This window comes from Moschus berezovskii, chromosome X (genome assembly GCF_049115385.1).
Source record: "Moschus berezovskii isolate FMDL1 chromosome X, NW_MosBer_1.0, whole genome shotgun sequence".
In the NCBI taxonomy this organism is placed as follows: Eukaryota; Metazoa; Chordata; class Mammalia; order Artiodactyla; family Moschidae; genus Moschus; species Moschus berezovskii.
In genome coordinates, this window is record NC_142488.1 from 91,582,141 (window position 1) to 91,632,890 (window position 50,750).

Genomic DNA, 50,750 nt, shown 5'->3' on the forward strand with positions numbered 1-50,750 from the left:
TGGGTTGGAAAGATCCTCTGGAGGAGGAAATGGCAACCCACTCCAGTATTCTTGCATGGGAAATTCCATGGACAGAGGAAGCTGGAAGGCTCTATAGTCCATGGGGTTGCAAAGAGTCAGACATGACTGAGTGACTAATCACGATGCATAATTATTTTCATGGGTTGCTGAATTCTATTTGTTCATATTTTGTTGAGGATTTTTGAGCCTTTGTTCATCAGTGATAATGCACTGTAGTTTTCTTCTTTTTCTGCTGGATTTATCTGATTTTTATCTCAAGATAATATTGCCCTCAGTAGGTGATTTGGAATTTCTTCCTCTTTTATGAAAGAGATTATGTAGTATTAATGTTATTTCTTTAAGTGGTTTGATAGAGTTTTCTAGTAAAACCATTTGGGCTTGGAGATCTCACTTTCAACAGTTTTTGAACTATGAGTTTAATTTTCTTAATAGTTATAGAACTAATGAAATTATTTCATGTTGAATGAGTTGTGATAATTTGTGCTTTTCAAGGAATTGGTCCATTTCATGTAAGTTGTCAGATCTATCTGTATAAAGTTGTTCATGGTATTCCCTTATCCTGTTGATGTATACAAGTTCTATGGCAGTATTTCCTCTTTTATTCCTGATGTTGATAAATTACATCTTCTCTTCCTGGCTAGTCTTTCTAAAGGTTTATCAAATTTGTTGATTTTTCCCCCCAATGAACCAGCTTTTTTTCCATTGATTTTCTGTAGTTTTTCTGTAGTTTTTCTGTTCATATCATTATGATGTCCTTTCTTCTTTGCTTTGAGCATATTTTACTGTTGTTTTTATAATTTCGTAAAGTACGTTAGGAACTTAGATTATTTTTTTGAGAGTTTTCCTGTTTTCTAATGTAAGGATTTAGTGCTATAAATTTCTCTCTTGGCACTGCTTTTGCCTGCATCCTACAAATTTTTATATATTGTATTTTCATTTTTATTCAGTTCAATGTATTTTTAAAGTTTCCCTTGGGATTTTTTTGATTCGTGATATGTTTATACGTGAGTTGCTTAATTTCCAAATGTTTGGAGATTTTCCTGTTGTTTTTCTGTTACTGATTTCTAGTTGGTTTCAATGGTCAGAGAACATACTTTTATATATTTGGTTCTTTTAAATTTGTTCAGATTTATTTTATGGTCTAAGAAATGGTCTGTCTTGGTCAGTATTCCATGGGCTTTTGAGAAGACTGCCTGTTCTGCTATTGGGTTAAATGTTTTACAAATGTTGGTTCATATTGTTGTTAAATTCTTCTATATCCTTGCTGATTTTCTATTAGTTCTATCAGTTGTTGAGAGAAGGATATTGAACTTTCTAAGTGGAATTGTATATTTACTTGTCTTTTCATTTCAATTTGTTTTTGCTCTATAAAATACTTTGCATCTCCATTGTTTGGTACATACACACTTAGATTTGCTATGTCTAAAGCAGAGACATTACTTTGCCAACAAAGGTCCGTCTAGTCAAGGCTATGGTTTTTCCCGTGGTCTTGTATGGATGTGAGAGTTGGACTGTGAAGAAAGCTGATCGTCGAAGAATTGATGCTTTTGAACTGTGGTGCTGGAGAAGACTCTTGAGAGTCCCTTGGACTGCAAGGAGATCCAACCAGTCCATTCTAAAGGAGATCAGTCCTGGGTGTTCATTGGAAGGACTGATGCTAAAGCTGAAACTGCAATACTTTGGCCACCTCATGCGACGAGTTGACTCACTGGAAAAGACTCTGATGCTAGGAAAGATTGGGGGTGGGAGGAGAAGGGGATGACAAAGAATGAGATGGCTGGATGGCATCACCGACTCTATGCACATGAGTTTGAGTGAACTCCGGGAGTTGGTGATGGACAGGGAGGCCTGGCATGCTGTGATTCATGGGGTTGCAAAGAGTCGGTCACAACTGAGCGACTGAACTGAACTTGCAGAATTAAACTTTTTATCATTATGTAATGTCCTTCTCTGTCTCTGATAATTTTCTTTGTTCCAGAGTCTATTTTATCTTTTCACGCTATTTGCATGGTATATCTTTTTACATCCTTTTCTTTTCAACCTAGCTATGTCTTTATATTTGAAGTGGATTTCTTATAGATAATATTGTTGGGTCATGCTTTTTTTTTTTTAAACCACAGTGCTGAACTCATTTTTTTTAGTAGGTTTACTTAGGTCATTTACATTCAATGTAATTGTTGCTATGTTAAGGCTTATATTTGTTGCTCTTTTATTTTTGTTTGTTTGTTCTCTTTGCCTTTTGTTCCTCTTCTCAGTTTTTTCTGCCTTGCTGTGTGTTACTTGAACTTTTTTAAAGAATTTCATTTTGATTTGTCTGTATAGGTTTTGAGTATTTTTTTTTGTTTGTTTCTTTAATAAAAAGTAAAAACTGAGTACATGGCATTTAAAAACAACATCATTAAATAAAGATAACAGTATTTTAATAGATTTTTTTTTAGTAGTTGTTCTTGTTATTACATTTATATGTGAGTAACTTATCACAGTCTACTAATATCCACATTTTATCCTTTGGGAAGTTTTCAGCCATCATTTCTTCAAATATTGAATACTTTCTCAGTCCCATAGTCTTTTTTCCTTATTTTCTTAGACTTCACTGTTATAAATTCTGTCCTTTTTTCATTTACCCACAGCCCCGCCTGAGGCTCTGTTCATTTCTTTCCAGTTATTGCTGGGAGGGGGTGGTAGTTTAGCTCCCTGCTAGATCCTCCCCAACACCAGGGGTAAGAAAGGGGAATGGGGATGTTGACTCTCACTACCTCACTGCTGCCAGGTGGGGATGGTTCCACTAACATTATTCCAGTGGGGAAATGGAGTACCAGCTACCACTATCCTACATTGCCTTGTTCCACTTCTTTGTTACCAGGAAAGTAGGGTGGAAGTTCTGCCCTCTGTTTGATCCCACTGATATTACCCCTGTGGGGGAGACAGAGGACCAACTCTCCCTGTCTAATTGCTGCCATGTGGGGCCAGACATAGGTGGCTCTATTTGGTACTGCTCACACTACAGGGAAGGAACATTTTTTCCTTTCATGTTTGGTTAGAGTAGGTTGGGTATTATCAAAAAGATTTTCTGTTCTACTAAGCCACCATTCCCTTGATTATTTAACTAAAGGGAACAATATTTTCTTGGGACTTTTCTTGGTCTGGGCCTTTTGACAATTTCAGGTTGTAGGCTTCTCCAGTGCCCTATCTGTGATATATGAGAAGCAAAAACAAATCCCAGGCAACTTACCACTGTAGTGTTCCTCACATCCTAAAGTCTCCAGGCAGTCTACTTTCTTCTTTCCACTTTTCAGAGTCTTCTTATGCTGAATTGTTATTTTTGTCCAGGGTTTATTTTTGTTGTAAGAAGGAAGACTAATGAGAAATGGGTCATTAATTTTGAAAAAATATTTAATTCTTTCCTTCTTTTATTTATGTGTATTCTTGAGTTGACTTTAGTTCATTTTTGTCAGTCAGGATAATTCATATATTATCATTTGAAATATATTTGAATATATCAGAACAAATAAATGAATTTAATGTTACAGCTTTCTTATGCATACCACTTTAGCCGCTTATCATGGATTTTGGTGCATGTTAATTTCCTTGCTCATCATTTCTAAACAGTTTTTAATTTCTGTTTTGATTCTCTATTTAACCCAAGGGTTATTTGAAGAGTGTTTTTAAAATGCCAAGTGGATAGATGAGAACAAAGCTGTCCTTTGTGTTTGCATATTTCTACGTAAGGTCAGCAGTTCCTCAGAGAGCCTTTTTCTGAGATGCTCTCATAGAAAAATGAAATTAAAAATTTGAACTCAGCTATTCTTTTCCTATTCTTCATTTTTTAGGTGTTTATCATGGACTTACATTCAGCAAGTCTCAAGATGCTTGGTCTTGACAAGGAGAAAAAAATAAAGTTAAGACATAGTTCCTGCCTTCAAGAAGTGTACTATCTAGTTGGGGCAATGGTATGCATACCCCAAGCTAGTTAAATAGCAATACCTGACATTAGGGACTAAATAACTGGCAATGAGGATCCAAGAAAAGGGAAATCACTGTATAGTAAAGTAGCTGGGGGAAGACCTTTTGGAGGAGGGAGAAGTGTTTGAGTTACAACTTAAAGGTAAGTAGGTAAGATTTAAATATACAAAAAGGAAAGGGAAGGATGTTTTAAGTCTGAGAGATTGACATATCAAAGACCACCTTTGATGGAAATGGGAAAGTTGGTTATGGTGGTAGAGGAAGATGATTTCAGTTTTAGCTATGTTGAGTTTTGGGTGATTATAGAACATCTGATGGAGAAATACCCTGGAAGTTATTGATCTTTGCATGTGTGCATGCTCAGTTGCTTCAGTAGTGTCCAACTCTTTGCAGCTCTATGGATGGTAGCCCACCAGGCTCCTCTGTTCATGGGATTCTGGAGTGGGTTGCCATTCCTTCCTCCAGAGGATCTTCCTGACCCAGGGATCAAACTTGTGTCTCTTACATCTCCTGCATTGGCAGGTGGATTCTTTACTGCCAGCGCCACCTGGGATTAGTTGGTGATAAACTAGTTGAGTTTAGCTTTGTCTAAAACAGGCAACCCACTCCAAGATTCTTGCATGGAGACTTCCATGGACAGAGGAATTTGGTGGGCTACAGTCCATGGGGTCACAGAGTCAGACATGGCTGAGTGACTATCACTAAAACAGTAGTCTGTTCTTTTTTGGCTTGGTCAGAAGAATAGAATTCTGTTCTGGATAGTAGTTTGGTTGAGTCCATGTGTCATGAATGGTGCACGAGATATCCTTTGCCTATCCTTCCTGGTCCACCCTCTTCCCTCTTATACCCTTCTCTGTGCCCCAGGAAGCTAATCTATATGGATTACATCAGTGTGTTCCCTTTCTTTCTTGGCCTCTGGTAGGGTTTGGGCAGTGGAGATCCCTGGTGGGATAGGAAAGGGAAAAAAGAAACTGAGGTCAGAGTGTTCCTGGCTTCTTCCAATAGGATTGCCTCTGGCTGGCTGCTATTCCTTAACTAAAAATAAAGATCATAGTGCCTGCAAGGGGCCCCTCTATACACCACATTCTCTTTTTTCTGGTATGTGCCTCCTCCCATCATCCTTTTGGGTGTAGGGGTGGTAACAGCCCCAAGTTACTGCAGTATCATATATCCTTCTTTGTTTTCCTATACTCTGCTCACACTTTTGTGGATAGTACTTTTGTTAAACTTTCCACTAATTATGCTAATTTGAATGTACCATCTGTTACCTGCTGGGACCCTGACTGAAACAGATGAAGTCTCAATTTTCAAAGACTTAGAATATAATAAAGTAAGCCTAACATAAAGTATGACTAAATATTATTCAATCTGTCTCTCTCTGACTAATCTAGGCTCTTGCAGTGCTTCCACATAATCATTCTGAAGCACAGTCTTCAGAGTATCATAATGTGTAGGTGTGCCACTTCACAGAATATTAACAATAGTTGGCATTTATCAATTACTCTCTCCATACACAGCACTATACATGTTTTATATGCATTGTTTTACTTAACCTTCACAAACACCCTATGAAGTCGGTAACTGTTTTCATCTTTTTATAGGTAAGGAAACGTAAGGCTCAGAGAGACTAAATAGCTTACCAGAGATTTCACAGCTAAGAAAGCAGAGCTGGGATTTAAACTCAGGTCGGTCTGATTCACAGCTCATGTTCTAAACACAAAGTGTGGTCCTAGATCAGCAGCATGCAGGAGCTTCTTAGAAATGGAGAAGCTCAGGCATCACCTCATACTTCCTGAGTCAGAATTTGTATTGTAACAGATATCCAAGGGATTCACATGCACATGAAGGTTTGAATACAGTCCTCTAAACCATGTTACTTTAAAATCTATTATTGAATGAATACTATAGAAAATTCGGTTTGATTGGTGCTAAGTAAAAACAATATTTATTTTTGAAAAAAGTAACGTTGAGGTGATAGATATGTAAATTAGCTTGATTGTAGTAATCATTTCACAATGTATCAGTTCAGTTCAGTCGCTCAGTCATGTCCAACTCTATGGGACCCCATGGACCGCAGCACGCCAGGCGTCTCTGTCCATCACCAACTCCTGGAGTTTACACAAACTCATGTCCATTGAGTCAGTGATGCCATCCAGCCATTTCATCCTCTGTCATCCCCTTCTCCTCCCGCCTTCAATCTTTCCCAGCATCAGGGTCTTTTCAAATGAGTCAGTTCTTTGGAACACGTGGCCAAAGTATTGGAGTTTCATTTTCAGCATCAGTCCTTCCAATGAATATTCAGGACTGATTTTCTTTAGGATGGACTGGTTTGATCTCCTTGCAGTCCAAGGGACTCTCAAGAGTCTTCTCCAACACCACAGTTCAAAAGCGTCAATTCTTCTGTGCTCAGCTTTTTTTATAGTCCAACTCTCACATCCATACATGACTACTGGAAAAACCATAACCTTGACTAGAAGTACCTTTGTTGGCAAAGTAATGTCTCTGCTTTTTAATATGCTTCCTGGGTTGCTCATAACTTTTCTTCCAAGGAGCAAGCATCTTTTAATTTCATGGCTGTAGTCACCATGTGCAGTGATTTTGGAGTACCTCACAATAAAGTTAGCCACTGTTTCCACTGTTGCCCTATCTATTTGCCAGGAAGTGATGGGACCAGATGCCATGATCTTTGTTTTCTGAATGTTGAGCTTTAAGCCAACTGTTTCACTCTCTTCTTTCACTTTCATCAAGAGGCTCTTTAGTTCTTCTTCACTTTCTGCCATAAGGGTGGTGTCATCTGCATATCTGAGGTTATTGATATTTCTCCCAGCAAACTTGATACCAGCTTGTGCTTCCTCCAGCCCAGCATTTCTCATGTTGTACTCTGCATATAAGTTAAATAAGCAAGGTGACGATATACAGCCTTGACATACTCCTTTACTTATTTGGAACCAGTCGTTTGTACCATGTCCAGTTCTAACTGTTGCTTCCTGACCTGCATACAGATTTCTCAGGAGTCAGGTAAGGTGCTCTGGTATTCCTATCTCTTTCAGAATTTTTCACAGTTTATGGTGATCCACATAGTCAAAGGCTTTGGCATAGTCAATAAAGCAGAAAACCATGTTTTTCTGGAACTCTCTTGTTTTTTTGATGATCCAACAGATGTTGGAAATTTGATCTCTGGTTTCTCTGTCTTTTCTAAAACATCTGGAATTTCACAGTTCATGTATTGCTGAAGCCTGGCTTGGAGAATTTTGAGATGAGGGCAGTTGTGCAGTAGTTTGAACATTCTTTGGCATTGCCTTTTTTTGGGATTGGAATGAAAACTGACTTTTCCAGTCCTGTGGCCACTGCTGAGTTTTCCCAATTTGCTGGCATATTGAGTGCAGCACTTTCACAGCATCATCTTTTAGGATTTGAAATAGCTCAACTGGAATTCCATCACCTGTACTAGCTTTGTTCGTTGTGATGCTTCCATTCCAGGATGTCTGGCTCTAGGTGAGTGATCATACCATCATGATCATCTGGGTCATGAAAATCTTTTCTGTATAGTTCTTCTGTGTATTCTTGCCACCTTTTCTCAATATATTCTGCTTCTGTTAGGTCCATAATATTTCTGTCCTTTATTGTGCCCATCTTTGCATAAAATGTTCCCTTGGTATCTCTAATTTTCTTGAAGAGATCTCTAGTCTTTCCCATTCTTTTATTTTCCTCTATTTCTTTGCTGAGATCACTGAGGAAGGCTTTCTTATCTCTCCTTGCTATTCTTTGGAACTCTGCATTCAAATGGGTATATCTTTCCTTTTCCCCTTTGCTTTTAGGTTCTCCTCTTTTCACAGCTATTTGTAAGGCCTCCTCAGACAGCCATTGTGCTTTTTTGCATTTCTTTTTTTGGGGGGATTGTCTTGATCCCTGTCTTCTGTACAATGTCACAAACCTCCGTCCATAGTTCTTCAGGCACTCTATCTATCAGAGCTAAACCCTTGAATCTATTTCTCACTTCCAGTGTATAATCATAAGGGATTTGATTTAGGTCATATCTGAATGTCTAGTGGTTTTCCCTACTTTCTTCAATTTAAGTCTGAATTTGGCAATAAGGAGTTCATGATCTGAGCCACAGTCAGCTCCTGGTCTTGTTTTTGCTAACTGTATAGCGCTTCTCCATCTTTGGCTGCAAATAATACAACCAATCTGATTTTGGTGTTGACCGTCTGGTGATGTCCATGTGTAGATTCTTCTCTTGTGTTGTTGGAAGAGGGTGTTTGCTATGACTAGTGTGTTCTCTTGGCAAAACTCTATTAGCCTTTGCCCTGCTTCATTTTGCACTCCAAACCCAAATTTGCCTGTTACTCCAGGTGTTTCTTGACTTCCTACTTTTGCATTCTTGTCCCCTGTAATGAAAAGGACATATATTTGGGGTGTTAGTTCTAGAAGGTCTTGTAGGTCTTAATAGAACCGTTCAACTTCAGCTTCTTTAGCATTACTGGTCAGGGCATAGACTTGGATTACTATGGTATTTAACAGTTTGCTTTGGAAACGAACATGAGAGATCAAACGAATAACAGAGATCATTCTGTTATTTTTGAGATTTGCATCCAAGTACTGCATTTTGGACTCTTTTGTTTACCAGGATGGCTGCTCCATTTCTTCTAAGGGATTCTTGCCCACAGTATTAGATATAATTGTCATCTGAGTTAAATTCACCCATTGCAGTCCATTTTAGGTTGCTGATTCCTAAAATGTTGACGTTCACTCTTGCCATCTCCTGTTTGACCACTTCTAATTTGCCTTGATTCATGGACCTAACATTCCAGGTTCCTATGCAAAATTGCTCTTTACAGCATCGGACCTTGCTTCTATCACCAGTCCCATCCACAACTGGGTGTTGTTTTTGCTTTGGCTCCATCTCTTCATTCTTTCTGGAGTTATTTCTCCACTGATCTCCAGTAGCATATTGGGCACCTACCAACCTGGGGAGTTCATCTTTCAGTGTCCTATCTTTTTGCCTTTTCATACTGTTCATGGGGTTCTCAAGGCAAGAATACTGAAGTGGTTTGCCATTCCCTTTTCCATTGGACTACATTTTGTCAGAACTCCCCACCATGACCCGTCTGTCTTGGGTGGCCCTACAAGGCATGGCTCATAGTTTCATTGAGTTAGATGAATTTATACATGTATCGAATGTATACATGTATCAAAACATCATGTTGTACACCTTAAATCTTTACAATTTTATTTCATCAATCATACTTCAGTAAAGCAGGAATGAAAGAATATTTACCATTCTTTACTCTTTAACATTGGCATCATGTGGTCTTGTAAATGGAATCCGTGAAGACAGAACCGTCATTTTTTGAGATGAGTACCTTGAGAACCCATTGGGAACTTGACCTGTTGAAAAGTGCCAGGAAGTATCCAGAGCTGCTGCTGTCGTGGAAAAGAGAACTTGATGTTTGATCCTTGCCAGATGTTTATGATTTACTTCAAACATGTTTAACATATACATTTACATGCACCTTTATAACACCTTTAGCTGCGGAACTTAAGAGACACCTTAATCTGTATATACTTGCCTGCTGCTGCTAAGTCGCTTCAGTCGTGTCCGACTCTGTGTGACCCCATAGACGGCAGCCCACCAGGCTCCTCCATCCCTGGGATTTTCCAGGCAAGAATACTGAGTGGGTTGCCATTTCCTTCTCCAATGCATGAAAATGAAAAATGAAAGTGAATTCGCTCACTCGTGTCCAACTCCTAGTGACCCCATGGACTGTAGCCTACCAGGCTCCTCCGTCCATGGGGTTTTCCAGGCAAGAGTACTGGAGTGGGCTTCCATTGCCTTCTCTGATACACTTGCCTAGCCCTTTGGAAGAAACTGGTCTGCTCAGAAAATGTAATTTACTGCCCTTAGACTCTTCTTTCTACAGTGTTCTTATCTCACTGACATCCCTTAGTCTACCCCCATACACCCTTTCTCTCACCTCTTCCTTGTTCTTGTCCATATCTGCTTTAGGAAAGCATATCAGATGATAGACCTGTGGAATGTGCTTCATCTCAGTAGTTGTCATGGGAATTAAGACTTAAAACCACAATGCGATCCTACCACACATCCACCAGAGAGGTTAAAATGAAAAACGATCTACAGTACCATGCACTGATAAAAACGTGAGTCAGTTAGAACTTTCTTCCACCATTGGTGGTAGTATAAATTGATATAACTACTTTGGAAGAGTATTTGCCACTGTCTACTAAAGCTGAACTTACGCCTACCCTATGACCAAGTAATTCCACTCATGGATTTCTTTAATCATACATTTTTTATTAATTTATTGCTTACTTACTTGACTGAAGTATAGTTGATTTACAATGTTATATTAGTTTAGGGGTATACCACTCATGGATTTTTATTTTTTAAACTTCTGTTTTATATTGGAGTATAGCCGATTAACAATGTTATGCTAGTTTCAGGTGGACAGCAAAGGTACTTAGCCACCCAAATACATGTATCCATTCTCCCCCAAACTCCCCTCCCATCCAGGTTGCCACATGACATACTCATGGAGTTTTAATCAAGAGAAACTCTTCCATGTGTGAACAAGGAAACATAAATGTACAGATGTCCACTGAATGATTTGCTTTGTGATAATAAAAAATGAAAAACAATCTAAATGACTATGAACAAAATGAATACATAAATTATAGTATGGTGTATTCATCTGATGAAATTCCATAAAGCAGTTGAAATGAATTATAACTACATATAGCAACACAGAACTGAGTAAAATGTATCAAAACCATACTATTGAGAAAAAAACTTGCATAAAATTCTGTATAATTACATTTATGTAAAATATACGGACACAAAACAATATCCTATAATGTTTAAGGTACATGAATGGATAGTAAAAGGAAGAAAAGTCCTCAATAAATATTTATACACACACACACACAGAGCCAGTTAGTGGCAGAACTAGGAAGAGAAACTGGTATTTCTTATTTTTCTTTTTTTATTAAGACTTTATTTTGTACTTAGTTTTATTGAAGTATAGTTGATTTACAGTGTTGTGTTAATTTCTGCTACACAGCAAGGTGACTCAGTTATATATATAAACGTTCTTTTTCATATTCTTTTCCATTCTGGTTTATCACAGGATAGTGAATATGGTTCTCTGTGCTGTACAGGAGAACTTTGTTCTTTATCCACCCTCTAGTTTGCATCCACTAATCCCAAACTCCCAATCCATCCCTCCCCAACACCCCCCAACCTTGGCAACCACAAGGATTTTATTTTTTAGAGTAGTTTAATGTTCATAGCAAAACTGAGAGGAAGGTACAGAGATTTTTCCATACTCCTTATTCTTTTCTGACCTAAGTAATGGAGTCTTCAAACCCTGAAGGGTCTGCACAGTCATTAATGTAGCTCCCTGTCTCAAGTAACTAACTATACCTTGTGTAGCTCAGAACACATTATGGGAGTCTGGTGAGTTTGGGGGATCAACAGGTTAATTGTCTGTTTTACGTGAAGTCAGAGATCAAGGTTGCTATAAACTGTTTTTTCCTGTATCCTCACCCTTTGTGTACTGGCCAGGAATGCTGAGTTTCACATGCTTAAGGGTGTCAGTAAACAGGGTAACGTGAAACACTAGCAAGCAGGTGACTGTTTCAACCTTAAGTCGAACTCATCTAGCATTTCTCTGTTATGTTTGACTAGCTCTGGCACTAGCTGCTGGACACAAAGCTTAGCCCAGAGAACAGGAAAATTATAAGTGGTCTCCAGTGTAATTAAAATGGAATCAAAATTCTAAGTCCTAAACAACACAAGTTTTAATGTTAAGGGCCTACAGGGTATTTAGGAAGAGACAGAATTCCTGAAAATGAAAGGCAGTACATGGTCTCTTCTCTCCCTGACCTACTATGGTTTACTTTTTCTCAATTACTTAATAATGGAGTTTAAATTCCCCAGGCTGCTAAGACCTTGAAAATCTATCAGAGCAGTATGTGAGATAGAATGAAAGAGAGTTGTAGAAAAGCAGGGAGAAAAGAAGAGATTCCCTTCAATGGGTCGTTTCCTTTCTTTGATTTTGGAATTGATGATCTGCCTTGCCTATTTGATCCAAGCATTTGATCTAGCAATGACCTTAAGAGAGGTTTAGGGTTCTAGTCCCTGCACCAGCACTTACTAGCTCTGTGACCTTGAGCATATTAATTAACTTCTTTGAACTTTAGATGCTTCATCTATAAAATGGTGATAATAATAGTATTTACTTTATATGGTTGATGAGTCTATAAAACGCTTAACACAGTGCTAGACGCATGGTAAGAGCTCAATATATTAATGATGATCGTTCTTGTTACAGCATCATGGAAGCAAAGGAAGAGAGCATTTTGAGTAGAAAAGGGAAATCTGCTCTACATAATGCCAAGTACAGCCAAGAGGTCAAGAAGGATGAGAATTGAGAAAAGGCAAGGGTTTTGAGACTTGATTAGAAATGCTGAGTGATACTTACATTTGAGACTTATCTTCTGAGCTTCTTATTTTTACTGGAAATGGGAATCAGAGTTTAAAAAGAAAACCCATTTCTTGTGGTCATATGTATATACTTATATATATATATATATATATATATATATATATATATACACAACATATATACTTTAGCTTCAGAGCAAGCAATGTTTATAGGGAGTGTATGTAAGAAGGCAGCTGTGACTGTGCTGTCCATTAGAACTTTCTGTGATGTGGAAGTGTTCACCGTCTGTGCTGACCGAGACACATGTGGCTGTTGAGCACTTGAAATATGACCAGTGTGACTGAGAAACAGAATTTGTGATTTTCTTTAATCTTAGTTCAGTTCAGTCGCTCAGTCATGTCCGACTCTTTGCAACCCCATGGACTGCAGCATGCCAGGCTTCCCTGTCCGTCACCAACTCACAGAGCTTGCTCAAACTGATGTCCATAGCGTCAATGATGCCTTCCAACCGTCTCATCCTCTGTTTTCCCTTTCTCCTCCTGCCTTCAATCTTTACTAGCATCAGGATCTTTTCAAATGAGTCAGTTCTTCACATCAGGTGGCCAAAGTATTGGAGTTTCAGCTTCAGCATCAGTACTTCCAATGAATATTCAGGACTGATTTCCTATAGGATTGACTGGGTGGATCTCCTTGCAGTCCAAGGGACTCCCAAGAGTCTTCTCCAGCACCACAGTTCAAATGCATCAATTCTTCAGAGTTCAGCTTTCTTTAGGGTCCAAGTCTCACATCCATACATGACCACTGGAAAAACCATAGCTTTGACTAAACGGACCTTTGTTGGCAAGGTAACATCTCTGCTTTTTAATATGCTGTCTAGTTTGGTCATAGCTTTTCTTCCAAGGAGTAAGCATCTTTTAATTTCATGGCTGCTGTCACCATCTGATTTTGGAGCTCAAGAAAATAAAGTCTGCCACTGTTTCCATTCTTTCCCCCATCTATTTGCCATGAAATGATGGGACTGGATGCCATGATCTTAGTTTTTTGAATGTTGAGTTTTAAGCCAGCATTTTCACTCCCCTCTTTCACTTTCATCAAAAGGCTCTTTAGTTCCTCTTCACTGTCTGACATAAGAGTGGTGTCATCTGCGTATCTGAAGTTGTTGATATTTCTCCTGGCAGTCTTGACTCCAGCTTGCACTTCATCACATGATGTACTCTGCATAGAAGTTAAATAAGCAGGGTGACAATATACAGCCTTGACATACTCCTTTTACTATTTGGAATCAGTCTGTTGTTCCATGTCCAGTTCTAATTGTTGCTTCCTGACCTGCATACAGATTTCTCAAGAGGCAGGTCAGGTGGTCTGGTACTCCCATCTCTTTCAGAATTTTCCACAGTTTAATGTGATCCATAGAGTCAAAGGTTTTGGCATAGTCAATAAAGCAGAAATAGATTTTTCCTGAACTCTCTTGCTTTTTCGATGATCAGCAGATGTTGGCAATTTGATCTCTGGTTCCTCTATCTTTTCTAAAACCAGCTTGAATATTTGGAAGTTCACGGTTCACGTATTGCTAAAGCCTGGCTTGGAGAATTTTGACCATTACTTTACTAGCCTGTGAGATGAGTGCAATGGTGTGGTAGTTTGAGCATTCTTTGGTATTGCCTTTCTTTGGGATTGGAATGAAAACTGACCTTTTCCAATCCTGTGGCCACTGCTGAGTTTTCCAAATTTGCTGGCATATTGAGTGCAGCACTTTCACAGCATCATCTTTTAGGATTTGAAATAGCTCAACTGGAATTCCATCACCTCCACTAGCTTTGTTCGGAGTGATGCTTCCTAAGGTCCACTTGACTTCACATTCCAGGATTTCTGACTCTAAGTGAGTGATCACACCATCGTGATTGTCTGGGTCATGAAGATCTTTTTTGTACAGTTCTTCTGTGTATTCTTGCCACCTCTTCTTAATATCTTCTGCTTCTGTTAGGTTCATACCATTTCTGTCCTTTACTAAGCCCATATTTGCATGAAATGTTCCCTTGGTGTCTCTAATTTTCTTGAAGAGATCTCTAGTCTTTCCCATTCTATTGTTTTCTTCTATTTCTTTGAATTGATCGCTGAGGAAGGCTTTCTTATCTCTCCTTGCTATTCTTTGCAACTCTGCATTCAAATGGTATATCTTTCTTTTTCTCCTTTTCTTTTAGCTTCTTTTCTTTTCTCAGCTATTTGTAAGGCCTCCTCAGACAGCCATTTTGCTTTTTTTACATTTCTTTTTCTTGGGGATGGTCTTGATTCCTGTCTCCTATATAGTGTCACAAACCTCCATCCATAGTTCATCAGGCACTCTTTTAAAGCATAATTCTTCACTTAATTTAACATATGATTATCTTTCATAAAATAAGTCTAAATAGAGGAAAAATTGTTCCTCCCACTGAATGTGTTAATCTATGGTTAGTTCTTGGCTATGAATTATGTATCTTTTAAAACTTTGTACTTTTTATATTGCTACTACCTTTCAGTGAATGCTGTTTATGATATACATTTCAGAAAAAAAAAGAAAAAACTCTTTTTTGTTCTTGTAGGGAACTGATAATACAAAGATAGTTTCTTGTCTGGTGTCAGTGAGCTCAGGATATACTGTGGGTGCAGAGACCACTTTTTCAAGGAATGAGAAAATCTCTTTAGATGCCTACTTGGTAGTTTGTGAACTTTTGTCTTCTGTTTCACTTTTCTTCCAGGCCTCACCTGAATAGAAGCTTCTCCTAGTCTCTCCAGTTTCAGTTGACGGTCAGCTGCTTGAAGCAACTCTCAGGATGCACCTTCAGATCTTGAAGGCAGAGAGGGAAGAAAATAGCTGGATACCCATCATAGCCACCTATATATTTCTGAGACAGGGTGAACCAGGAAATTGCCTTAGACTCTTCTTTCAGCTTTCAGAAACAAAGTCTCTCCTAATTTTGTTCACTTGTGCTGTGTTTAGTTGCTCAGTCATGTCTAACTCTTTGCAATTCCATGAACTATAGCCTGCCAAGCTCCTCTGTCCAGGGGGATTCTCCAGGCAAGAGTACTGAAGTGGGTTGCCATGCCTTCCTCCAGGGGATCTTCCCAACCCAGGAATCTAACCCAGGTCTCGCACATTGCAGGTGGATTCTTTACTGTCTTGGAAGCCCAAGAATACTGGAGTGAGTAGCCTATCTCTTCTCCACCGGATCTTCCTGACCCAGGAATTGAACCAGGGTCTCCTGCATTGCAGGAGGATTCTTTACCAGCTGAGCTACTAGGGAAACCTGTTTGTTCACTTAGATTCTGTAAGGAAGCTGAAAAACATGGTTCTGTGACATGGTTGGTTAAAGTTCCTTTGTTTTTAACAGATGAATATTTATTTTCCCTACTGCATGGATGTGTACATGCTCAGTCGTGTCCAACTCTCTGTGACTCTGTGGACTCTATTCTGCCTGGATCCTCTGTCCGTGGGATTTCCCAGCCGAGAATACTGGAGTGGGTAATGGATAGCTCCCAGAATCACAAGTTGGACTGGAGAACCCGACTTGGGGCTACACAGTCAGCATCATGGCTGTTACCATTACTACCATCATGCTAGCACCATTAGTGGGTGAGCTCAGGCCCTCACAGATACAAAACCCAGCTGGGATTAGACAAGCGGGGCCTTATTGGGGAAAATATCTGTGAGAGAATGTAGGGAGGAAGCCAGAAGAAGCTGGGAGAGCTGTTAAACTACAATGTAAATCTGACCTTTATGGATGAGAGAAGGAAAGAAGAAGGTTGAATAGGAAGAGTCACAGACTGAAGTTTAGTGCTAATGAAGTTGGAGCAGGCTGATGGGGAGTCCTGTTACCAGAGTCACAGGTCACATAGTCCTATGTCTCCTGGAAATGGGCCTGACTCCTTCTGTGCTTAGTCATTGGCTGGGAACAGTGGGGTTTCAGAGCAAAGCAGCAAATATTGGGGTGAATATAAAGCACATGAACTGGAGCAAAGGTGAGTGACACTTCCCACATTGGAAGAACCAAGAGGCACACTGTCATGACTGTCTGAATTGGAGATTGTCCACTTCTTTGGGTCACTGGCTCCCAGTTCCTTGCATTAAGGAAGCCTAAGTCATAGGCTGTATATTGTCACCTTGCTTATTTAACTTATATGCAGAGTACATCATGAGGAACGCTGGGCTGGAAGAAGCACAAGCTGGAATCAAGATTGCTGGGAGAAATATCAATAACCTCAGATATGCAGATGACACCACCCTTATGGCAGAAAGTGAAGAGGAACTCAAAGGCCTCTTGATGAAAGTGAAAGAGGAGAGTGAAAAGGTTGGCTTGAGGCTCAACATTCAGAAAACAAAGATCATGGCATCTGGTCCCATCACTTCATGGGAAATAGATGGAAAAACAGTGGAAACAGTGTCAGACTTTGTTTTTTTGGGCTCCAAAATCACTGCAGATGCTGATTGCAGCCATGAAATTAAAAGACGCTTGCTCCTTGGAAGGAAAGTTATGACCAACCTTGATAGTATATTAAAAAGCAGAGACATTACTTTGCCAATCAAGGTCCGTCTAGTCAAGGCAATGGTTTTTCCCGTGGGCATGTATGGATGTGAGAGTTGGACTGTGAAGAAAGCTGATCGCCGAAGAATCGATGCTTCTGAACTGTGGTGTTGGAGAAGACTCTTGAGAGTCCCTTATTCTGCAAGGAGATCCAACCAGTCCATTCTAAAGGAGATCAATCCTGGATGTTCATTGGAGGGACTGATGCTAAAGCTGAAACTCCAATACTTTGGCCACCTCATGCGACGAGTTGACTCACTGGAAAAGACTCTGATGCTGGGAAAGGTTGGGGGCGGGAGGAGAAGGGGACGACGGAGAATGAGATGGCTGGATGGCATCACCGACTCTGTGGACATGAGTTTGAGTGTACTCCGGGAGTTGGTGATGGACAGGGAGGCCTGGCGTGCTGTGATTCATGGGGTCGCGGAGAGTCGGACACGACTGAGCGACTGAACTGAACTGAACTGAACTGAAGTCATAGGCCTGTGCCCCAACTACAAGGGGGCCCTACTTATTAGCAAGAGTCTTATATCCTCTCCCCCAAAATAAAGGGATTGAACTGCTGTACAGAAATGCCCTCAAAAAAGGGTCTATTATACTGTGTGAATTACTTGAGAGCTCTTTGTCTTACTTACTGCTATTACAAATAAACGTTTATTGAAATAAGTGGCTGTGACCAACTGGTGTTCAAATGATCTTACACACATACACACACTCAATTTACCCATCAGGGAAATGCAAATCAAAATCCACTAGGGGACTTCCCTGGTGGTGCATGAGATAGAAATCTGCCTAACTATGCAGGGGACATGGGTTCAATCCCTGGTCTAGGAAGATTCCACATGCTGTGGAGCAACTAACCCGTATGCCACAACCACTGAGCCCATACTCTAGAGCCCGTGAGCCATAACTACTGAGCCTATATGCTGCAACTACTGAAGCCCGCACACTTACAGCCTACATGCCACAACTACTGAGCCTGTGTGCTGCCTAGAGTCTATGCTACGCAGCAAGAGAAGCCAGCACAACGAGAAGCCCTCGCACCACAATGAAGAGTAGCCCCTACTCGCCGCACCTAGAGAAAATTCATACAAAAGCAACAAAGACACAGCATGGCCAAATAAATAATTTTTTAAAAATAAAACCCGTAGGATGTCTAAAATGAAAAAAAGACAAGTGTGTTGAGGATGTAGAGAAACACAGTGCTGATGGAAATGTAAAAGGGTGCAGCCACTTTGGAAAATGGATGATGAGGGAGTAGCCTGGAATAGGATAATCAAAAGTCTTTGTCCTCAGGGAACTCAGAGCAAAAAGAGAAGGCCCAGAGGATACCTGACTGATTTTGCACTACATGTCTTTTAAGGATTCTGACAGTCCAAACTGAGCATCCTATAGACAGAAGCCTTTCTTCCATCCTAACTACTGCTTCTCCAGGCTTTGCCCATCACCTCCCACTAGATAGTGTTGTGAGATTGGACTATCAGCCACTTCCTACCTATCTCTCTCTTTTCTCTCTTCTTCCCTCATGGATGCCAGCCAGCTACCTCTTATGAGTCAGCTCTGGCTGCAGTGGCTTTGCAAGCTCAAACCTATCCCTGAGCCTTATGTCATTCAGAGGGATTTTGGAAAACTAATAAATATGCCAAGAGCTTTTCAATGGCTTTTAGACCCATTCTCTGTTCCTATTGAGTCAGGTAGGGAGAGTGAGGAGTCAAATCTTGAGTCTCCCTTTCCTACCGTATCAACCCCCTGAACACAGCCTAGCTCTAAGGGGGAAGCCTAGAGGTATCACTTCAGATTGTCAGTCCTTGGGAGATCAATGCTGTTAATGGGGAAGGGGTTCCCAGGACCACAGTAGTCTAACAAATATCAGCATTTCCAGTGTCTCTAGTCTTAATAAGATAAAGGGCTGGAGTCTAGAGGTTACCTAAAAGAGGAAAGAGAGTTGGACAGAAACAGGGCAAATTCTCAGTTTCTCCCAGCAGGGCTAAAGGAACAAGGAAATAAGAGGCCAGAGGATTTAGTGACCTAAAGCGTCAGAGAGTCCTAGGGCTGAAAATACAGACACTGGTGAGTGAGGGGGATCAGAGAGCAGGAGATTTACAGGTCTATACCAACCTTGGGGGAAATCAAAGAAATTGTAACAGTAACATCTCTGCCTTTAAGGAACTTAGAGTAATTTAGTGGTGAAATAAAAATTTATATACTTGAAACAATTTGTAATTTTGTGCTAAACTGTGGGATTGACCCCCCAAAAATGGAACTCTGAGCAGGGCTGACATCCTCTGTGAACTGAATGGCTGATTGGGGCAGTAGGTGTTCCCACAGGATTTTATGCTCTAGCTACAGTGGCTACAACTTTTAGAGATGAGTGTGCTTGCGTCTTGCATGTTTTACTGGAGGAAGCATGGGGAAGAAGCTTCATCACCATCACCACTTGTTAATCACTATCATCAACAAAAACCACAATAAATATTAATTGAGCATCCCTCCCTGAGTCTACACTTCTGTTTATGAGGCAGGGCAAACACAGAAAGAGTCCAAGGACTAGCACAAGAGAGAATATGCCAGTAGCACCAAGACAGAGGGGAAAATGAGAGATGGGGAGGTGAGGAAAGGCTTCCTGGAGGAGGGAGTGCTTGAATTGCCTCTTGAAAGAAGGCTAGGGTTTGGACTAATGAAGAAAAGAGTGAAGGGGGTTGTAAATAGCCTCAACAAGGCACTGAGAAAGCAAGGCAAGTATAATTGAGAAAACCTGTTGGACTAGAGCAAAGGGTGTGGCAGGGTAAAGTGGGTGATGAAGCTGGAGAGGAAAATTATGTGATGATTATAGAGAGCCTTAAATGTCAGACAGAACAAAGTAAGAAGGCAGTGAAGATTTGCATATTTGGGGAGTGACAAGGGCTCAGGGCTTCCCTGATGGCTCCTACAATGCAGGAGACCAGGATTCTATCTCTGGGTTGGGAAGATCCCCTGGAGAAGGGAATGGACAGAGAAGGGAATACCCACTCCAGTATTCTTGCTGGGAGAATTCCATGGACAGAAGAGCCTGGTGGGCTACAGTCCATGGGGTCGCAAAGAGTCAGACACAACTGAGTGACTAACACTTTGAAGGGCATAGGGAAGGAAGAAAGGCTAAAAAGAAAAACATGGGGCTTTTCGGCCGGAACCGCCATCTCCCAGTAATTCGCCAAAATGACCAACACAAAGGGAAAGAGGAGGGGCACCCGATACCGGTTTTCTAGGCCTTTTAGAAAACATGGAGTTGTTCCTTTGGCTACCTACATGCGAATCTACAAGAAGGGTGATGTTCTAGATATCAAGGGAATGGGTACTGTTCAAAAAGGAATGCCCCACAAATGTTACCATGGCAAAACTGGGAGACTCTACAATGTCACCCAGCATGCTGTTGGCATCATTGTAAACAAGTTGAGAATTAATGTGTGTATCGAGCATATTAAGCACTCTAAGAGCCGAGATAGCTTTCTGAAACGTGTGAAGGAAAATGATCAGAAAAAGAAGGAAGCCAAAGAGAAAGGGACTTGGGTTCAGCTGAAGCGCCAGCCTGCTCCACCCAGAGAAGCACACTTTGTGAGGACCAATGGAAAGGAACCCAAACTGTTGAAGCCCATTCCCTATGAATTCATGGCCTGATGGGTGTAAAAATAAAGACCTGGACTGTATAAATGTTTCTAATTGAGTAGAGGTGTTGTGTCCAAATTCATTGGGTGATGTCTTTTCAAATTTAGTGTTTTTTCTTCCTGAAGATGTAAGATAGTTTGTTGTTCAGTATGCTCCATTTTTTAATAAACTGCCAGATATTATTTTTTTAAAAAAGAAAAACTTGGGGATTCTACATTCTTCCTAGCTTCAGTCTCCCATGTTAATGTGGTCAACTCAGCAAACAGAAGAGTTTGTCACCCTACTTGGGAAAGGTTTCCAAAGAAGCCCCCAGGAAGTTGCACACCACATACTTACTGTTGGCAAAGAATTTGGTGCCTTTTGGAAAGTCCCAACTCCTCAACCCTATGTGTGACATGTTCTCTGATACTGTTGACCCACCTTGTGAAACAGAAAGGAGGCAAGATCAGTCTCAAAAGGCAACAACCTTGGAGAAGCTCATCTGTGTCTGGATCAACCCTGGAGGAAAGAGGCAGCAATCACAGGAATGTTGAAAAAGGACCACCACAGCCAGACTAAGCCTTTCCCCAGGCCATCCTTTTGGTGACTGTGACTTGGCCACTCCTCACCTAGATTCTTTTTACTGACTTCCTGCAGCAAAAGGAGATTGGCAAGGGTCTGATATAGTTGTATTATTACCAAGAGGCAGATGGTTTCTCTTTTCCCCTGGAGTTTATAATTATGCAAATGAAGGTACAAAAACAAAAGCTCAGCTAGGTGGGGGAGGATTGCTGTCAAGAATCTAGGCAATTCTCAGAGCTCTTTGAGACACCCCTCTGTTTTTACTAACAGCTCACTTGGCTCCTTTCCAGTCTATTTAAAATTTGGCACCTCTTCAGAACCTTCCAACCAAAGACCTGAAAGTTCATTCTAAAGTTCCTACCGTGGTCTCATTTTTCAAGTGGAGAAATCAAGGCATATATTATGGGTCGGTGGGCTGACCTTGAGTCTTGACAACCCCTCTTTTTCTTTCTCCCTTCTGCTACACACAGCCTCACTTGGAAAGGAAACTCTATGGCCCGATTGCCTCCCACGTCTGTCCCCCACCCAACCGTAACAAAATCTGGAGGGCAATAGGACCTAGGGAGATTCAACCCTGAGGCCGAGAGAGACACACCTGCTTAACCGCGTGGGTTGAGCGAGTGTGGGAGCGAGCTAGTTAGGGAGGGAGGGGTGGAAGTGGGCGTCTCCTGCTCTGGGGCAACAGGAAAGCCGTAGCCCTCCTCCAGGATTCGGGGGTCGTGATAAGAAATCCTTCTAAAGATTGGCCCAAGCCCCCTTTCGTTGTGCCTCTACGCACCGAGCATCCTTCATCTGCCCGCCCTGGAAGTCGCAGACTGGTTTTGTTTGGTTCCAGCTGTCTCTCCCATTGCTCACCCCCGCCCTCTGTGTGCCTTAGTTCCTGAAGCCACCGACCTCTCACAGCTGGGGCTGCGGGCCGGCAGGACCCCGGCAGCAGACGGCGCCCAAGAGTTTGGTGACATTTGTCCGGCCGGGTTGGCACCCCGCACGTCGTATTTTTTGCTAGCAAAGTTTCTCGGTGGAAAAGAAGCCCCTCCAGTTTTCTCTGGATCCTGTAGCGGACGCGCACGCCACTTGGCTCCCCGGTGACTGCGCTTGGGGATGGGGCTGTGACTCTGCTCCTGCCCCTGGTCGGGCTGCCTTGGGCGCGGGGCTTGGGGAATCCGGGAAGCCGACGTGAGAACCTTTGACTAAGCGCGGGTCCGGAGAGAGTGCCGGCGAGCTGACGGCCGCGGCTTAGCAATAGCTAGGTACCGGGGCACTGAACTGAATCCCGAAGGGACGTTCAAGCTGCAACCCCCACTTACGCCCTGGCTCAGTTCTCGGCCGATTTGGGAGAGCACACTGGTCAGGGCTCCTCGAGAGCAGCTGCTGAGTGTGGGTGCCCCCGACAGACCGGCCTGCCCCGCTGCCTAGAGGGCTGTGAAAGGCGGAACCGCCACCGAAACAGCAGTTCCCATGGCTCCTTACACGACTGGAATTGGTCTCCTGACTGGGCGCTAAGATGTTTGCTTTTGCCGTGTCCAAATTCCACAGCACGTGTGTTGACGATTGGAATCCCGGCCTAATCAAGAGTCAAGTTCAAAGTGGTACTCCTGGATCCTTCATCTCAGACTCCAACAAGTCTAATTTGAGACTAGAAGAGAGGAATCTCCTGCTCTAACTAGTAGATCTCCATTCTGGAATTGGACTTGACAGCTCTCCGCACCAATACTTGGACTGCAGCTGTTGCACGTTCTTTGGGGGGTGGGGAGGGTCGGTAGTGCTCTGAAAACCAGACCACAACAGTTGGAACCTCAACAATGGACCAAGTTTTTGAAATTCCCGAAGAACCAAACGTGGAGCCGGTATCCTCTCTTGAGGAAGATGTCATCCGTGGGGCCAACCCCCGATTTACCTTTCCATTTGGCATCCTCTTCTCCACCTTTTTGTACTGTGGGGAGGCAGCATCTGCCTTGTATATGGTTAGAATCTACCGGAAGAATAGTGAAACCTACTGGATGACATACACCTTTTCTTTCTTTATGTTTTCATCCATCATGGTCCAGTTGACCCTCATTTTTGTCCACAGAGACCTGGCCAAAGACAAGCCACTATCATTGTTTATGCATCTAATTCTCTTGGGACCTGTTATCAGGTGAGCAACTTTTCCATCTTTTCCCTCCTCCTCTACCCCTTCCCCCCATTGTGCCGAGAAGGATGAATTTAATATTTTTTTAAGACTGCTACTGTGCCTCTAATTGAATTGATCCTTCTATTCCCTCCCACTCTTGACTTCCCTGCCTACCATCCACAAAGTCTTATCTTCAGTCTTAAGTGCCATCACAATGAACGTGTGGCATGTACCTGTGTTCCAAAACCATGTTTGGTACCATTAATAAGACTTCATCTGACAATGTTTGCTATCTGAATTTGAGACCAATTGATGTGATCACTTTGTGAACACGGGCCATAGCTTTGGAGTATGTTATTTTGACCCTGCCTTTTAGACGCTCTTTAAATTGGGTGGAAGTTCCTTACCCTCTCCATCCCATCTCACATTCAGTTTCTTTACCCTGAGCTGCTTGGGCTGCTGTGACTGCTATTTTCAAATTTTCTGGAGTTATTTGCCATCTGGGAAATATTTTAAGCCATTTGTGCTCATCTGGTACCCCAACCCCTTGTAGTTTGTTTTTCCTGGCAGTTTATTGGTCCCCTGTTTATCCCTTTGTATCTTTCTGCAATAAAGGTACACGGTTAGAAGGGGCAAAGGAAGACAGTCTATCTGGATGCTGTAGCACAATATAATAATATTGAGTCTTTCCATTCCGACTGCTTTGAAAGGATAAGAATGTGCCTTGTCCTAAGGGGGGCAGGCATCTGCACCAGAAGTCTCATCTGGATGCTATGGGATTTTCAAGATAGAGAGATGTTACAAAATTTATGAGGTCAGTAGGAAAGAATGGACCAAGTTTATCTTGATTGCAAGAGAGGCAGAAGCCTGCAGTCAGCTGAGGAATATGGGTCATAGTGTTGATGTTGTAATTGTGATTGGGGAGGTGTTTCATCATCAGAGACATAAACAGTCTGAAACTGGCTAAGGATAGAACTCTACTCTTTAAAGAAAAATTTTTATCAACATATTTAAACGGGGAGGAATTGATATGCTCCATCAGTGAAAATCTGAGACATCAATAGAAACAGTGGCCTGGAATTCAGGAGACCTGGAATCTAGTGGGCTCCCCTCACCCACTCTGTCATTGACTAGTTATGTAGCCTTGGTGAAATCCCTGAAGATGCCTTGAGCCTCAGTTCCTTCATCTGTAAAATAAATGACTTGGGCTAGATCATGGGTCTCAAACTCAAACACTTAACAGGGGCCAGGCAAGTATCATAAATGAGCAAGGCAAGACAAGTATAAGAAAAACAGTAGCTTCAGGTGTGATGATAAATAAAAATGAAGTTTCATTGTTAAAGAAATGATGGAGAGTAGTGAGTCCTGTGGCAATCTGGAGTCCACAAGATAAGCCTAAATGAGGCCACTGCTCCACAGCTCCAGTTCGTTGTTTTCTTGTGGGAATTCAGACCCATTATCGCCAAGGCCCCAACTTTTCAGGAGAAGCACTCAAGACAGGAATTTGTGGGAAATAGAATGACTTAATATTTTGACAACTGATTTTGGTAATTAAATAAAAACACTGTCTGAGCCAAACAAGCCACAACTGTTCCTCAGATGTGACTCAGCTGGCCTATGCAAGCTCTGGACTAGGTAATCTAAAGGTCCTTTCCAGTTCTAAATCTTTGAAGTTAAACTGTGAAAGGAAGACCTCATCTTGAACTTTGAATCAAGATGTCATTTAGAGATGTCATCAGAGGAGCAAGGAAACCATTCTTCTCTCCCTTTTCAAATGCAATCTATTGAATTAAAAGATCAAGTGCTCTTTTTAAAAAATTATATCAATTGGAGGATAATTACTTTACAATATTGTGATGGTCTCTTGCCATACATCAACATGAATCAGCCATAGGCATACATTTGTCCCCTCCCTCCTGAAGATGCAAATTTCAGTAAGCACTACCCCAGCTCCCCATTTCAACTTCTCTCTTTGCTTTGCAGCCTCTCAAGCCATCTTTGATTTGGACCATCCATAATTTCGAGTACTCTGTTTCATTTTTATCATTTAACTTCGACTAGATATGATTGGAAAGCATGTATAATCTCAGTCAGCTAACACTACAGCCAGGAAAAATAATTAAAAGTTCATAGATCATATCCTTGATAATGCTTATTTTCAAGGCAAATTACTTTTTTAGGTATGTAGGAACTTGATTAGTGCTATTAGGCACATGAAGGTGTTTGGAGGGCCTGGCTTTCTTATATGAAATGCAAAGATACCCCTGGAAGCGAAAATGTATTCTCATGTTGTGCCATTTATAAGCAAGGCAAACATGCTTATGTAAACCAGTAAATAAATAGCCTTAAGAATAGAAGCAGGAACAGGATTCTTCATGCAACCGCCCCCCTCCCCAATATTTTATTCAGCAATAACATTGATGGGCTTGGGTTAAAATCTAAAATCTTTTGTTGGAAGTGCACATATGCATTTTTCCTGAATCAGAGGAGAAAGTTGCTTTTTTTTCTTCTTCTCTGTTTTCTCCTTCCATCTTTTTCTCTCCTGGATTTCAGTTTTCCTTACAGTGTGGATGTTTCAAGCTACATGCTTCAAGCTGGCACTGTGTCAAAGGGATCCTGTGGATAAATGATATAAATGAACTTATTTACAAAGCAGAAACAGAGTCGTAGGCTTAGAAAACAAATTTATGGTTACCAAAGGGGAAAGGTGAAGGGGAGGGATAAATTTGGAGTTTGGGATTGACATACATACTGCTATTTTTTAAATAGATAACTGGGATTTCACTGGTGGTCCAGTGGCTAAGACTCTGCTCCCAATGCAGGGGGCCTAGGTTAGATCCCGAGTTGGGGAACTAGCTCCTACATACTACAAATAAGACCTGGTGAAGCCTAATAACTAAATAAATATTTTTTTTGAAAACAGATAACCAACAGAGTCTTACTGTATAGCACAGGGAACTCTGTTCAATATTTCATAATAACCTAAATAAGAAAAGAATTTGAAAAAGGATACATGTATATGTAGAACTGAATCACTTTGCTGTACACCTGAAACTAACATAACATTGTAAATCAACTATAGTCCAATGTAAAATAAACATTTTTAAGAAAAGAGAAATCCTGTGGAGAATGGCAGCTGGCCAGTGCCTTTTCCTATTAGGAGCCAGAGGTCTAGAGAGCATATAAATTTCTGAACTTGTCTTTGGTCTCTTTTTCTGTTAAATTTCATTGCCATTGTCATCTTCTCCTCCCATCACTTCTCACTCTGTATTCTTTGCTTCCTTCTTACTCTTTTATTTACTCAGCAAATATTTGTCAAATGCCCACTATGTGATAAGGGCAGTGGGTGAGATAAATACAGCCCTTAGCCTGTCAGGAAAGACAACTTAAATTTTGACACAACTGTTCCAACTTATCATAAGAAATAGTCCACAGTTTACATTCATTTCTGCATGTGTGTGGGGGGGTGGATTCCAAATCAAAGAAAATTTTCCTCTTTTGTAGAGAAAGAATGAAGTTTAAAAGGCTGTTGTTCCCTAACAGGTCAAGAAGCCCCTAGAACAAGCTTTAAAGAGGTCTTTTGAGATTCCCTAGATATATAGTACATTGGGTTCTGAGTTGCCAAGTCTTTTTAAGTACCTTTGTTGCTAAATGGCTTTCCTGTGTATCTTTTAAATTATTTAAAATTTTTTAATTGGAGTATAGTTGATTTATAAGCATCCTTGTGTATCAGGGTTTTTTCCCTGATCCCCTCCAAGACTTTTTGGCTGATACAGTTATACTTGTGGGCTTTGTCTTGAAAAAGCAGAGCTCAAAAGACCTGATTATGAAGCTGAAAGGTTTGAATAACCAACATTTTTCCTCAGGAACTTAAGGTGTTATGAAAATCAGAGCCTTTTGGAACCTTCATCATTTTCTCTCAACACATTATTAATGTTTTTGTATTCAAGTCATTTTTCTGTCATAGGCTTATTCTTAAGGAGACAAAGCAATTTCTAAGTCTTCAAATACTTCTGAATTGGTATTCTTAGGTTGGTCTATGACCGAATGAACACAAAAGATTTAGACTCAAGTGATTTGTAGAAGGCATGACCAACTGTTTGACTCATGAAAATTGAGTAGAACAGGAGTGAAAGAATGGCAAAAAGTAGCACAATCTTCCTGAGTTATTTATCACCCCTCACCACCAATTTCTTTCCTAGGACAGCTTTAGTTAAGTTCCCATAATGCTTTGCTTCTGCAGATGTTTGGAGGCCATGATTAAGTACCTTACACTGTGGAAGAAAGAGGGGCAGGAGGAGCCCTATGTCAGCCTCACCCGAAAGAAGATGCTAATAAATGGCGAGGAGGTGCTGATAGAATGGGAGGTGGGCCACTCCATCCGGACCCTGGCTATGCACCGCAATGCCTACAAACGTATGTCACAGATTCAAGCCTTCCTGGGCTCAGTGCCCCAGCTGACCTATCAGCTCTATGTGACTCTGATCTCTGCAGAGGTCCCCCTGGGTAGAGGTGAGTGGGGTCAGGCGAGGGGTGGGTTCCACTGAAATCAAGGGTCTTAGAAATCTAGACCGGAACTGTCCAATATACTGGCCACCAGCTTCCTGTGACTATTTAAATTAAAAATGTACTTCCTCAGTCATACTAGCCACATTTCAAGTACTCAGCAGCTATGTATACCTCGTGATTACTGTATTGGTATTACAGAACTTTCTGTTGGACAGCACCAATAGTCAGCTTGCAGAGCCAGATATCTCAGGCCTGCCAGATTTCTTAAACCTGGGTAAGGTATTTAGACTAAAAACGCCATAGATAAACCGTCTCTGGGCCCAGAAGAAGTGAGTAATACCAGCAACCAATAGGACATTTTTCCTACCCACAGTATTTACATTGTATTGAGGGTGTTTGGTTGGTTGGTATAGGGATGGCTGCCTTTTAATAAGAGTTTCCCTAATATTCTGATCATGAGAAAACATAATCACTGGGTGAAAGCTCCTTTTATAACTTACATTCCATACTCAGACCTAAGTCAGTTAATACAGGAATCTGCATTTTTTTGGAAGTACCCTGATTGATTCTGATCAGCCACTTTTGGGAATCACTGATTGAATCACTCCTTCCTTCCATCTCTAATGGGGAGAAAGAAACGGGGTATGGATTGAATACTGGTGCGAGTCAGGCCTGGCCCCAGTGCTGACCCTCTCTGTGTTCTTTAGAAGAAGTTACCAAAGAGGTCACTGTCTTAATCTCCCATTTGTAAAAGAGGGATCCTGGGATGAGTAAGCCTCTAGCAGAGGATGAAGTGTGAGTCAGTGTTTTCAAAAGTTGAGATAAAGTACTGTTAATGACTTTTAACAGCCTGAGATTAGCTTCATCTACTTGAGCCTGAGCTGGTACAGCTGTGGGTACAGCTTTGGACCATTTCTTTATTATTACGTGTTGACCCTGCTTCACAAAGCCCCATGTTTCAAATAAGTGTAGGGACGAAATGTGTCCTCTTTTTTCTCTGCTAAGAATTGTTCATGAAGTTCTGCTGGTCTTGAAGCTTTTTGCGTACCTAGAATTGACAGTAGTTGGGGTGAAAAATCTCTGGAAATGATTCCTCCTGAGAATTTTGAGGGTAATTAAATCACTTAATTAAAATATTATGCATTATAAAAGTAATACATGCACAGAATGAATGGCCTGCAGGTAATTGTATATGCACAGACTATTTCTACAAAGATACGCGAGAAACAATTTAGGGAGTGAAAATGAGCAGTCACCTGGCTTTTATCTTTTGCTTTATACCCTTTTATATGTTTTGAATTTCTTTTCACCATGATCATGTATTACTATTTTTGTTCCTTATTTTTTTTAATTATAAAAATCAGACATGATTATGGTAAAGATTCAAAGCTGTACAGAATATATATAAAGTAGGAGAGGTTAATCTCATTTCCCAAAGGTAATCTGTTTACTATTTAATGTATATCCTTCCAGACTTCTTTTTACTGTGTAAATATAAGCATATATACAATGTAAATATGTGTGTTTTTACCCTGGTGGCTCAGATGGTAAAGAATATACCTGCAATGCAGGAGATGTGGGTTCAATCCCTGGGTCAGGAAGATCTCCTGGAGAAGGAAATGGCAATCCACTCCAATATCCTTGCCTGGGAAACCCCACAGACAGAGGAGCCTGGCAGGCTACAGTCCATGGGATCACAAAGAGTCAGACACGACTGAGCACATGACCCATATATGTTTGCCCAAAAAGGGCTGTATTAAACATCCTTTTCAGCAACATGTTTTTTCAAAAGTATACCAATGTTTCTTCAATAGTTAATTATATATACATATATAATAATTATATATGCATATATTATAATATTGATAAATATACTATATATTTCTTTTATATGAATTGGACCATTCTTTCTTACTTCCCCAATCTTCTGTTGGTAGGATTAAAGTTTATTTATAATTTTTCCATGCAAAGTTTTTCTCTGATTACAGACTATGCGCCTTTGAACTTCTTTATTTAAAGTGTCTGTGTACTGGAATGAGACTCTGTAGAATAACTTCTTAGCAGTAGAATTGCTGGGAGAAAAGATATGCATGTTTAGAATTTCATCAGTACTGCCAAAAGGTTGCATGAATTTGTATTCCCAAGTGTATGAATGTGCCTGTTTCTTCATATCTTAAGCTAAATACTTGTATAATTATAAGATAATTGTTTTAATGATTTGCTTTATGAGTGAAGCTGAACATCATTTCATGTTTGGACATTCTGTTCTTATCTATATATGGTACTCACCTTTTCTCGTGTGATGTTTGTTTTTTCCTTATTCATTTGGATGAACTATTCACTTATTCTACCTTTCCCAGCTGTGGATAAGTGTGTATGTATACATTTTTCCTTATTCATTTGGATGAGCTATTCATTTATTCTGCCTTTCCCAGCTGTGGATAAGTGTGTATGTATACATTTGTATAATTTTCTGTATGTGTGCGCATACACACGTTTTACATATGTCATATATGTAAGAGATATGTAGCACACTATATGTAAGGGACAATATGCTTGGAGTATTTTCTGGCATTTTGAAGTATTAAATTTTTATGTATTCAAATTCTTTATTGCTTTTAGGTCTTGTGCCTTTCTTACAAAGGTCTTTCACAGCTCATATCTGATAGAACAGTTTAGCCTGATCTTCCAAACAGAATGAATTTTCAGTTTGTCAAGTCCCCCACCAGAACACAAAACAAAGCAAAACAATAACAATGAAAGAAAAAACATTTTATTGAGAATGTGATTGGGATTGCACTCAATTATTTAGGTTATTTTGGAGGGAGTTTACATGTTTTGCAGGATCAGTCAATTTCATGTTAGAAGATAACTGAACTCTCCATTTCATTTAATATTTAGAAATGACTTTATTGAGGTATGAATGACAAAAACCTCTACCTATTTAATGTGTACAACTTGATGAGTTTGGAGATAAATATACTTCCATGAAACATCACTACTCTCTATGCCATAAATATGTAAGAACTCTAGCAGAAAATTACAGTCAATCCTGGGTATCTGCAGGGGTTTGTTTCAGGGACCCCCTATGGATACCAAAATCTGCAAATGCTCAAATCTCTTATATAAAATGGTGTAATTTTTGCATATGACCTGTGTACATCCTCCCATATACTTTACATCATCTCTAGGTTGCTTATAATACCTAATACCATGTAAATGCTATGTAAATAGTTGCCAGTGAATGGTAAATTCAAGTTCGGCTTTTTGGAACTTACTGGAATATTTTCCTGAGTATTTTCCATCCATGTTTGGTTGAATTTGTGGTTGCAGAGGGCCAACTATATACAACTTGACTGAGGTACATTTCATTAAATATTTTTAAATATACTTCAGTAAAATTGTATCATTTTCTTCTTATAGGTCTTACACATTTTTGTGAGGCCTGTGTCTAGGTGTTCTATCAGTTTTTAAATCACCTAATTTCCTAAGTGTCAGGGTAGTGCCTATGTAAATTAAATGCATCTCCTGCACTTTAGGAAATAGAGAATGGTGATGAGGATGATAGGGGCTAGCAGATAGAGTTTACTATGTTCCGGGGATTTCTCTAATGTAATTATTTCATTTAAATCTTCACAGCACTGCTATCAGATACTTGTTATTATCCACATCTTACAAATGAGAAAACAGAGGTACTGAGAAGTTAAACAAATTCCCCAAGGTTCCATAACTAATGGGTGGCAAAAAGGATTGGCATCTAGGACATCCACCTTTAGAACCTATATTTCTAATTATGAAGTGACAATGTTAGTCACTCAGTCATGTCTGACTCTTTGCGACCCCATGGACTATAACCCTCCAGGTTCCTCTGTCCATGTGACTCTCCAGGCAAGAATACTGGAGAGGGTTGACATTTCCTCCTCCAGGGGAAATTCCCAACCCAGGGATCAAACCTGGGTCTCCTGCACTGCAGGCAGAGTCTTTACCACCTGAGCCACCAGGGAAGCCAACTATATCACTATGCAAAGGTTGTAGGGGAAGCTTTCTGCAAGGCCTTATTTTCAATTCTTCGCTGATTTCTCCTGTTAAAAACTTTCTGACGATACCCTCTCTTAAGGTTTTGTAAGCTATGTTTTGATTTCACTTTTCCTCATTTTCACCCACCCTCCTATCTGCTTTGGGAGGCCATCTGTATCAGCATAGATGAGCAAATTCACCAGCAGCATTATGATCTCTATGGCATGTGTCTATTTGTAGGGAGACAGATGGAAGGTATTAATTGGAAGTATCAAGCTTTCTGCCTTTTGTTACACTGCTATCAAAAAATGAGTTCTAAGTTAAGGGAAAGCATCACCACACTTGGCCAGCTATACTAATCTGCCCTGATGTTCCAAACTCCATAAGGAACATCAACTCTTGAGGATGACACTGAGTGTGGTTTATACAGCTCAGAGTTTATCAAATAATCATTTTGTACTCCTTTAACTCATACAATGTTATATGTCAATTATATCCCAATACAGCTAGAAAAAAAATTATAAATAATAAAAATAAAGCTAAGAGGAGACACTTTGAGTCTCCCATTCCAGTACTTGAGACCACAACCCTGTACTTAGAGCTGGAAAAGATCTTGGAAACAAAGCTGTGCTTCTTTTTGGCTTTCCATGGGAAGGTCTTTACTTCTCTTGCAGATTAGATTGACATTTCAATGGCTGTAATTCCCTGAATCCAGTGTTTTTATGAGAACAGAAAGCTCCAGTGTTTCTTTTGGATGAGTACACTTGGGCTTCTCATTCTCCTTGAGAGCGCTAGATCTTTCTTAGTGACCAGTATCCTCTGATATAAAGGAAGGAAGAAAAAGAAAGGATCACTGGAGTTGAGACTCAGGAGAGCAAGTTAGGGAGCATACTGATCCTTCAGTGATATGGATGTTATGGGCTGCTGCTGCTAAGTCGCTTCAGTCATGTCCGACTCTGTGCGACTCCATAGACGGCAGCCCACCAGGCTACCCCGTCCCTGGGATTCTCCAGGCAAGAACACTGGAGTGGGTTGCCATTTCCTTCTCCAACGCATGAAAGTGAAAAGTGAAAGTGAAGTCGCTCAGTCGTGTCTGACTCTTAGCGACCCATGGACTGCAGCCTACCAGGCTCCTCTGTCCATGGGATTTTCCGGGCAAGAGTACTGGAGTGGGCTGCCATTGCCTTCTCCGTGTTATGGGCTAGGAAATGTTTTTTGTTTTTTTTTTTAATTTTTAAACCACTCTGCCAGAAATTTGGGGATTCCTAAAGTTTGCCACACCATTGATGTGATAAACTGGCATTGCTGGTGATTAATACAAGCAACTATAGAATATCTCAGTGACCTAGGAGACTGAGGCATGTAGATATTCAGTGATTTGCACAAGCTTCCGCACTGCTGAACCAAGGACTTTTAATCGTAGGTATTTTACTCTGCCTCTCCAAATTCAGGATTCTTCGTTAATTCCACAGATATTTGTCGAGCACCTACTATACTCCAGGCAGTGTGCTAGGTTCTGGTGATACAGCAGTGAACAAAATAGACATGACCCTTTCTGCCCTCTTGGAATTTCCAGGATCTATTTTATATTCTAGAAACACACACAAACAAGATTACTTCCTTGAAGAAGATATTCCTCAAAGCAGGGACTTCTATAACCAAAGGCATTCTCTCTGAGTCTCCTAAGACAGGATTTTTTTTCAGATAGAGTTCTCTCTGCCTCCAGCATTGTTTTCTCAGGTTTCATCAGGTGGATGCTGCTTCTTCCTTTGTATGTACTCTTCTTGTGTTAGTGACCTCTCAGTGCTAGTTCTGAAAGTGTCAGTTGTGTCCGACTCTTCTATGACCCCAGGGGCTGTAGCTCTCCAGGCTCCTCTGTCCATGGAATTCTCCAGGCAAGAATACTGGAGTGGGTTGCCATTTCCTCCTCCAGGGGATCTTCCCAGCCCAGGGATTGAACCCACACTTCCTGTGTCTCCTGCATGGCAGGCAGATTCTTTACGATCTGAGTCACCAGGGAAGCCTTCAATGCTTGTTCTGAGACTCATTTTTAAAAAACATTTATTTTGTATGTTTATATGATTATTACATGTTCATTTCTTATCTCATGGGAAATTTAGAAACTAGAGAAATGTAGAAAAACAAAAACTGCTACAGTCCTTATCACACAAAAATAACTAGTTTATTTCCATTTTTCTCTGTGAATGCTCCTGGTTTACACAGCTGTGTTCATTCATAGGTTTTTCTCTTAACTTAAGCCCTCAAGTCTTACCTATGGTCTCTCTGATCTCTGGGTCAGAGTACAAAGTTCATCAACATTGACTGCCTATTTTGTCTGTTTTCTTTTCTTCTTTCTTACAGCAGTGCTCATAGTCTTTTCCCTGATATCTGTCACCTATGGGGCTACCCTCTGCAACATGTTGGCTATCCAGATCAAGTATGATGAATACAAGATTCGCCTTGGGCCACTAGAAGTCCTGTGCATCACCATTTGGCGGACGTTGGAGATCACCTCCCGCCTCGTGATTCTCGTGCTCTTTTCAGCCACCTTGAAGTTGAAAGCTGTGCCATTCTTACTGCTGAACTTCCTCATCATCCTCTTTGAGCCTTGGGTGAAGTTCTGGAGGAGTGGTGCCCAGATGCCCAATAACATTGAGAAAAATTTCAGCCGAGTGGGCACCCTGGTGGTGTTGATTTCCGTTACTGTCCTCTACGCTGGCATCAACTTCTCTTGCTGGTCAGCTTTGCAGTTGAAGTTAGCAGATAGGGACCTTGTTGAGAAAGGTCAGAACTGGGGACACATGGGCCTGCACTATAGTGTGAGACTGATAGAGAATGTAATCATGGTCTTGGTTTTTAAGTTCTTTGGAGTGAAAGTGTTACTGAATTACTGTCATTCCTTGATTGCCTTGCAGCTCATTATTGCTTATCTGATTTCCATTGGCTTCATGCTCCTGTTCTTCCAGTACCTGCATCCGTTGCGCTCACTCTTCACCCACAACGTAGTGGACTACCTCCACTGTGTATGCTCCCATCGACACCCTCAGGGCAGGGTTGAAAACTCAGAGCCATCTGCTGATGCTGAAGCAAGGCAAAGCATTGTCTGATTCTATCTTTCAGATATTTGGGGATGGGTTGTGGGATGCCAAGACCAACTGTAGACTTGAAGGAGATGATGAGGCTCTTGGGTGAATATCCACCAGGATATTTTTTTGAGTTTTCTGGTAAGCCTATCAGAAGAAAGCACAGCCCCCAAGTAGATTTTATTTCCTTAAGATTGACTGCTATGTTTGAACACCAAGGTAACTACTACATATCTGGGAGGGTCAGAGATGTCATTCATATTCCATCCACCCTAGTCAGCTGTCTGGCTGCCCTGTGAGATAACTTACATCCATGCACCTAAGGCTCTCTGTGACCTTTAAGCTCTGCTCATTCCCTTGAGCATTACTGAGCTTTCTGTGGACTGAACTGAATGACTCAGAAATCCCACCAGAATATATCCTGACTGAACAGGGGGTGTGACTGCTTACCAGCTATGGGTACTGCCCAGGAAACAGTTTGACTAATGTGGAACCTGTAACTGTGAATGCGGCTGGAGTCTTTCAATTCCAATGAGAAACAGTGATTAAGAGGTAAACCCCCACTATTGAAAGAGCTGTCCCACAAATGAGTTAGCTCTCCATTAGGACTTTACTAGTGATCATTCATCAGGGATCTTTTTATTTTTTCCAGCAGCCCTTCAAAGACACACTATGGGGAGGGAGTTCAGAGTAGGATTCATTCAAAGCATAAAGCAGCATGACTCTATCTCAGGGACCTGCATGAGCCTCCAGTGTGCTGAGTGGAGTGGTTGAGTCAAAGCTCTTACTTCTTGCCTCTTTATCAAGGATTCCCTCCAACCTGGCTTTGTTGTGCTCTTTGACCAACACTGATGTAGATCTCAGACAAGCTGAACTATAATTGAAAATGTTTCTAATGTGTGGAAGAAATGAAAATTGCTTTGTGTCTCCTACTTTCCTGAGTATTTTGTTGATTCATTTTTTTTTCAGAGAACAAGAGAGGTAATAATACCTAGGACATCACCTTTATGTTGTTTGGGGTTGGGAGAGTGGCTAACACCCCAAGGTGGAGTGAAGGCTGAGGAGGAAAACCAGATCACATTAAATCATCATCAGTACTGCTTTCTGCCCACAAGATTTTATTTTCTAATAAGGAGCATGTGCTTATCAACCATCTGCTCATTCCTACACCCCCAGTGGAGGAATGCAGATCTCCATTCCTTATGTATCTTAATGTTTATATCTCATATGAGTTGGATTGGGACGATCCACTGGAGAAGGGATAGGCTACTCTCTCCAGTTTTCTTGGCTTTCACTGGTGGCTCAGCTGGTAAAGAATCCGCCTGCTATGCAAGAGACCTGGGTTCATTCCCTGGGTTGGGAAGATCCCCTGGAGAAGGGAATGGGCTACCTAGTCCAGTATCCTGGCCTGGAGAATTCCATGGACTGTATAATCCATGGGGTCGCAAAGAGTTGGACATGACTGAGTAACTTTCACTCATATGAGTTGGGTATTTTGATGAGAAAGTCAGCTGGATGCCTCTAAAGTCACCAAGGACATTAGGATTCTATGGCCACTGACTATTGGGACTGAGTATCCTAGCATTTACCTAACTAATGCTTGCCCCTCACAGACCAAGAAAGTAAGACGAACTCCTAGTAGTATGAATCAGTTGTGCCCACCACAATGCTGTGAGGAATTGTGAACAATCTAACCTAAGACTCCTCATTCTCATCCAGTCTTACTCTTGGGATCTTGGTAAGAATTTATCTTTTGCCATTTCTCCTCCTCTTATCTAATGTTGGAAGAACTCCCTCTGCTAAGCAACAGGGCGTGAGCCAGAATTGTCCTATTTCCTGACATGTCTCGTGTGGTTTTGCCATCTTCAACCACTGTTTGGGGCTGAAAGGATTGGATACTTAGTTTGGGGAAGAGTAAAGTGACTTGCTTTTGAGAAGTGGAGATTTCCTCTTTCAACATAACTCCCTCATTCCTCATCCTCATCTTTCATGACGGAGATGTAGGTGGTTGTCATAAAAAACACACACCACTGTCCTCTGATTGTTATTCAAGGTAAATTTGAAAGAAATAACCTACCAAATCTCCGGAAGAACACACTGCCTCTTTGGAATTCAAGCAATAATTTCTCCCTAGTGGTTAATGTACCTTCCATTATTTAAGAGCAAGAGGAGTGTGGAGCTATAATTTGGTCCAGAAAAGCCATGTGAGTCAGCTACTTAAGGATCAGGTGCTATGAGAACATAGAGACACACAGTTAACCCAGGCAAGCCAATTGGAGCTGAAATGGAGATACAGAGGGTAGAAAAATGTGGCTCATGCCAGACTAGACCTATTTTCCTGCATGTAACCTTTCCATCCTCAGTGACTTAATATGCCAGGAATGCAGAGAGTTTAGGGTGAAGATTGCGGAGCAAGTTCCACTTGAAAAACCAGCTGCTATGTTTTCCACGGAGAAGAGACACCAGTGATACATTGCACAAATGAACCTTCAGAACCTCCTATAGGTGGTGGCCTTTCTGTTCCATGGCAATCTTACAGATGCACGGGAGATGCATTGTGGAATATAGCAGAGCAGAGGAGTGTGCTCCTTTCCATCTGCAAACACTTCTTTGATTACTCTCTTTTTACCTTCTGAAATCTTAAAGCAACACAGGGTACTTTAAAATTTTCTTTTTAATTGAAGGATAATTGCTTTACAATATTGGGCTCTGTGACAACATAGAGGGGTGGGAGGTGGGAGGGAGGTTCAACACAGGGTATTTTGTAGGGGCAAGTCTGAGTGGGAGAGGAGGCAGAGATGGGGCCTGCAAATGGACCTTGGGAAAGGAGTACAGAATTACAAAGTGCGGGGGGAAATGCTAGACCATTGTAGCAACAACTATTCTTATGTCATTGAAAATTCAGTAGGCTAAGTATGGACAAATGAACATATTAAGGAAATGTATTATGATAAATAATAGTTGTCAATTTTAAAGACTATGGGCATAGAACCATGAGGCACCGTGGGAGAGTTAAATGCTAGCTGATATAAGCACTTACTAAATGTCTGGCATGTTGCTTTATATGCATTATTTCACTCAGTCCTCAAAAACAGCTCTTTTGAGGGTAAGTACTGTGATTCTGCATTTTACAGATGAAGATTCTAAGGCATAGAAAAGTGAAGTGACCTGCCTGAGGTCACAGGTAGTGTCAGAACCAGGATTCAGCCTTGGGCACCCAGGCCCCAGACCTTATACTCTTGATTATGATGTAAACTTCTAAGTCCTCTTAGGTCCTTTGTGAAATTATTTTAATGTGTTAGTAGTTTCAAGAATAGTTTATGGGCTGTGGCTGGGTTTATATCAAGCATGCTTTTTCACAAATACTCCTTATCAAGGGGCACCACTCAATTCACTCTAGAGAAGGGTCAAGTCCTGAAAAGCCTAGGAGGAAAACCAAGGATGTGTTCACATGCACTTGTAGGCTGGAAACTGAGAGGGTTGGGAAGTGGGGTTGGGCGGGGAGGGGAAGGATGGTGAAGAGAATCATTTCCTTTCTAGTTTCAGGATTTTGACTCCTTACGTTCTTAGACACACACCTTCCACATCCTGGTTGTGGAAGTAAAACTGAGGGAGCAATTCCAGTCAGGTTTGTATGACCACTTCCTCCAGAAATAACCAATCAGAGCAGGGGCATGCTGAAGCCCATTCTCTTATACTTTTCTCTGGCTGACACTGCCTTACTGCTGTTGAGAAGCTGACCCCCAGAGCATGCTAGAGGATGGGGACACTACAGAATAACACCCCTCCAGGAGCTGTCATAGCTCTGAGAGTCTAGGTCAGCCTTGAATGCTCTTTCAGCTAGCCCTCCTCATGCCTGCACTTTACAAGGCCATAAGCTTTACAGAACTGATTACTACTTCCTGGGATAGGGTGAGGTGGACGGCTGTAGGGTTGGGTACTCCCCCAAACAGTCCATCTAAATCCACGAGGCTCTGTCTCTGACAAATCTTTTAGTACAAAATCAGTTGACTCTGGACCCTCCAAAATATTTCCCAAGAGTGGAGATCCTCCTTCTCTGAAGTTTTTGCTTTTGGGCTTTATTACTGTTGGGAGTCGGGGATATTGAGTTATATCCTTTGAACTGAGAAGGAACTTTAAGACCGAAAAATGAAGCAGACAACTCCATGAAGTACAATTATGAAGTTTATTGTGGGCATAGGCAGGATCTGGTGGACAATGATCCAGGGATATTCACAGCTGCACTCTGTGCCCCTGAAAGGGGTATGGGGGAGTTGAAAAGGGATCAAAGCTAAAAACAGAATCTGGCTACCAAGGGAGACACACATTTGCACCAATGGGAACCAGGGTTCTTTCCTCCCCCATCCAAAGAGTCTCATTATCATTAATCATCCAGATCAGCAAAAAGTATTCTTTCAGTTTTCATATCAGGTGAAAGCAAAGCTAAAAGTTAATAGGGAACTCAACTGGCCTGGGTGCACTCCTAGTGAGTAGGCTAAAGCTAAGTCATGCAGAGAGGGGAGGGAGCTGACAAAATGGGGTCAGTTTGATTTAGCCTCACAATTACTGTCTTCAGAGGATGCATATGCCCACAATTTTATGCCTTTCCTCCTGAAAGACTGGCACCATCAGTCATACACTTCAGGCCTTAGAAACTCTGGGGTGCACAGTGAAAGTATGTTATGGGCCTTGGCAACAAAACAAATGCTATGTGAATCTGGGAAATAGCAAAGCCAGTCTGTGTAAGATATGACAGCTACCTGCAAAAACACATTTCCATATATGGAAATAACATCTGCATAGCACTTTATAATATCCAAGACACACTTACACATATTAGCTCTCTTACCAATGTGTCATTGCCCTCTGAGTTGTACACGTGGATTTCAAGGAGATCCAACCAGTGCATTCTAAAGGAGATCAATCCTGGGTGTTCATTGGAAGGACAGATGCTAAAGCTGAAACTCCAATACTTTGGCCACCTCACATGACAAGTTGACTCACTGGAAAAGACTGTGATGCTGGGAGGGATTGGGGGCAGGAGGAGAAGGGGACGACAGAGAATGAGATGGCTGGATGGCATCACCGACTCGATGGACATGAGTTTGAGTGAACTCCGGGAGTTGGTGATGGACAGGGAGGCCTGGCGTGCTGTGATTCATGGGGTCGCAGAGTTGGACACGACTGAGCAACTGAACTGAACTGAATGCGAGGAATAAGTCATGAGGATAGGATTAACATATAGACACTACTATATATAAAATAGATGAACAACAAGGTCCTACTGTATAGCACAGGAAACTATACTCAATATCTTGTAATAACCTATATTGGAAAAGACTTTGAAAAAGAATATATCTATATATGTGTGTCCATGTGTGTAACTGAATCACTTTGCTATAAACATGAACCTAACACAACATTGTAAATCAACTATACTTCAATTAAAAAAAAGTCTAGCAAGAAGGATGTAACAAAGATAAATTCAGCCATGAGTATATTCAGTTCAGTTCAGTCTCTCAGTCGTGTCCACAGCACGCCAGGCCTCCTGTCCATCACCAACTCCCGGAGTTCACTCAAACTCATGTCCACAGAGTCGGTGATGCCATCCAGCCATCTCATTCTCCGTTGTCCCCTTCTCCTCCCGCCCCCAACCTTTCCCAGCATCAGAGTCTTTTCCAGTGAGTCAACTCGTCGCATGAGGTGGCCAAAATATTGCAGTTTCAGCTTTAGCATCATTCCTTCCAATTAACACCCAGGATTGATCTCCTTTAGAATGGACTGGTTGGATCTCCTTGCAGTCCAAGGGACTCTCAAGAGTCTTCTCCAGCACCACAGTTCAAAAGCATCAATTCTTCGGCGATCAGCTTTCTTCACAGTCCAACTCTCACATCCATATATGACCACGGGAAAAACCATAGCCTTGACTAGACGGACCTTGGTTGGCAAAGTAATGTCTCTGCTTTTTAATATACTATCAAGGTTGGTCATAACTTTCCTTCCAAGGAGTAAGCGTCTTTTAATTTCATGGCTGCAATCAGCATCCGCATTGATTTTGGAGCCCAAAAAAATAAAGTCTGACACTGTTTCCACTGTTTCCCCATCTATTTCCCATGAAGTGATGGGACCAGATGCCATGATCTTTGTTTTCTGAATGTTGAGCTTCAAGCCAACCTTTTCACTCTCCTCTTTCACTTTCATCAAGAGGCTTTTGAGTTCCTCTTTACTTTCTGCCATAAGGGTGGTGTCATCTGCATATCTGAGGTTATTGATATTTCTCCCGGCAATCTTGATTCCAGCTTGTGCTTCTTCCAGCCCAGCATTCCTCATGATGTACTCTGCATATAAGTTAAATAAGCAAGGTGACAATATACAGCCTTGATGTACTCCTTTTCCTAGTTGGAACCGGTCTGTTGTTCCATGTACAGTTCTAACTGTTGCTTCCTGACCTGCATACAGGTTTCTCAAGAGGCAGGTCAGGTGGTCTGGTATTCCCATCTCTTTCAGAATTTTCCACAGTTTAGTGTATATTAAGTAAATACAATAACTAATTTTCAGTTCTGTTCATCAACTTTTAAACTCTTATTTTGTGCCTACAGAGTCTATGTAGATATCTCAATGAGCTACATAGATGCTGGAAGATGAGTGAATCCAAAATATTGAGTATAAGTGATGTTGGAGATAAAAAGACACCCTCATATTACTGGTATGAGAGTAAAGTATTGGCACAAATTTTCAGAAGTTTGCTTGTCAGTATTTGCCAAAATTACATAGCATACTTTTTGTCTCAGAATTTTAACCTCTAGAAATTTTTCCTCATGGAAACATAGCCACAATTGTGCAGAGAAATATGTATAAGGATATTCACTGAGGCACTGTTTGTCTCCTTGAAAAACTATTAACTTAAATTTCCATCTATAAGGAAACGATTAAATTCTTGCAACTCCATAATTGGAATACTATGCAGTCATTAAGAATTGTGTAAGTGTATACAGCATGTGCTGAGTGAAAAGATAGGTGAGAAAAAGGAAGTTGGAGAACAAAATATATAGGATAAGGTTATGAAGAATTACTCAAAACTTGGAAACAAGGGTGTGATAGGAAGACTGATGCCCACCCCCTCCTGCTCTGCCATAAAGATCTCCTTATTCTAATCCTCAGAACTTGTGAATATGCCATCTTATATGGCCAGGGAGAATTAAGGGAGAATTGATAATCAGTTGGCTTTGAAATAGGAACTTATCCTGGATTATCTGGGTAGGCTAGATGGAAACATATCGATCCTTATGAAAGAACATGATGTGAAGCTGGAGGCAGAGATATTTGAAGATTTTATAATGTTGGAGAAAGAGGGGACTTCCTTAGTGGTCCAGTGGTTAAGACCCTCTGCTTCCACTGCAAGGGTGCTAAGTCATGTCTGACTCTTTATGACCCCGTGGACTGTAGCCCGCCAGGCTCCTCTGTCCATGGGATTCTCCAGGCAAGAATACTGGAGTGAGTTGCTATTTCTTCCTCTAGGAAATCTTCCTGACCCAGGGATCAAACCCAAGTCTCTTCTGTCTCCTGCATTGGCAGCTGTGTTCTTTACTACTAGTGCCACCTGGCCAATGAAGGGGCACGGATTCAATCCCTGGTTGGGGACCTAAGACCCCGTGGTGGTGCAGCCAAGAAAATATTAATTAATTAAAAAAGAAAATATGTTGATAACAATTTTAAAAAAAGATGAAGGGGCTACAAACTGAGAAATGAAGCTCTAGGATGAAAACAAGGAAATAGATTGTCCCATAAGGCATCCAGAAGGAGCCAGGCTCTGCTGACACTTTGATTTTGGCCCTATGAAGCTGGTTTTGGATTTCTGACTGTCATAGCCGTAGGAAAATATTTTTTTAAGAAACCTACTTAGTTTGTAGTAATTTATTAAAGCAGCATAGGAAATTAATACAAAGGGAAGAGATGATTACTTGATGCTTTAATGTCACATTGAAAGCATTTTCCAACACACCTATTGTCATCTGACTCTTTAGGTCTAGAGAAGTATAATTTAGCACAACTGATGAGGATTTAGTCATTTTACAATTCTGTAAAACTGATGCAATGACATTTTCTGCCCACCTAAAGAAGACATCATGATTTTGGTTCTTATTACCCTCTTGGGCATTAATCATCTTTGATTCTAACTTAGCAATATTATTTTAGCAATCCTTTGTTTTTTAACTGACTGTACATAAATACCAGTTCTCACATGCTCTTTTGAATTAACTTTACCATCCTGCTGGTTTCCTCCTTCATGAGATAAAATTAAACTTTGACACACGCTCACACTCTTTGTATAAAACTTTTCCTGAACATTTTGAGACTCATACTTCAACAATGATCCCATTTTTTGTATATATATATATATATATATATATATATATATATATATAAAAACTAAAACAACAATATGGTGGTGGGAGGAGCTGGAGGAAAATGTTTCACACTCTTTATGGCAGTTCTCTGGATAGGGAAGCAGGAAGACGACGGGGATTACTTTTGTGTTGTTTGCAATATTTGACTTTTGTATAATTTTATGTGGTGTTTGTAGTCTGAAAAATATATTACTTTAAAAAGTAAATATATGCTAAAAATGATTCACACAGTGTCTGTCCCCAGCAAGTTTAATATCTGGTTGGAGAGGGGGGGATGTAATGCATACAGCTCGCTAGAAATATAAGGCCAAGTATGATAGATGCCTATGAAAGAAGTGGGCTCCTATCTGTTTAGTGCTTGTTAGATACCAAGCTTCATGTTGGATCATTTACATAATTTTATTTCATCACAACAGTCCTCTGAGATAGATGCTATCTATCTCCATTTTTTCAGATGAAGAAACTGAAGTTGAGAGGGATTTGCCTAAGGTCACACAACTATTGTGCTGAGGGGAAGAGGCAGAATTTGAATCCTGGTCTTTTTTATTGCAAAACTCACACCTCTCCCATTCTAATACACTGGCTTCCCATAGATGTTCGGTCCTATGGTCTAGACTGGGTAGGACTGAAGTAACTTGATACTTTATACTCAGCTTTGGCTCTTTAAAGGGGGCAGATGCATTTACAGAAGGGAACGAAGAAAGCTTATCTCTAATATTTACCCAAACTAGCCTATGGCTTAGCCTGCTCTATATAATTTCCTGTCCTCCATGTGCTCATATTCTTGGCTTTGGCCTTCAGTCTCTTCTTGCTCTGTGAACCTGTTTGACTCTGCTTCTCTGGTTCACCCACCTCTGCCTGCCTCACTTGACCCTTCAATTTGCTCTTTTCCCATGGCTTGGCTCACTGCAATCAGGACAAAGAATAATTTCAATACCCAAAAGAATTTCCTGGACTTTCCTGGTGGCACAGTGGATAGGAATCCACCTGCCAATGCAGGGGACACAGGTTTGATCGCTGGTCCAGGAAGATTCCACATGCCACGGAGCAACTAAGCTCATGTGCCACAACTACTGAGCCCATGCACCCTAGAGCCTCTGCTCCCCAACAAGAGAAGCCACTGCAATGAGAACTCTCTGCACCACAATGAAGAGTAGCCCCTGTTTGCCGCAACTAGAGAAGGCCTGCACACAGCAACAAGACCCAGTGCAACCAAAAATAAATAAATAAAAGAATTTCCTTATACTATTCCTTTATAGTCACACCCTCCCCACACCTCTAAACCCTGGCAACCACTGACCTGTGCTCTTTCCCTATACTTTTGTCTTTTTGAGAATGCCATGCATATGGAATCACACAGTCTCTTGCATTGAGAGTTTCAGAGCAGAGGAGTGATGTAGTTAGGGCTATTTCAGGAAGATCACTTTGGTGTTGTGTGAAGGATGAATTGCAAGAGAGTAAAACTAGATATTGAGAGACCAGCTTCAAGAATTTAAGCTAGAGATGACCATATGTGGTATATATTCATTAAAGGGCTTATTGTAATTAATCAAAGAAGTGTAAGGGAAAAAAGAAACTAGATCATGGTTACATATTTTTGTTTCCATATATCATAGTGTCCACTGATTACTCCAAGGGTATAATAGTACACACAGAGACACAAAACAAAACAAAACAAAAAATAGGACACAAGAAGACACATACAGAACAGTTCAAATTTTATTTTTTAAAAAAGACAAGTGTATGTAGATAGTAAAGTGTCTGGAAGGTGTATAAATATATACCAAGATCTTACTGTGTTTATTTCGGGATGATGGAATTGCAAATGATAGTTTTCTTCTATATAATAGTTTACATTTCCAGAGCCATATTTCCTCTCCTTTAGTTCTCACACCCCAACCCTGATGCCTGGAGAATAGGATGTATGCAGTTCTTTATTCCTTTTTACCACTTGATATAATTCTAGGCACACATTAGACACAATGAAATTTATCATCATCATTTTATCAGTTATATTTCTAAGTCATTAAGGAAAGAGTTCAGGTACTGTAATGAAGTGACTTGACCAGAATTACACAACTAAGGGTAAATCAGAATGGGATATAGGGCTCCTACCCCTAATCTATATTTCTTTGAAAAAAACCTTTTTATTATAAAAGTGTTTAAACATACATAAAAGAGGGAATATAATATACTCTCATGTACCACCACCCAGCTTCAACAGTTATCATTTTGCCATTCTTATTTTATCGGCTTCCAATCATTGTTTCTCTTCATCTGACTGGAGGATTTTAAAGGAAATTTTACAATAATTACTTTGGTGTGCAATTTATAATTGTTAAAGGCATTAAGAGATACACATAAGCACTATGCCATCATCACATCCAACGAAATTAACAATAATTCCTTAATTTCAGTCTGTATTCAAATTTTCTCAAATGCTTTCAAGATGTCTTTGTACTGTTGGTTTGTTCAAATCTGGATCCAAACAAGATTTGTGCATTGCACTTAGGTAATGGGTCTCAAGTCTCTTTTATTCTGTAATAGTCCATACTCCCTTTTTTAAGTCACTGATTTGTTGAAGAAACTGGCTCATTTTTTCTGTAGACTATCATGCACTCTGGATTTGGGCAATTGCTTTCTTATGATATTGTTTAACTTGCTTTCCTGTCACCTATATTTCCTATGAACCATTAGGTCTAGAGATTATTGATTAGATTCAGCATCAATATTTTGGCAAAGACACGTGATTGGTGGTGCTAGGTGCTTCCTACTGCAGCACCTTTTGAGGTTCATCATGTCTGCATATCTCCTTTTGATTGATGCTAAATCAATCAGTGAGTTTAGATGATGCCAGCTTATCTCCCTTATTGTAAAATTTCCATCAACCTTTTATCTAATAATCATTGCCTAGATTATTATGGAATTGTAAAATGGTGATTTTATAATGCTAACATTTCTTCTGCATTTATTAGCTGGAATTCCATAAATAACAATTGTCTCTCATCAGCTATTTACTTACTCTGAGACATCATTTATACAAGGAAAGGCAGGATAAATGATTCATTTGTTTTCTCTTTATTGGTTTTTTTGAGTAATAAGTTGTTGCCTTAGCAATCTCCAATGGTGTTCAACAAAGGTTTTCTTTGCTTTTAGCAACATTATGAATTTATGTATTTTTATGTTTGATGTGCTTCAATCCAATGCAGTCATTGTTCTTTGTGTAATAAACTTTTTATTTTAGAGCAGTATTAAATTTACAGAAAAGTTGCAAAGATAATACAGAGAGTTCTCGTGTATCCCTCATATAGTTTCCCCTATTTTTTTTCCCTTTAAAAGAAAAATGTAGCTTTTATTTTATTGTGTCTAACAGTATACCACTTCCTACATTTGCATTCATGAACCAGTTTCTTTTTTTTTTTATTGAAGTATGATTGCTTTACAATGTTGCGTTAGTTTCTGCTGCACAACAAAGTGAATCAACTATAAGTGTGTGTGTGTGTATGTATATATGTATATCCTCTCCTATTCTTAATATCTTACATTACTATGGTACATCTGTTACAACTGTGAAACCATTATTGATACACTTATTAACTAAACTCCATCATTTAATCAGATTTTCCTAGTTCTTCCCTAGAGCCCCTTTTCTCCCAGGATCCCACCCAGGATACAATAGGACATTTAACTGTCATGTCTCTTTAAGCCTCCTTTGGTCTGTGACAGTTTCCCAGACTATCCTTATTTTTGATGACCAAGACAATTCTGAGAAGTACTGTTCAGGTAATTTGTAGAATTTATATATATTTTTCTTATGATTAGACTGGAGTTACATGTTCTTGGGAGGAAGATCACAGAAATAAAGCTTGTCATCATCATGTATATCAAGGATACATGGTAACAACATGACATAACTAATGATGTTAAACTTGATCACCTGGCTGAGGTACTGTTTGCCAGGTTTCTCTGCTGTAATATTTCCCCCTATACTCTAGTTTTTGGAAGCAGCAGATTTGACAGGTCAAAATACACATTCACAATTCTTGGAGCATAAGGTCTATATCATTGTTTCCTCTGGCACAGCAACCTGAACCAGGAGTACAGCCTGTTATCTCCACAGCTGCTGCCAATCTGGAGTGAGAAATGGCAAGCACACAATTTAAAATTCTGCTGTCCTGGGGCTTCCCTGGTGGCTCAGTGATAAAGAATCCACCTGCCAATGCAGGAGACACAGGTTTGTTCCCTGATCTGGGAGGATCCCACATGCCGCAGAGCAACTAATCCTGTACGCCACAACTATTGAGCCGGTGCTCTAGAACCTGGGAACTGCAGCTACTGAAGCCCCCACGCCCTAGATCCCATGCTCCACAGCAAGAGAAGCCACGTGCACTGCAACTAGATAGTAGCCCCCACTCTCTGCAACTAGAGAAAAGCCTGAGCAGCACCGAAGACCCAGGCTGCCAAAAATAAATACAATTTTTAAAAAATTCCACTGTCCTCTCATGATGTAGCATCTTTTTCATTAAGCTTTCCCATGGTTGGTATCAGTTTGTTTTTTTTTACTAGATTCCAGAGATCCCAGAAAGTTGATTCTGAAAGTTTGATAGCTTATTAGTTGCTTCTGTGGATGGACCGAACCCTGGATTTAACTACTCCACCATTTTTGGTGCCCTCCATTGTTTAAACAATTTTTTTTGTAAGGAAGGCAATTCCACTTCCAAGCTCTTAATATGCTTGAGCTAAATGGAAGTTTATTATATGATGCAAGGAGCTAAAACCTTGTGCTCTGTGACAACCTAGAGGATTGGGATGGGATGGGGAGGTGGGAGGGAGGTTCAAGAGGGAGGGGACATACATATACATATGCCTATGGCTGATTCATGTTGATATATGGCAGAAATGAACACAATATTGTAAAGCAATTATCCTCCAATTAAAAATAATTTAAAAAGCAGATTATCCACTCATTACTTTTAACGCACAAATTGTCTCATCATTGCTCCTTCCAAATGGCTCATTTTCCTTTTGACAGAATCCCAGCAATCTTTGATAGTTTCCTTGCTTTTTGCTACAAGATGTCTCAGGCTCATCTTATACATTTACTGACTCAGACCCGGACATTTGTTGCTACTGAGTTGTCATTCCTCCTAGGCTTGTCACTGGATAGAGCTAAGGAAAATATTTTGAAAAAAATATGAGTTTATAATATTTCCAATTCAAATTTAATAGTATAGGGTTTTACCTAATTTCTTTATTTTGTACTTATATCTTTTTTTCTCTTACCCCAATAATCTTGGTTTCTAAATACATCATACTTTTTGCTTTCTTGTAGAAAAGCCAATAGTAATTTTTAAATAACATGCCAATATTAGATTAAAAATAAAACTACTGAAAGCAGTTTAAGATTTCTTTGTGAGATTCTCTTTTAAGACACACTGCAAGGCTTATGGGATCTTAGTTCCCAGACCAAGGATCAAACACATGTCCCCTGCACTGGGAGCCAAATTCCCATCTTTGTGGATCATTTTATTCTTAGACCATACATTTCTAGGGATACACAGTCAAAATACTGTTTTTTAAAGTCATTTGACATGATTCTCTTCTTTGTGTGATTATGCTATCAACTTAATATACAGTGAGGTTCAATTGTTTCAGTTTGTTTTCAGTTTTTAAGGATTGCTTTTTTATTTTACTTCAGATTTAATTGTACTTTCAATAAGGCTTCCAACATCAAAACTAGATAACAAGGTACATTCAGAGAAGTTTAGCTTCCATTCCTATCACTGCACTCTTCTTTCCTTCTCCCAGTTTTTTAAAGAGCTTTGTTTTTGGCCCCAGTCACTGAGCCGCCGCCGAGGACTCAGCAGCCTCCCCCTTGAGCCCACTCGCTTCCCGACGCTCCATCCCCCCTGCCCGCCTTCTCCCGCCGCCGCCTTCCTTCCGCAGGCCATTTCCACGGAGGGAAAGGAATCGTATTTTATGTCCGCTATCCAGAACCTCCACTCTTTCGACCCCTTTGCTGATGCAAGTAAGGGTGATGATCTGCTTCCTTCTGGCACTGAGGATTATATCCATATAAGAATTCAACAGAGAAACGGCAGGAAACCCTTACTACTGTCCAAGGGATCGCTGTTGATTACGATAAAAAGAAACTAGTGAAGGCGTTTAAGAAGAAATTTGCCTGCAATGGTACTGTAATTGACCATCCAGAATATGGAGAAGTAATTCAGCTACAGGGTGACCAGCGCAAGAACATATGCTAGTTCCTGGTAGAGACTGGACTGGCTAAGGACGACCAGCTGAAGGTTCATGGGTTTTAAGTGCTTTTGGCTTACTGAAGCTTAAGTGAGGATTTCCTTGCAATGAGTAGAATTTCCCTTCTGTCCCTTGTCTCGAGTTTAAAAACCTCACAGCTTGTATAATGTAACCATTTGGGGTCTGCTTTTAACTTGGACTAGTGTAACCCCTTCATGCAATAAACTGAAAAGTGCCATGCTGTCTAGTCTTGAAGTCCCTCATTTAAACAGAGGTCAAGCAGTAGGCGCCTGGCAGGGCCCAGCCTGAAACAAAGTAATAACAGTGATGTTTCTGCCAAGTTCAGAGCTCCGCAATCACAGATGGCTATGTCTGGCCAGAAGCTCCTCAGCAGTCCCTCTGCAAAGTTCCCTGCCCTGAGAAAATGTTACCACCTGAACAGTCCTCGATGAAGCGGAGAGTGGAGGATGGGTGAGGCAGCTATACTGCTAGAGGGTGCCTTCGGTGGTCAGGGAAGGATCCCCTGATGTCTCCAACGTGACTGGGTGGGCAGAACTTAGAGCAGCCACTCTCCAGTGAGGTGACAGGACATCTGGCTTGCCACCAAGGTCTTCATGACCAGACACGTCCTAGCTAATTGATGTCCAAACTAGAATGTGAGGCCAACCTTCTATCAGTTAAACTTTTGACAAGGGAACAAATTTCAAACCAATGTTATCAGTCACGTAGCTGTATAGAGCTTGCAACTTACTAGCAACAGCTGCCCTATGCCTTGTGAAGTAAACTGGGTTTTTGGTCTTTTCCCCCCTCTTCAGTTTTAATGTTATGTAATGTATTTAAACCCTTATTTAAATAAAGCTTGTTTTCAGAAACAAAAATAAATAAATAAAGAGCTTGGTTTATACTATTGATGTTTCTTGTTAAAAAATATAAGCAAATATGATTTCTACCCTTTTTGTACAGAAAAAAACGGCCAACTATAGAAACTTCTCTATCTTACTTTTTTACCACTTAGTATATCCTAGAGATCATTCTATGTCAATACTTGAAAATTCTCTTTATCCCTTTTTGTAACTGTTGTTCAGTTGCTAAGTCATGTCTGACTCTTTGGAACCCCATGGAGTGCCGCACGCCAGCCTTCTCTGTCCTTCACT

General features: G+C 40.7%; 1 protein-coding gene and 2 pseudogenes across 1 annotated transcript; all 3 read left to right on the forward strand.

The window, feature by feature from the left end:
- Positions 1-20,203: 20,203 nt before the first annotated feature.
- LOC129564168 (large ribosomal subunit protein eL21 pseudogene) lies at positions 20,204-20,662 on the forward strand (annotated as a pseudogene).
- Positions 20,663-21,863: 1,201 nt separating this feature from the next.
- On the forward strand, positions 21,864-36,051 carry XKRX (XK related X-linked). The gene is made up of 3 exons (XM_055437868.2): positions 21,864-23,348; positions 27,568-27,836; positions 34,212-36,051. The coding sequence occupies exons 1-3, from the start codon at positions 23,014-23,016 to the stop codon at positions 34,955-34,957; spliced, it is 1,350 nt and encodes a 449-aa protein (XP_055293843.1). The 5' UTR covers positions 21,864-23,013; the 3' UTR covers positions 34,958-36,051.
- A 13,103-nt stretch (positions 36,052-49,154) lies between these two features.
- On the forward strand, positions 49,155-50,476 carry LOC148773374 (eukaryotic translation initiation factor 1 pseudogene; annotated as a pseudogene).
- The last annotated feature ends 274 nt before the right edge of the window (positions 50,477-50,750 follow it).

Bases quoted from the DNA above. Each gene is read 5' to 3' on its own strand.
- XKRX (XM_055437868.2), top strand. From the start codon at position 23,014: ATGGACCAAGTTTTTGAAATTCCCGAAGAACCAAACGTGGAGCCGGTA. The intron at 23,349-27,567 runs GTGAGCAACTTT...TTGCTTCTGCAG, and splicing joins CTCTTGGGACCTGTTATCAG to ATGTTTGGAGGCCATGATTA. The intron at 27,837-34,211 runs GTGAGTGGGGTC...TCTTTCTTACAG, and splicing joins AGAGGTCCCCCTGGGTAGAG to CAGTGCTCATAGTCTTTTCC.